At 41.4% G+C, this 58,350-nt stretch overlaps 2 protein-coding genes and 3 pseudogenes across 2 annotated transcripts; 3 read left to right on the top strand and 2 right to left on the bottom strand.

Annotated features, from left to right (window-relative positions):
* Positions 1-3,480: 3,480 nt before the first annotated feature.
* On the top strand, positions 3,481-5,220 carry LOC103696480 (annotated as a pseudogene).
* Positions 5,221-12,870: 7,650 nt separating this feature from the next.
* On the top strand, positions 12,871-32,606 carry LOC120104229 (annotated as a pseudogene).
* A 1,768-nt stretch (positions 32,607-34,374) lies between these two features.
* Positions 34,375-45,680, top strand: LOC103696479 (annotated as a pseudogene).
* Positions 45,681-45,895: 215 nt separating this feature from the next.
* LOC103696474 (caffeoylshikimate esterase) lies at positions 45,896-47,552 on the bottom strand. The gene has a single exon (XM_008778122.4). The coding sequence runs from the start codon at positions 47,264-47,266 to the stop codon at positions 46,202-46,204; it is 1,065 nt and encodes a 354-aa protein (XP_008776344.2). The 5' UTR covers positions 47,267-47,552; the 3' UTR covers positions 45,896-46,201.
* A 1,548-nt stretch (positions 47,553-49,100) lies between these two features.
* On the bottom strand, positions 49,101-53,380 carry LOC120104228 (ABC transporter G family member STR2-like). The gene is made up of 4 exons (XM_039115036.1): positions 52,608-53,380; positions 51,624-52,357; positions 51,161-51,163; positions 49,101-50,237 (listed from the first exon to the last, which is right to left on the bottom strand). The coding sequence occupies exons 1-4, from the start codon at positions 53,085-53,087 to the stop codon at positions 49,238-49,240; spliced, it is 2,217 nt and encodes a 738-aa protein (XP_038970964.1). The 5' UTR covers positions 53,088-53,380; the 3' UTR covers positions 49,101-49,237.
* Between the last annotated feature and the right edge of the window lie 4,970 nt (positions 53,381-58,350).

Below are 58,350 nucleotides of genomic sequence, written 5' to 3'. Positions count from 1 at the left end.
TAAACCCTAAACCCTAAAACCCTAACCCTAAACCCTTAAACCCTAAACCTAAAACCTAAACCCTAAACCCTAAACCCTAAAACCTAAAACCTAAAACCTCAAAACCTAAACCTAAAACTAAACCTACAACTAAAACCCTAAACCCTAAACCCTAAACCCAAAACCCTAACCAAAACCCTAAAACCTAAAACCCTAAAACCTAAACCCTAAAACCTAAACCCTAAAACCTAAACCCTAAACCCTAAACCCTAAAACCCTAAACCCTAAAACCCTAAACCTAAAACCCTAAACACTAAAAACCTAAAATCCTAAACCCTAAAATCCTAAACCCTAAACCTAAACCCTAAAACCCGAAACCTAAAACCCGAAACCTTTAAACCCTGAAACCTTAAATCCTGAAACCTTAAACTAAAACCTTAAAAACTAAAACCTTAAAAACTAAAACCATAAAACCTAAAACCATAAAACCTAAAACCTTAAACCCAAAAACCTTAAACCCAAAAACCAAAAACCAAAAACCAAAATCCAAAACCTAAAACCAAAAACCTAAAACCCAAAAACCAAAAACCAAAAACCCAAAACCCTAAAACCTAAACCCTAAAACCTAAACCCTAAAACCTAAACCCTAAAACCTAACCCTAAACCCTAACCCTAAAACCCTAAACCCTAAACCCTAAACCCTAAATGGCTAAAACCTAAACCCTGAACCTAACCCCTGAACCCTAACCCTGAACCCTAAACCCCTGAACCCTAAACCCTAAACACTAAAACCCTAAATCTAAAACCTAAACCCTAAAAGCTAAACCCTAAAACCTAAATCCTAAAACCTAAACCCTAAACCCTAAAATCTAAAACCTAAAACCTAAACCTAAACCCCAACCCTGAAACCCCGAAACCCCGAAACCCGAAAATTCCGAAAACCCGAAAACCCGAAAACCCTAAAATCCCTAAACCCTAAACATAAAACCCTAAACCGTAAATCCCTAAAACCCTAAATCCCCAAACCCTAAACCCTAAAATCCTAAAATCGAAAAACCTAAAACCAAAATCCTAAAACCCGAGAACCCTAACCCCAAAACCCAAAACCCAAAGCTCTAAACCAAAACCCTAAACCTAAAACCCTAAACCCTAAATCCTAAAATCCTAAACCCCAAACCCTAAACCCAAACCCAAACCCTAAACCCCAAACCCTAAATCCTAAACCCTAAACCCTAAACCCTAAACCCTAGAACTCCTAAACTCTAAATTCTAATTTCCTAAACTCTAAAACTATAAATCTTGAATGTTTAAATCCTAAACACTAAACCCTTAAATCCCCAAACTCTGAATCCTAAATCCATAACCTTAAACCCAAAATCCTAAATCCTAAATTCTAGAACTCCCAAACTCTAAACCCTAAATCCTAAAACTCTAAAACTCTAAATCCCTAACCCCAAAATCTCTAAATTCTAAACCCCTAAACCCCTAAATTCTAAACCCTAAACTCTAAACCCTATAACCCAAACCCTAAACTCTAAAATTCTAGATCCTAAAATTCTAAACCCAAAAACTCTAAACCCTAAATTCCTAAATTCTGAACCCCAAATTCTAAACCCTAAATTCTAAACTCTAAACCCTAATCCTAAATTCTAAACTCTAATCTCTAAACCCTAAACTCCAAACTCTAGACTCCAAACTCTAAACCTCCAAACCCTAAACTCCCAAACTCTAAACCCCCAAACCCTAAACCCCCAAACCCTAAACCTCCAATCCTAAATCTCTAAACTCAAAATTTCTATACCCTAAACCCCTAACCCTAAATCTTAAATTCTAAATCCTAAAATCTTAAATCTTAAAACCTAAATCCTAAAATCTAAATCCTAAAATTTAAATCCTAAAATCTAAAACCCTAAATTATAGACCCTAAAAATCTAGACCCTAAAATTATAGACTCTAAGATCCTAGACCGCGAACCTTAGACCCTAAAATCTAGATCCTAAAATCTAAAACCCTAAATTATAGACCCTAAAAATCTAGACCCTAAAATTCTAGACTCTAAGATCCTAGACCTCGAACCTTAGACCCTAAATCTAGATCCTAAAATCTTAGACCCTAGACCCTAGATCCTCACCCTAAATTCTAAATCCTAAATCCTAAACTCTATATTCTAAATCCTAAACCCTAAAAATTACTCCCTCCAAAATGATTTCTGTTGAGAAGAACAAGCTGCATTTGTGAGGTAGTCCACCACTTGGTTAGCTCCTTGAAAAATATGAGAACATGAAATTTAGCACATCTTGGAATAGAGCACTCCAATACTTCTCAATACCAGATTTATTGAAGGGTCATGGCTTTTAATCTATACAGTGATTGAATCTCCTTCTAGAATAATTTTATCATTTTGAACCTGGTCTACTGCACTTTGAAGTCCATACCAAACTGCTATAACTTGTGCAATTGGAACGAAATTAGTTCATACCTGGATTGAGCCTGCCTTCAGACCATGCCCTTCTTCGTTTCGAATGACAAAACTGCAGATGCTTGCACTGTTAGGATGAATTGATGCATCAAAATTGATTTTGATGTGACCTGGCTGTGAAAGCTTTTAAGAGATAAGAGTTTGTTGACGAGGATCTTGTGTCCTTCATGAGGTAGGTGTTTGAGTATGAAAGTATTCATGGATGATCAGAGGTAGGCATGGAGTGCGGGACATGGATGAATGGCCATCCTGCCTTCAAACTTGCAGGCCCTTGCAGGTTTTGGGATGGACTTAAGGAAATCAGGAATTAAGCAAAACAAGCCTCCAGGAAACAAGCAAAATCTGACGAGAATCCTAGATATATGTCGACGCAATCAAATACTTTGATAGTATTCTCTCTGTTATTTTGTGATATCTAATTTTCTTTCTTTATTTCTTCATTTTAAATTTTGGTGCTAGGAAATTATGACGGAATGCGGATCCCGACCAATAATAATGGTCACTAATTCTATGAGGAAGGCCGAGGGCTCATACCCGAGGCGGCTGGGTTCAGATCCACTATCGCTGGGCTCCCATGTGCCCCGGTCCATGCGGGCCCGCGTTCTTTATTTCCAGGTTGACTGCAAGGGACGATAACTCAGCAATTAATGCCCTGCAGGCTCTTGTGCATGTCATATCACGAAACTAGGGAATGCTGCCCGAGATGCTTATAATATTATTCCTGCCGTTTAATTGACTTAAACTGCACATGGATAGGCTAGAAACGAGTTCACTCCCTTTTACGAAAAAACAAAAAAAAAAACAAGTCCACTCCCACCAATACGTGCAACCATCATGGGGGTGCAGAGGCCACGAGAGGGGGAGGGGGAGAAGCGGTACTGGCTCCTGAGGCTGCTGAGCTGTCGAACTGGATTGCAAGCAACTCAAACGCGTAGTCACATGTGTGCCAACGCATTCATCTCAGTCACTGTTTTCATTTATTTATTCCAGTTCCAATGAATATAAGATCGGAGAGGTCACCCTCTTGATGATGCCATCTCCGACCTCCCCACTACGCTTGCAAATCCTCCCTCCCTATTCGAGCTAGCAATCGAGCCATCAGGTGGGTTTAATTTTGATTGGCTTTGGTCCCACGCGTACTAGCTTGGTCGAGGGCACGGAGTGGTGCGCCTGGGCCTAAGTGAAGTGCGGGTGAGAGAGAGAGAGGGGGGAACGCGAGCGAGCGCAACTAGTGAGGATGGCTTGGAGCAACGGCAAGAGCCTGGCGCCGGTGGTTCTCGTCGCCACCTTGGTAGCGTCGATGGTGCCGGTGGAAGGGGCCGGGTCGGCAGTTCCTGCAGGGAACGGCGCCAAGGGCAATGGCAAGGGGAACGGGAAGGGGGCACTGGACCCGGCGTCGACGCATTACGTCGTGCTGGAGCCAAGGGAGGGGACGGCGCAGGAGCGCTTCTTCTGCCTGGCGAGGGGCCGCTGCCACTTTAAGTCCATCGAGTGCCCCTCCGAGTGCCCCCAGCGCAAGCCCAAGAAGAACCGCGTCGTCAAGGGCTGCTTCGCTGACTGCAGCAGCCGCTGCGAGACCACCTGCAAGTGTACGTTCTCTTGTTTATTTTTCCAAACTTTCAATTTTCTTATTATCATATTATGTTTTTAAAGAATTAAAACGGCGGAAGATGTAGCTAGGATAAAGTCTCTTTCCGCATTCCCTCTCTTTCTATATATGTGGGTATACAGATGTACATGTGTGTGTTTGTGTGCATGTAAAGATAACGGAATCGATAAAACATTCACGTCTGATTTGTGTGATATTTGGTTGGTCGGTCGGTTGGCTGTCATGCACTGTGTCGCAAGCAGATAGGCTGCCCAACTGCAACGGGTATGGATCGGTGTGCTACGACCCTCGGTTCGTTGGTGGCGATGGCGTGATGTTCTACTTCCATGGGGCCAAGGGAGGCGACTTCGCCCTGGTGTCCGACGACCAGCTCCAGATCAATGCGCACTTCATAGGGACCAGGCCCGAGGGCCGTCCACGCGACTTCACCTGGGTGCAGGCCCCTGGCAGTCATGTTTCGAGTCCCACACCCTTGTCCTCGCCGCCCGGAGGGTCGCCAAGTGGCAGGACGGCTTCGACGCCTTGGCGTTCCGCTGGGACGGCAAGGAGGTTGACGTCCCCACCGACGGCGAGGCAGAGTGGCAGACACGCACCGGAGGTGGCAGCGTCGAGGGGGAAGCAGTGAGGGAGGTGGTGGTGGAAAGGACCGACGAGACCAACAGCGTGCGGGTGACGGTGTCGGGGCTGGTAGAGATGGACGTGAAGGTGGTGCCCATAACGGAGGAGGAGGACCGGGTCCATGGGTACCACTGCCACCAGGCGATGCCTTCGCCCATTCTGGAGACTCAGTTCAGGTTTGCCGCGCTGACGGAGCAGGTGGAGGGAGTCCTGGGCCAGACCTACCGCCCGGACTACGTAAGCCCTGTGAAGAGTGGGGTGGCCATGCCAATGATGGGCGGAGAGGACAGGTACCGCACCCCGTCCTTCCTCTCCGCCCGCTGCGCCCCGTGCCGTTTCCACTACCCCACCCGGATCCTCGACGAAACCGCCACCATCGACGCCGCGCAGTACTAGCGGGCTCGCCATCTACCATCTACATCTTGTTAAGAGTGATTCTCAGTTAAAATTTAAATGTTCCATCATCATTATCATTATTATGTTTATGTAATAAATAAATAAGAAATGGAGGCAAAACTGTGAGCTTAGTATAGAAGCACAATCTGAACTAATATTGCATTCGTTTGTACACACACAAAAAAAAAAAAACTAATGCATTCGTATAGGACAGCTTGGCAAACTAAAGCCGGATTAATTAAATGCCTTAATAGTTAAAAGGAGAAATTGTGTTATGCACCATGTGGCCCGCACTCGTCTTCATTAGGCAATCTGATTAGTACGGTGCACGGACATACTAATACACATAGTGTAGGAAATTTTAGAAGAATATTGCTTTATTTATATGTATCTTGATGTTTACCATGTACCTGAGCTAGATTTTTCATAGACTGCTTGGGGTGAAATAGATATTTAGAGCCCCCTTTAAAGTCATGGTATATGGGGCACTAAATTACTTGTTGTAGGACACGGTTGTGCTACTCTTCACTCCTTAATGAAATGCTGCCACTAGTTATGTTATCCGATCCATCCATAGGATTCCATTGCTTGAAGAAACTTTGTGGGTTCCATGCTTCTTCAATTGTCCAGACACTAAATCACTTCCATGAGAGATATTCAATGTGGGTTCAACCTCCCCGGAACAAGTATCTATCCAATCTAGAAATTTCAAGGTGCCACAAAAAAAACATTCAAAAAGCGCTAAACTAATTTGGATGCCAAGTGCAAACAAATAAATCTAAATTGAAGATTAAAAAGAAAATAATTGAGAATAATACTAACTTGAGGATTTTGTAGGAAGGAGGAGGTACCTAGTGGAACTCGTCGGCGCGAATCAATGACACAAAATTACTTGATCACTTTGAAGATATTTCTTGTCACATTGCAGAACGCTTATTGAAAAATTTCTTAATTCAAATGGCCAATGGGGAGTGTAAATGATTCCAAACATACAAATTTCTACGAGTCCTGAGAGTTATGAGGACCTGAAATAAGAACATCACAAAGTAAAGGGAAATAAAGTATCTTTTAGAAGGCTAATTAGAAGTTTGCAGGAAATTCAATTTTCAATCTAGTTCTAAGGAAAACCGAGTAGTTTAACTCCCTTTTAGTGGTAAGCAGCATTGGCTACAAATATGTTGCTGGCGTGCAAAGAACTTTGCATGGTAGTATAAGTTGCAATGAGCTGATGGGTATTTTGGATGTGCAAATGTTCACGGATGTGGTGGAGTGTGCCAGTTAGTATAGTTGATAAAATCTTTGGGGTTAGTATCAGGGATCTACGTTTGAGTCCCACCTTAACCCTAATTAGCTAGGATTTGTTGTCCCAATTCTCTAAAGTAATGTTTGAGATGTGGTCATATAACAAACATCGAAAGGCCAAAAAAATATTGTAGTTTGGAATCCACACTTTATGGGGATGAGCTTAATTGTTGAAGCTTTTTATTGTTGTTGTAATACTGTGATTCTTCATAGAGTATTTTGGACTTTGTGCCTCAACTACGGCTAATTCTTGAATGCTGCAAAATAGCTTTATATGTAGGTCCAATATTTTCAATTGCTTTACCAAGAATATTTGACGTTATTTTTTTATATGAACTGATTTACACAAATGATTATTAACACGACCTATTTGACCAAATTACAACCTAAACCCTTGCTCGGTTGTCCCTTAGAAGTGTGGATGATGCAGGTTGGAACTACACTCTTCCTACTCGCAAGATCATTAGGCAACCTATAGAGTATAGACCACCCTTAGAATGGCCAAGAGGTGATACTAGATGACATTTTACTCACAAATATTCAAAGAGCTCAACATTTTGCAAACTAGGTCAAATTATGGCGATTAAGGCATAAGTGTCATCTACTGTACATTGGCTTAAAAGATAACTTCACCATGGTCACAACACAAATTGGATTAAAGCGCAGCTACTTTCTTTTGCATGGCACACAAACAAGAAAGCTATGACCATTCTATTAAATACTTTGTCATGCTGACCCCATTGCTAGAAAAATTTGAGATAACTATAAAAGAAAAAATCATTTCATGGCCTACCAATTTAAGGATAATTTTTCTAATATTTTTAATAAATTTTTCTTATTTTCTTCTATAAATGCTTGTGAGAGTTCTAGCAACGCTCTCAAGGCAAGATTTTGTTCGAGAAGCCTAGCTTCACAAGTTACTCAAGTTGAAAGCTCTTGTAAGAGTTGGATTCTAAGAGGATTGACTTTGCACGACTTATGGCCAATGAGCTTCTTGCAACTTCTAGCAAAAAAAATAGCTTCCTGCAACCCTTCAATAAGTATCACAATGCAAGCACAATCCAACCCTTCTTTTATAGCTTCGATATCCTAAGCTATAAGCACGAATTTGAGGTTGGTGCATATGGGCTCTACTAGCATATCCTCTTTTGAACTATACAAACGGACCCCTCAAATAAATAAGTTATTACCAGTGTCGCAAAAGTTTGCCATCCTGTTCCCACATATTCCCTTAATAGGCATTCTTTGACCACAGCCAAGAGTTTATGTATTGGATGTGGATATAATCTGAAATGTACTTATCGAACATATGTAAAATATGTATATGTAACTCACATTAGCTTGTGCCTTCAAGCCTTCTTCCTGCTGGCCCATATCTAAAACATATGATTCACCTAAGATCTGATCCATGGCTGCCAGTTGGCTGTGCAAATGGGCCTTGATCACGAACAAAACCTTGGGCATCCATCAACAACCAATGATATAAGCTCTCCTCCTCACCGAGGAGGACAAGATCTGTGAGGATGTCCAACAACTTCAATGCATCAATCTCGTCCTTGAAATGGTTCCATTAGGCCAACTTGATGCTGTGCTACCGGTACATCCACGGCACTAAATCAGGTAGCGGTGCTTTTCAAAGAATAGGGGTGTGTACGTAAAGCTGAGTTTATTACAAGGTTATACGTATATAGGAGTGCTGAAATACATATGCATACAAAGTGCTTATTAATGCTTATCGAGAGCAATACTGCGCAACCATTAATTTAGATGTCCCACTTCCTTGTCTGCCCCAGCATTCCTCTGCCGGACCTTCATTCTTAGTTGGAGTTTTTTTTTTTTCTCCCAAAGTAGAACAGATGGTGGTTTTGCAATCATGCCATTAATTGGAGACAATCAGGTCATCGTCTACAAGAGCTAATTTTCCTAATGGACAAGTATAGTTGCTCTGTTAAAAGAGGATACGGTAGAAAAGGTAGAAAACAAAGAACTCTGCAGAATCTGCAGCCAACTCAAAATCCTCCTTGGTTGACAGTTTCTTAATAGACAATCCGAGCTCAGGGCAATGCACCCCAATCTCCTTGGGGTTTGTTTCCTAATAGCAAGGAAGATGGTCCAGTCTTCTAATTCTACTGGCTGAGAAATGATGCAGCGTCATTCTTGAACCAGACAATTGGCCCCCCATGTTGGAAATTCATGTTGTCTTATCACTGCCCTATAATCTCATCAATGGTGGGGCCTATCCTGTGTGACCTCTAGGAAATCAACAATTTAATGAATGGAATCCATTCTAGTAGCTTCTGGTGTAGCTCTCTCAATTATATAGTACACATCTCTAAATTTGCCCACGAAACAATGAGCTCCCATATAATTCTCTCATGCCTTCAGTGGCTTCGACCGCCCGGCTTTACCCTTCGTTGTCTGTTCTACATTTTTCCTTGCAATTCATACGGATGCCATGGGTAGACTTACATTTTCTGGGGCTTCGGGGACATCTCTTCCTACTCTGACTTGCAAGGGGATACTTGTACGGAGTCTTTGTAACACTACTAGAGGGGCCTCTTTCATGGGTCTATCTTCTGGTTACCTTTCGACGCCACCATAGACATGGGGATATTTGATGCTCGTCTGCAGGATCCTCCTAGTGGGCTGAACTCTTGCCGCTTCTTTTTGGCACGATATTCTTCTCTGGAGGTTTCGGCATCCCTCTTGGACTCCACCTAAATGGTGAACCATAGCCGGCTTGTAAATAGGGGTGGCAATCGGGTCGGGTTAGGCATAAACAGGTCGGGTCAAATACAGGTCGGGTCAGAAAACTATAAATCTGAACCCGACCTGTTTATTAAACGGGTCAGGAATTGCAAAACCTGAACCTGACCTGTTTATTAAACAGATAACCCGACCCGACCCGTTTAACCTGTTTAATAAACAGGTAACCTGTTTACCCAACCCGACCCGACCTGTTTAACCTGTTTGTCCAACCTGATCCGTTTAACCTGTTTAATCTGTCCAACCCAACCTGTTTAACCTGCCCAACCCGACCTGTTTAGACCTGTTTAGACCCGTTTAACCTGTTTTAGACCTGTTTAACCTGTTTAACCCCGTTTAACCTGTTTAGACCTGTTTAACCTGCCCAACAGTTAAACGGGTTAAACGGTTTTAAACGGGTCAGATATCTAAAACCCGTATCCGACCCCAATTAATAAACAGGTTAAACGGGTCGACTGTTTACGACCCGAACCTGTTTAGGCCAAACCCAAACCTGTTTATGGCGGGTCGAACACGGGTCGGGTTGGCGGGTCGGGTCATATTTTGCCACCCCTACTTGTAAACACCCTGCTTTTGGCTCCTACATGCCTTCCCAGGGTATCATTGAGTGAGATGCCCCTAAAACTGAGTTTACTAAAATCTCTAAAGTCTTAATCATGATCCGAAAGCATGTGTACTGCACATGGCCTTCATTCTACATGCCCTAGTGCTTGGACACTAGGATCTTAGCATTTAGATCCTCTGGCCCGAGAGTCATATATAGCATCAAAACACTCCAAGTGCATTTTTTTTTCGATATTGAAATTTCCTACTCCTTTGGTTCCAGCATTAGATATTTGCATCTGAACACTCCGACACCACTATTTTGGCATCGGAATCAAATTTTGAATTTTGGCATGCTTGCAACTGTCTGTTGATTTCACATGATGGTCTGATGGCAATCCTGTTCTCGGACGTCAAAAAATTGGGCATCTGGAGGTTCAAACATTCGGTGCTTTGACATAAGGACTCTCAAATCCCAGTTTTTTTTATGCTAGAGCCTCCTTTTTGCCATGGCACATTACCCTAGGGTCTCTATGAATAGGCCCTCCTCTCTTTTCCTCTCAGGAGACAAAGAACAGAAAGAAATAGAAAAATAGAAAAATGGTAAATCACCTGCATTCCACTTCGATTCTTGAGTGACAGGAGGCTTCAAAAGAGTCATAATTACTACATTATGAGAAGGGGTGGAGCTTAGGGGACCTATGCTCTGCGGAGGGCAATCAAGGATTTCGTGGAATTCGACATCAGGCTATGTCTTCTCTCTCTCTCTATCCTTTTACTCTCTCGCTCTCACCCTTTCTTCTTTTAAATTTCTTTTCATATGCATACTTCATTTGTGCCTTCATGCACGCACCTGACATTCAGCCTACCTATTATCTTTTTTTTAAAAAAAAAAAATAGGGGAGGAGAGAGTATCTCAGACTCCATTGTTTCCCCCACCATCTCTTTGGGTATGTATTAATGTATAATGGTTTTTATCTTTTATGTGTATAACGTTAAAATTGATAAATATGTAGTGCTTGTACCATACATATATATCACAGATAAAGTCACACCTAAAAACATTTGTATTAGCTACTTTATAGGTGTGTATCATTTGTAATTACTATTCTGTGGATGCAAGATTGAAAAGTTTTTTTTTTGATCGAAGACCTCAAACTTTGGTGGTGTTGAAATAGTAGATGGGAACACAAAATGTGGGAAAGCAATACAACTAAATTTAGGATACATATTTTAGGGTTCGTCACCTGGAACAATTGATTCAATATTGGAGTGAATAATGGGCACAAAATGCAAAATGATCCTATGGTTGAAAATCTTGAATAGGTACGTGATTAAACAAAAAAAACTAGCCGCCATATCATGATATCGCATAAGGGTTTTCCCCAGTACACGAAACAAACAACGATAAAAAGTGAGAGCACACCAGCTTTATTCGTGAATCGTGATGCTGGGGTTCTCCGCAATGGCTCAGAAATCAAAGGTGGCGGGGGTTCTTTGGGATGCTAAGGTTGATCAAAGGTTGGGCACTTTTTTTTCTTGTAGCAGCATGATCTCGTGTTTGTGGGGTTTTGGACCATGGTTAGAATTCTCCGCTGTGGCTAGGTTCTTTAAGTTGCTCGGGAATTGTGGAAATCACCTGCCATAGCCAAAGGACTGTGAGTGCAATGGAAGGATGGATAATGGAAAAATGAGAAACTTTCAAGTATAGTTAGGGCCAGTATGGTAATCATCAAATATGCTTTCGGTTTCATCGTGAAACTTCTGAAACTATATTTAGCCAGGCCAATCCTTATTTTTTTAGGAGCCTTCATTCTCTTAGCTATCTCAAGATAAACTTTGACGGTAATTTATCCTCTGGTGGAGATATTCTTGAGAGTGACTCCAGTCGTGGTAATCGAGTGATACTTAAAGGAGGGGCGGAGGGAGACAAAACATCCACTGCTAGACAACATCCGTTGGCTAGTAAAAGAATGCGGGTGTCTTTCAGGATCGTGCATGTATACCACGAAGCGAACATAACAGCTGACTGGATCGCCTCCTCTGCTTTTCAATATTCTGGAAAGATCCTCTAGACTTATCATGTATGTGTTCCTCCATCGGCTGAGCCGTCTATTTTCTTTTGATTTTATTAGCTGTACTCATGCAAAATTTGGGTAAACAACCGGTGTATAAAAAAAAATTATATTAAGGGTGCTTGTTCAAGGTTTTTTTTTTTTTTGGGTACAAAAGTGTATCTATCGGTGTATAGAGTACCGCCTGACTTGTATTGCAGGGTTAAAAAAAATTCAGGAGAACAGAAATATGTACGGGAAATGCAATGCTGAAACAATGTATCGTATTTCTATAAAATTTTGATTTTTTAAAGAATGTGCCTGAAAAAGCTCTGATGCGGTTTTGGGCTTGGCCTGTGATTGAAACCAAGCAGCTTTTCCTAGCCAGCTATCGTTTACACTTGCTGCCTAGGCGGTGGGTTCACAGACGGGTCGGAAAGTACTTCCCACGCACCTCACCGTCCGTTCCGTCTCTTTTCTGCCAAGCGAGCAAGAACTTTCGTCTCGGCTCGGAGGCCTTTACTAGGGTTTCTTCTTCCAACCGCCTTCTACGCCCCCTCGCCCCTTGCCCTTGCGTCTGACAAAGAAGGAAGAGGCGGGATCGGTGAATAGGTGGATCATTGATCCTCGATTCTTTCTCTTCTCCGTCTTCTTAGCTTTCCCGATATGGGGGTATGGTTATGGGACACGCTTATGCCCCTTCTTAACTTTCCCCTCTTCTTTCTTCTTCGTCCTCTTCGTCTTCTTTCTTCTTCTCCTCTCTCCTCTCCTCTTCTCTGTTTGTAGGATTTATCGTTTGTTAGTAGCCCGCAAGCGAGGGATTTTTGTCCTCTACCAGGAGGCATTAACGACGACGGGAGGACCAGTTGGGAGGTTCTCGTTCCCTCGCTAGGCTCGCGGCTGTTAGATCTGTTGTTTTTCTGTCATCGATCACCGATCATCGAGAAATTTCATTCCACGCTGCTGCAGAGCGAGAAAGAGGTCAAGACGCCAGAGAGGGTGGAGATACGGATTCACTGGGGCTGCTTCTGCGAAGATGGAGGAGAGCGAGGGTCGAGTGCGGGTGGGCTTGCGGTCCGCTGGGTCACGGGGGCGGCCTGAGATGGCGGTGGGTCGCCAAGGCGTCGATCTCACAGTTTGCTTTCGGCCCTCCTTGTGAGTGGCACCCGCTCTTAGTTGGCTTGTAGCACCCAACCCCTTCCTGGGCTCTTTCTTACAGGTAATCCTCCAACCATCTGGTATTCCCAATCCTTTCGTCGTTTCGGTTCTTTATTCAAGAGGGGTTGATCTTCCGGTTCTTTTATCATTTAGGATATGACCTAAAGCAAGGGCTACGGGAAGATCTCTTTGAAACCCTAAGGCTTGTTATTTACCTGTTCATTTCTGGGCCGCGGGAAAAAGAACAAAAGCATGGGATTTTTGTCTTAGGAAAGAAATATAATATCGAAGCAGTATCTTCTCATCCTCAGAGTTCAATTCCCGTTTGTTCCTACTTGCCAATCAAGAGATTGGATTTTTGTTTTTCTTCACTTATTCTAATCATCTGTTTTCTGTTTAGGATCCAAGAGTTTCTCTGATTTTCTGATGGCAGGGACTTCGGAAACTGCAAAATTTCAGCTCCAGTCATTCAAACACGCACCGGGCCTTCCTGCCATTATATTTGTTTCTCTGATTTTGGAGGTACTGCATATGCTGGGATACCTGTTGCATCGAACCTGACAGAAATGGACTGCTGTGGCTGTGGTTGCTTCGGATTTTTGAGGAAGCTCCATCAATGTCTAATTTCATTCCGAGGCTCTGGGCACCCGGTTGTCCCTGGAGCTCCTGCTGCCAGATAACATGGAAGGTGCGGATGGCACCTTTTATAATGGAGACAATACAAATGCAAGTGACAGTGGTTCGTACCGGTCAGTTAAGTGTTCTGAAGAAATCCTCTTGTCAAGAGCACGAAATGGCTTGATATGCAGGGAAGTCCCAGTAAAGGAAACTAGGAAGGTTACACTCTCTGAGGGTAGAATAAGATTTTGATTATATTTCTCTTTCTAATGTTATAAGGTGTATTTTAATTGCACAATAACTCTTTGAACCTTTCTCTCATGATGTGCTAGTTTGAAGTCAATGCCTCATGAGGCTGTGAATTACATTGTGATTTGTATTAAATGATAATTTGGTGTTATCTGCACATTCTTCGCATCCAGTCCTTTCACTGCATGCATAGTAGGTGAAAGCTCCTGCTTACGGTTCACCATTGTCTGTAATTTTATAAAGCCTTGCAGGCAAAATTATTTGTTGTATTGTGCTTTTTGAATTGGATCATCTCTCTTTGCAATGTGATTCTAACGACTTCTGCATTTCTAGGGTTAACTACTTTAGCTCATATAACTATAACATCCAATGTAAAGAATCAAGGATATGGGACATGTTCTATTATTCTTTGCAACTGACACACAATACACACGCTCGCACATTTAAATCTTAATGAAATTTTAGGGAACAAACCATTGTTCAGTTTTATTAGTTACATTCCATGTCTAGTGATGATGCTAATTTTTTTATTGTGCTGCAGGATGAATATGGAAACAAAATGGTTAATGAATATGTTCGAGAGTGCAAGATTGGTTCTGGTAGTTATGGGAAAGTGGTAAGATTGGCACTATTTATGCTAGTTAGTTTAACTTTTCAAAAATAAATAAATTCTTGTTGCAAACTAACAGGTGCTTTACCGAAGCAATTAAAGATGGAAACAATATGCAATCAAGGTACTCAACTTGTTTCTCATTATTCCTTTTCTCCTTTTGTTGATAACAATAAATGGTATCTTTGTAGCCAATAGTGATGATGTTACAGCCATTACTAACTCAATTTGGTATTGACTGTATTTCTTCAATGCCAAGTTCTGGTATTTGCACTTAGGCCCTGTTTGGGGGAGCTTTTGGAGGGCCAGAAAGCACTTTCTGGCCTTTCCAAAAGTACTTTTAGATGAAAACTGTGTTTGGTAAATTTTTCAAAAAGCTGTTTCAGCTTTTGCGGGAAGCTGAAAACAGCTTTTGGGAGGAAGATCCAATTTGAAGCTTTGGGAGGAAGCTGTTTTCAGCTTTTTCGGAAAGCTGTATTTTTGACAAAAATGCCCATATTAAAATATAATAATTTACATAGCTTTGTCCCTTTATAAACCTAAAAATGTGCTTGAGCCAAGAACCCTAGCCGTCAGACTCCTTTCCGTAAGAAAATGTATTTTCTTTTCAATTTTTGTATGCATATCTTGAACTACATTTTATCAACTTAGCTAGAAAAATTGTTAGAGAGATAAATGATCATTCGAAGGATGAAAAATTAATTTACATTAATATTTTATACCTTTATTTTTGTATTATAAATATAATATTCATATTATATATATTCATAATACAATAATATGTTATGTTAAATAATTTAATATTATGTTATATTATGAAAATTAATTATACTAATAATTATAATATTTTATACCTTTATTATTGTATTATTACTATAAAGTATTATATTTATATTACATTACATTATAATACATTAATATGTTATTTTAAATAATTAATATTATGTTATATTATGAAAAATTAATTTATACTAGTAATTATAATATTTTATACATTATTATTGTATTATACTATAAATATTATATTATATTTACATTACATTATAATACATTAATATGTTATTTTAAATAATTTAATATTATGTTATATTATGAAAAATTAATTTATACTAATAATTATAATATTTTATACTTTTATTATTATATTATACTATAATATAATATATTATATTATATCATAATATATTAATATGTTATGTTAAATAATTTAATATTATGTTATATTACCAAATATTAATTTACTCTAATAATTATATTACTATTATGCTATATTAACATAATATTATTTTATATTACAATAATATTATACTATATCGTATATTTATGTATTAATCTATGTTATGTTTTATTATGTTCTGTTGTATAATACTATGCAATGTCCTTTATGGTAATTTTGTCATACAAAAGTACTTTCTCAGTTTGTTTACCAAACACAAAACAAAGTACCACAGCACTTTACGAATGTAGTTACCAAACAGCAAACAGCTTTTTATAACAGCTCTACTTCAGACAGCTCTACTTCCAACAGCTCTACTGCCAACAGCTCTCCCAAACAGGGCCTTAGGCATTGGAGTACTTTATGTATATGCAGGTGAGCATTCGGTTCAGGCCTCTAAGTAGATAAAATTCGGATCACGTTGGATCCTTCTAAGTCTGATCCATGAACCGAAACACCTGATTCAATTTATCATCTACAAAACATCAAAAACTAATCCCATCCTAATTTGTTTAGAATTGATCTTTTACCCAATTCCAAAGTCCAATTTAGTTGTGACTTGTGAGTTAGAAATTGCCTTAGTACTAGAGGAGGTTTGAAGGTAGTGCCAATGAAAGGTGGTTTAAGGGGTTACCAGCAGGGATAGATGGGAAAAGGGAAGGGTGAATGGGGTTAGAAAGGGATGGAGAGGGCAAAGGAAGAGAAGCGTGTTTGTGTGAATTATGTGCTATATGGTTCCGAGAGGAAGGTGCCTGGATGTTCAGGCCAAAATATTAATTATTAAATTTAATATTATAAGAAACATACAAAAATATAGAAGTACAGTTATCATGCAAAAATGAAAATAATATGAGTCAATGTGAAGTACAAACTTGGCAACATTCAATACTAATTCATAGGTCGATCTCATCCTCCATATTTAATGTTGATCCAAAATATTAAGGGGTCCGTGCAGCTGACTAAGTGGCAAGGTGGTCTTTTTTAAAGCATTGGACAGGAGTGAAATGTGTTACAGATAATGTTGTAGAATTATATAAATAGTTTTATATACTTTATAATGTTGCATATCATATAGGTTTGGGCAGATATTAAACTTGATAGACCCTAACCCAAGTATGGCCTGTTTGGTAATCAGGCAATTGAATTTGAGTCATTGCCATGTTTCCAGGTTGAGAATATTTGCTGTTTATAGATAATGAAGTCATAAATGTATTAAATATGCACTTGGACCTGATTCGTTGTCATGCCTATTTTGGTTGCATGTGCAGCCTTGGTACGTACACTTTGTTTTGTTTCTCAACACTATTTGCTGTAATATTAGCTAATCTAAACTCTTAAGTGGATCATGATATCGAGCTTACAATTTGTAGGGCATATTGTCTTCAGCAACCTTTGTAATTATCTCTACTGTTTAGGATTTACTCTGTAAATCCAATTTTAATTATGCTTTATACTTGTAGGTTTTCCACAAGTCACATTTGTTAAAGATGAGAGTGGCGCCATCAGAAACAGCCATGACTGATGTTCTTAGGGAGGTGAGTATGTCATTTTGTGCATATATTTATATTCATGGCTATGAATTATACTTTTTAGGGATTTTCTCTTGTTTTGTCTGGGTACTTATTTATGTGATGGGGACATCAGAGCCCTTCATCCAGATGATCCTGAGCCCCCGGATTGAGTCAGACCCTTTTATTTGCATATTTATTTTATTTTTATTTCTGGATTTATTTGCATTTTAGGGTTTATTTGTTGGTTTATTTTATTTCTGGGCTTATTTGCATTTTAGGGCTTATTTGTGGGTTTATTGGGCATTATATTTGTGTAAGGGGTTTTATTTTAATTGTTCTTATTGGGCCCTATTTATAGGGAACTTTTATGTTGATTAGGGTTAATGAAGAATTAAGAAATTTTTCTCCCCCACCTATTCTCTTCCTCTCTTCTTCTCTTCTCCCCTCTTCTCCTCCTCCTCTTTCTCTTCTCCCTCTTCTTCTGTTCTGATTTAAAATCCCACTGAAGTTTTCCTCCAGATTTGGTGCCGGCATCAACTTGGTATCAGAGCCGGTCGGCTTTGCCCCTGCTGCCAAAGCCACGACCTAGGTTATCTGCCAAAGCCTTGAGGTCTAGCTTCTCTCTCTCGGCTACTTCTTCCGAACCGAGAGCCAAAAAAAAAAAAAGAGAGAAAAAGAAATCCTTTCTTCCCTCTCTCGGTTCTCACACAAGGAACAGGGGAAGGATCCCGTCGCCAGGGTCCACCCCACCCGTCGTCACACCCCGCGCCCACCGCCGCCACCAGTCGCCGCCAGCAGCGCCGAGCCACCGTCGGACGTTCTCGCCGCCGCTGCTGCCCAGTGAAGGCCCGAGCCCGCCGTCGGAGGAGCCATTTCCCCACGGAAACGTCGCCGCTCGGGTTCCCGTGCCTGTTGACGCCGCCCGTGGCTGCCGTGGTCAGCCGCCTCTTGCCGCCGCAAGCTCCGCCGCCGCAGCCGCGACCTCCACCCCGTCCCGCCAGCCGCCAAGCCTGCGGCCACCACTCCCACGCTTCACCGCCGCTGCATCGCGCCACAAAAAGGCGCCACCGGCCGGATCCCGTGATCGCCACCGCCCGTCGCCGTAGATCCTAGAGCCCCGGCCACCGCCATCGCCGTGAAGATTGGAGCCCTCTCCCGAAACCATCGGGAAGTTGAAGAAAGGATTAACGGGTAAGTCACAAAACCCGTTAACCCGAATTCGGTAACCCGGGTCCCCAAAAAACAGCTCCGCACGTGACCGCACGTGCCTGCAAAAAAAAAAAAAAAAAAAATAGAAAAGGAAAAAGAAAAAAAAAAAAAAAAAGAAAAAAAGAAAAAAAAGGCGGATCACGTGACCTGCACGTGTTCCCCCCCCCAAAAAAAAAACCCTACCTCTGTTCGTCTTCTCCGGCCGCACGCCGCGCCGCCGCCCTTGAACGCCGCTCCACCCGTGCCGCCACCGAGCTCCGCGCGCGCCGCCCACCCTTCGCCGCTTCCGCTCCACCGGCCGAAGCCACCATCCCTTCTTTCTTCGGTGTCCGCCTCCACCGCGCCGCCCAACCCCCCTCCGTCGTCCGAGCCCGCGCCGCTCCGCCACGCCGGCGCCCATTGTCGCCGAGCCGCCTCCTGCGCCGACCGCGGTCCGCACGACGTTGCCCAACCACGACGCCACCGATCGAGGCGCCTTCTTTCCGTGGCCGCGCCGCCGAGCCCAAGCCACCTCCCGCCGCCGCGAAGCTCGCACGCCGCGCCACCACCGCCTCTGCCGCGCCTTCACCGCCTCCGCCGTTGCGCCCGTGCCCTCTTCCTTCCGCCGCGCTCCACCAACTACATCTTCTCCTTCCGCCGCCGCGCTCCAACCCATCCCCACCCTCACTTAATTTGAGGGCCCAACAGGCCCTTTCTTACACAGGCCCCATCACCCTCCCCTCAACAGGGCCATACCACCCCACCCTCCTTTCTTTATTACACGGGCCCAACTGCAGCTACAGGCCCGCAGATCTTTCAGGCTCACACTGTACAACTACTACAAAACCCACAGCAGCATCCTCTTAGTGTCCATTTCAACTCAACAGCTCGGATTCAGCAATCAGCCCCACTGAGTGTCGGCACTGTGTCATCGTCTCCACTGCTTGGGAAGCCACGAGCAAACGATTTTGGTCGACTACTTCACGACAGGTGATAGGTTTCTACTTTTCTTGGGCTTGTTCATTTAATTATGTTCTAGTTCTCTTGCATGATAGCCACATTTTGAAAACTTACTTTTGCTGTCAAAATTCAGAACATAGAACCCCTACTTTCAAACTCATTCTATTTGCCCTTTTAAAATCTAAATATTAAATTAGCACACCCTAACAACTGGATGTTTCTTAACATTTTTCAATCAGATTGATTTAAGATCAGAACAACTGTACTACTTCATTGCAATCTAACTTCTTAAATTGAATAATCTTAATCCTTAATTCTGAATAACCAAAGTAAAAATCAGCAACATTTAAATTTTAAGTTATTATTGTGAAGACTTGCTGATTTCTGGAATCATAATAGATTGCATTAGTAGGTTGTCCTGCATCAAATTTGGTCATACATTATAGTTATTAGGGTTTCATTAGTGACACTGCATTTCACATCATCACCCAGTATCATCGTTGCATGCCAACCTGTAGTGATATGGAGTACTATCTCAGCCAACCTAAAACCCCTGTAGCTACCATGAATTCCGACATTTTGAGGTCTATCAAGGAACAGATCGTTGCCATGCGGGCTGGATACAAGGAATTCAAACAAGAGATCCGTGAGCTCGTGCAAAATTCTAGGACCCTAAATCGCCAACCCCTGTTACAGCCCAACCTAAAATCGGTTTGGTCGCACCACCTGTAGTCCTTCCCACTCTCCTAGGCACCAAACCCAATACTCTAGGTGTCAACAATTCGGCCACATAGCCCCAATGTTCCACTAAGACCTACCCGATTACTGAACCAGAAGTTAGGAACCAAAGGCCGATATGTCGAAGAAGTCTATGAACCAAATATAGAAGACTATGAAGAAGACTTTGAAGACGAACCTACAGAATTAGACTTTGTCCAAAATGATTCCAAAGGGAGACTATTGATCTAAGTACAACCAAGCCACTTCACATCACTACTGTGGAAGAGGTAGTGACAGATATTGAGAGCCAGTCACCTGAATTGGCACTTGTAGCTAAAGATACCATGCGGAGTCCAATCTTAAACATTCCCCTATAGTAGTTTCCCTTCTAGAGGAGCTTAATGATGTAGTCCCTGATGATCTTCCGGATGCACTTTCTCCGATGCGTGATATCCAACACGCAATTGATCTAGTTCCCGGGAGTATTTCTGCCCAACCTTCCACATCATAGGCTCAACCCAAATGCATATGCTAGGACTTGGGATTTAATATTATCGACAGTTGAGTTTGCATATAATAGTTCGGTTCATAAGTCCATAGGCATAAATCCATTCGAAGTGGTGCATGATTACAAACCTAGGCCCATAGACTTGTTTTTCATGTCTCATCAGTATAGAGTCTTTGAGTCTGCACAATCAATTGCTTCACATCCACATTCATTGCATCAAGAAATCAGCAATTGTAGTCATTTTAATAACTTAAATATAAATTCCTTGCTGATTTACACAGACGTTATAAAGAGTTAAGTGAAAAAGGTTACGTCATGATAAGAATTAGGCTTGAACGATTTTCTTCAGATACGTTTAAGAAATTGCAAACTTGTAGTGCAGAACCGTTCAAAATCTTAAAGACAATCAGTTCGATGCATATGTTGTGGATCTTCCTGATGACTATGGGATTAGTGCGACATTTAATATTGAAGATTTGATCCATACAAAAAGATAATATTCATGCTTTCTGACCCTTTATTGATATACCTACCCATGTTGGACCTTGACCTATTACCTGCTGTTGAGCCACCACTTTCCAAAGTTCATGCACGCAGAGAACAAATGAACATATATTGGAAGAGCAGGTTATTTCAACCAGGAACGGTGGTTACCAACGTTACCTTGTTCGGTGGAAAGGTCGACCAAAGTCTGATGTGACGTGGATTTCCAGAGCACAGTTGCAGCGCCTCGACCCGATCTTCTGGAGCAGTACGACAGCCGGCCAGACCTGTACTCGACGGGGTCGAGTTTTTCTCACCCGGGAGGAGTTGATGGGGACTCAGAGCCCTTCATTCAGATGATCCTGAGCCCCCGGATTGAGTCAGACCCTTTTATTTGCATATTTATTTTTATTTCTGGTTTATTTGCATTTTAGGGTTTATTTGTGGTTTATTTTATTTCTGGGCTTATTTACATTTTAGGGCTTATTTGTGGGTTTATTGGGCATTATATTTGTGTAAGGGGTTTTATTTTAATTGTTCTTATTGGGCCCTATTTATAGGGAACTTTTATGTTGATTAGGGTTAATGAAGAATTAAGAAATTTTCTCCCACCTATTCTCTTCCTCTCTTCTTCTCTTCTCCCTCTTCTCCTCCTCCTCTTTCTCTTCTCCCTCTTCTTCTGTTCTGATTTAAAATCCACTGAAGTTTTCCTCCAGATTTGGTGCGGCATCATTATGTCTCAGGTAGATATAGGTTAATCAATCTTCTTGCTTTATTAAGACTATCCGAAAGTCTAGAGGAACCTTGGGCAGTTGCTCCATGATTGTACAAGTGGAAGTTGCATAACCAAAATGGCGTTCTACTTGAATTTGGGCTTCTAGGTTTCATGAAAACCACTTTTGCCTAAAGTTGCCTCAGCCAAGAATGGGGCACCATTCTGAAGGGTTATAATTGATGTTATACTAGAGTTTTATGTAGACCACTCTAAATTCAAGGTTCTTTGGGACTTCAAGAGCTGCCTTTTCATACTTTTCTTTTTTCCCCATATAAATGAGATGCGGCAAGAGTTAAGAATGAAATTCTTTTTTCCACTCCCTTAGGAGAGAAATAAGATGATGGCCCAATAGAAAATATTAGAGTGGAGATGATGGAAAGGATTACAAAGTGAAGAATAAGAAAGTAGATGAGGAAGAAAAGAAGGAAGATGGAAAATAAAGTAAAGAAATCTGGTCAACCATGTAATTTGATTCTCATCTTTCCCTTCCCTCCAATAGATGATTTTTCATGAACCTATGACCCATGAACTGCATAGGATTAAACTTCTATGACTAATAGAATACACATGATTACACACAATGCATTATAGATTTTGGACTACTCTTTGTGACTCTTTTTTGAATCCTTGTGTTTAATTAAAAAATGGCGGTGACTGTTCAACATCATAATTACTAATGCAGAAGCATTCCTTGCTCAGACTTGTGAGTCAATTTACTGTATTTTTCTCTTATCATATGTAGTCTTTAGTTTTTTTTCCTTTTTAATGCATGTAGGAGGTTTCTAAATTTTTGTAATTTACAAGCAACAAAGCATTGCAGTTTATCAATGTCCAACAGTAATAACTTCCTGTTTGCAGGTATCCATCATGAAAATGCTGGATCATCCCAATATAGTTAATCTCATGGAGGTGATTGACGACCCAAACACAGATCACTTCTACATGGGTTATCTATTAACACTTCCTCTAGTATAGTTTTTTGTCATATTGTTTGTGAGGACCTTTTTCTGCTTATTTTACCTTTCACTTTACTTTAACAGTGTTCTTTGTTGGAAACTATGAATTAAATGTATGCAGTTTTACATTCTTTCCCTCTCTTTTGCAGTTCTAGAATAGTGGAAGGGAAGTGGGTATGTGAAGGGTCTGGTCCAGCTAGTGGTTTAGAGAAAGTACTTCTAGAAGATACTTGCGGGACATAGTTGCAGGTCTTATGTATCTCCATGCTCATGTAAGATGAAAAATTGTTCTTTTGGACATTCACAATCTTTTGCTTGTTGGTCTAAATCAGGGATGAACTTTATGGTTATTGGTTCTGATCATGCTGTGACAATTTGACATACATGTTCATGGCAACCATGATATCTTGATGCAATATTATCAATGTGCAGTATATGCAATACTTGTATGTTAATTTATATTGAATCTTAATTTATATTGAACCCAAAGTCATGTTTAAAAGAAATTTTCTAACATATTTTGTGCTAGTTCTTTGGCATGCTGCAAATAGCTTATTCTTAGTATCTTATTTTTTTATTTTTTACTTTTATTCTTGAATAAGGGTCAGTCACAACATCAGATCTTCTTATTGGTCATTGCTTATAGTCCAAGACATGTTCGAATGATTAAAAATTCTTAATAAAATTTTTGGAAACTAATGGTATTTAGAATTTATAGATATAATTTTCATGATTTCTAGAGGGTGGGCTTTGGTGAAGTACGTATGGTTGGCTCCATTGTGAACTGAGTATCATAGGTTTAAAACACGGAAACAACTTTTTTTGCATGTAGGGGTAAAGATACATATATCTGACACTCCGTAGACCCTACAGTTTGGGAACCCCGTGCACTGGGATGCTTTTTTTTATTTTCTATGATTTCTCACATGTTCTTTCATTAAGTAGTTGATGATCTAGATTGTAGTATTCGTTCAGTCATGGAGTTAATCTTCTAGCATGAAAATCTGACTTCTAAATTTGCCATATTTGAATTAAACCCTTGGAGATTTTGTTTTATAGTACAGTTGGTCCCAAAATTCGTAGTCAATAACCTCAACCAGCTTGTCCCTATTGGCATGAGGTTGGATTTATAAAATCTATGTGAATCCAACAAAGTTTGATAAAAGGTTTACTGTACCGGTCAGTACCGTATCTGTATGCTATACAGTATCGTACCTGTATGCTATATAGTACCGTACCTGTATGCTGTACCGCACCGACATTGGTACGACAAACTTGATCGTATCGTGCTGCGTACCAATATTGTAATATGTTGGAATCGATATGGGATCCAGTACCAAGATGGCGAACCTTATTGATAACATTGTGAGTTCTGATTTGATTTTGATCTTTTTGTTAATGCAGCTGAAGGTACGTGCTTTTGAGATTCAGAAGGGTTGATTGGTGGGTTCTTTATTGGTCATATAGAATTTGTGCAAGGAGTCACTTTGAGGCTTTTGTAGACTAAATGTGGAAAAAAGTTATAATGAGGGAAATGATACTGACTTTTTGTATGGTGTAGTCCACCTGGACTAGTCTAGTATGGTCTGAACCAACCACCCTAGCCCAATGTGGGCGGCATGTGGTGGACCGGCCTAATATGGTATGAACCAACCAACCTAGCTCAATTATGGGCCAGCATGTGCTTTGCACGTGCTGCGGTGGCTAGCAAACTCCCATGGGAAGTCTTCTTCTATGAGACTCCACTTGGAGATGGAGTCCTAGGATGTTGGATTTGGGCGGAACCTTAGCATGTCATCCCATCAAAGGAGCCCTCTCGCCTTCTAGCACCCTAACTGCTGAAGATCGCCGCCCCTTTCTCTTCCTCCCAAGCATTGGTTCCGCCACCTTCACTATGCCGACGACAAATCCTCGCTAGAGATGAGTGTGAAGGCCTAAATCCCTCCTCTATTGTTCTTCCCTTAACCCTCCTCTTGGTTGTTGCAGCTGATTACTGGCCAAATTCCGTAAGCAAGGGTCATTGTACTAGCATGACAACAGGTTGGGTATGGGATCAGGTTGGCTAATATCCGTACCGCCCGCGCAATTAAAAACCTTGTACCCATACTACCCGTACCCATCTTGGATTGGGTAAAATAGATAGGGTAGTTGTAGTCAACTAGACAAGACGGATCCGGTCGGGCCAAATAATTATAGCTAATATCTATAATTTTGAGATTACAATCGCTATATAAATGGAGAAGCTTATGACTTATTCTCTTATGACCCCAATTTTTGGTTTAGATAGAAAGAGTCCTAGTGTACATCAATAACTACAATATATTCTAATAAGAAATAGTTCATATATAAGGCAAACTAATTGAGGGCTTAGAAACCAAAAAAAATAGTAGATTTCTTATGGAATATATATGTTTCTAAAGTTTCAACAATAATATATTTCTAAGTAAAAGGGGGATGGACGATCACGACGAACAGAGTTGTGACATCTATCATCCGTCAAGTGAAGAGGAGGGGTGGATTAAGGTTTATATTATATCAAGTCGGGTTCGGGATGGGGGCATACCATTACCCGTACCCAACCCGAACCTGTTTCTAGTATTATATCTAAAACCCATTCCGCCCCCGAGTTTAAACGGCTCGGGTAAAACCCATCCCATTTAGGTCGGGTTCAGGTACCTGATGGATCGGCTAAAATTGCCCATCCCTACACCATATCGTATTGAACTGTCCTGATTCAAGGCATTCTAAGCCGTACTGGGGGCGGACCGGCGTGGATCTATCCCTCAGTTCATGAAACCAGCAAGTGAAGGGGAGAAGGTGAAGGAAAGAGAGGAAAAGGATAGGGAGAGAGGAAAAGGGAGGGGAGGGAGATGCTAAGAGAGGAGAGGGGGCTCAGAAGCCCTCCTCTTCTCCGCTTGTTCGTGAGGACCCGCTGGGTGGAGCCCCTGTTCGAACAAAATAAGATCTTCGCCCCAAATTTTTTAATTTTTTTTTTTGTTCTTTAAGTGTCATTTTTTATTTTTTCCCTGTTCCTTAAGTGAAGTCGGCACACTCTATCCAATTTCACTTAAAGAACATAAAAATTAAAAAACTTTGAGGCCGTGCCCCTATCTTGTTCACAAGGGTTTACTCAGCAACCCTTGTGGACAGTGGAGGAGAGGAGGGCTTTCGAGCCCCCTCTCTCTGTCTTCTGGCATCTCTCTCTCCCCTTCCCTTTCCCTCTCTCCCCCTCCCTTCCCTATTCTCTTTTGGCCGAGCCCTAATGAAACAAGGGCTCAACCTAACTGCCTCTTGCGGACAGTGAAGGAAGAGGAGGGCTTTCCAAACTCCCTCCTCTCTCCCTCTCCCGGCAATCTCCCTCTCCCTCCCACTTTTCCTCTCTCTCTGCTCCCCCTCCCCTCCCTTTTTGGTTTTCCTTTGTCGATACATGCCAAAGCCAACACGACAAGGTATCATACTGTACCATACAGGCGGTCTAATAGATCGCCGGAAAATCAAGTTGGGAATTGCTTTCCTGTTTTCTGTCATGTTTCCCTTTGTTTCTCTCCCTTGTTTCGCATCCTCCGCCGCAATTCGAAGCCAAGATCATCGTTGGAGCTCTAACTGAGTTCGTGGCAACTTTTCGTGACTGCACAAGAGGTCTCAGTTGCCGGCAAGCGAGCAGGCGAGCATGTTGGCTTTTGCTTTCTTTCATTCCACACTAGCCACACTATCATAGCCATTGCCGAAGGCTGAGCCTTTGGTAGGTGCTTTTTTGTCAATGACACTAGCCTTCCCCCACCACAGATCGAGTAGAAGGCTTCCCTTTTTCACCACGATTCAAGCTTCCAAAGGCCCTTCCTTTATTTCTTATTTTCTCTCTCCTCTCTTTCTCTCTCTTTTGTTCCTCTCTCTCTCTCTCCAAGACTCAGTGGACCCTTAGCAGGAGGATCCTAGGTGCTTTCTTTGTGGACCCTAGGTTGATCTATTATTTTTACCCTAATTGGACACTCATTTCTTAATCTGATGAATTGGATCATTAGTTTGGACTGATTCGAGCCATTTAGCACCGCCACCAGGCCGACCTCGTTCTTCTTCCTATGCAAATCTCCTTGTATGGTCAGGTTTGATTTTGTGTAGTCATTTGGACAAGAAGCCAGCAAAGAAATTTTACACTCTAGTTCTTGATCAGGTAAGCCTATAATTTCTTATTTATTGATGTCGTCTTGAATTAAGTAGGATAGGAAAATTAGGGTTAAGAGTAATTTGGATATTAGAGCTGAAATTAGGAATTTAGGCAATTATTTATTTTTTTTCTTGTGCTAAAGGTTGATGTGAATGAGTTAGACTTAACATTGATTTAACACTATACTTGAGTTTGTTGCTGATAGAGCTAAGTAACCTAACACTTCATAGTCCTTTTTGTTCACAATTTTGTTAGAAGAAATGATCTTAGAAAATTATAATTAGTTTATTAAATTTGTTTTATTGATCTTTGCTTTCTATTTGATAAAATAGGTCAAGCATGTTATTATTTCTATCCTAATTGTGTTATTTTTAGAGATGAAATAAGGAATATAGTATGTATTTGATATTCTTGCAAATAATTTATTTATTTTAACACATGACCTATCTTGAATAATGGATTTGGAATTTTAATGGGGTAATTTATGAAGTTGCTTATATATGTATATGTATCTATATGTATATATGTATGTATATATTCATATATATATATATATGTATGTATATATATGTATGTATATATATGTATATATATATATATGTATTTATGTATGTATGTATATATATATATTATGTATGTATGTATGTATGTATGTATTATATTTATGTATTTATATATGTATTTATACATGTATATATATGTGTATGTATACTTGTATGTAACTATTCATTTGGCATGCTTAGACCCTACATTGAAGTGTTATGTTACTTATTGAATTGGTTTAGCTCATTATCCTTTATTTTCAATTTCTAGATTCTGAATCATGAGTCGCACGAGGGCTTGGGGGAGTGCACCCTAGATTTGCTTTGGAGTTTCTAGTAGATCTAGCTATCTTTGATTATTCGTGTTGTTTGGACTTCTTATTAGTTTAGTTTAGTTTTGGGCACTGAAAGTGCATCCTAGTTTCTTCGGTGTTTAGCATGCTGAATTTTTTTTTTTTTGAAAAAACATGGCTGAACCTGATTCGGGTTGCCTACGTACCCCTTCATAAGGAGGATCAAGCCATACGTAGTTCTTTTTAAGTTTTAAAAAATGCAGCGGAAAATCGAATCAAATAATTTAATTCATGTATGCTTACAAGATCAAATCTAGAAATCAGCACCTTAAGAACACATAGGATTATGCCGGAATTGTTTCAACAATTATGCTAAAACTTTCATGCATGATTAACTATCAGATCTGAAACTTAAAAACTCTATTCCAATTAATCTCCGAATATCCATCGAATGGATTCTGGAGATACCTCCGTGAGGAGCCCCAAAAGAGGGTAAAACCTCGGAGAATCGGATCTAAATCTTGACACCATAATAAATAATTAATGCTAGATTAATACCTTTTATGATGGATGAAAGTTGTGGATCTGATCCTTGACTTCGCAGCCACGCACATGAATGGCCTCTACGAGAAGTACACGGCGAAGTTCCTGAAGAGATCCAATCCTGGCGGAAGTGTGGTTTAAATGCTAATAATATGTTGGAGCCTTATGACTCTTGTTACTTTGAAATATTTGTTTGATGAGAATGATTGATTGGATTTTCATTATATTAATTAGAGGATTGAGGAAATCTTGCTACTGTCGTGAAATTGTTATGATTTGATTTAGTCGGTTAATCAAGTAGCTTTGCATGCTTATATGGTCCACCTTGCAAGTATGCGGCATGTATTACACTTTTGGTTAGGGGCATGACACTTTTAAGGTTGAATTGTAAGTCAGAGAGCCAAATTGAAACACAATCCTCAAATCATTTATAAAGTCAAATAGAAAAAGTAATTTTTTTTTTAAAGTCACTCTAATAGGTCAAAGCTCTTTATCTAATTGAAATTCTCTTTTGAAAGCGCATGTAAGAGTTTGAGGCTATAGATAGACTAGTGGAGACATCTGATTTTTGATGTCTGGGAAGAACTTGGGAGTGTAACTTGCACTCTAGTTCTGTTTTCAATTTTGATTCGAACTGTATTGGAAGGTTCCTGATGAAGAAGTCTATACTTGAATATTTTCTTATGATATTTATTAGCAATAACTTGCGAATTTATTTTTTTGTGAAACTTATTCATCTTAGTGAATAGCTAATAATGCTTTTGAAAGAAGTAATTTGACTCCTCCTTGATGCATTTACTGTTTAATTCTGTTTTTGTGTTTATTAATATTGTCATATCTTTGTCGTCTAACATGCAGAATATTGTCCATGGGGATATTAAACCTGATAACCTCTTGGTGACAAGCAATGGCAAAGTGAAAATAGGAGATTTCAGTGTTAGCCAGGTTTTTGAGGTAATATTGGTGTGTCATTATTTAGTACCGAATATTAATGCGATACAATAGAATGAAGTGGCGGTAGCCAAAAAAAGGAAAAAGAGGGGAAAAGAAGAAAAAAGAAAAACATAATGGGATGGAAGATAAAATGTTTCTATCTCTTCCATATGTTGTTTGATATTTCATGTGCACTTTTAGTAATTGTTCTTTCATAAGTGGTGGACAGCGTGTAAGAGAATATGGTAGCTGTCTAATTTGGGGCGAGCCTGATGTTTTGCTTAAACAAGCTTTATCACCAAAAATCACAACATATTATCACCAGAAGATGCATATTATCCTGCATTTGTTATATGATTTCTTGGCCTCTCTCTTTTTTGTGCCTTTTTTTTTGTTTTGGAGTGGGTACTCCCTGCTATACTACCTTGTTATATCATGCTTTGTATGTCCTGCAAAAGAATAATGCTGTCCCCATTTACGCACTTAAATTTGCTCAAACGCTTATTCCATATTGAAATGCTGGCTGCTATACTGTGAGGAAGCTGTCTAGATGCGCAGATGGTTTCCCTGAATGTGGTCCTTGCCTAGGCACTAGCCACCTAAAAGCAATACATGCGATTGGGCATCCAGATATCAGTCAGGGTTCTGATGTCCAAACAGCTTTGTAATATTGTTTTTATGTAAGTACTGTTTCTAATTTTCTATAGTAAAATATGTAATTATATTGAAATCCATCATAGCTGCAGTGTTGGTTCATTTGTCATATGTCAGTTCCATTTCCAGAGCCTCCATGCTCTGGAACTAGGGGCCCATCACCCGAGTCTCATGTTAATCCCTATTTATGAAATCTGACGACCTTTTCCTATCTCACATAGCTGTCTATTGCAATTTTGTGTCCCCAACAATGCATCTTTTTTTCTTTTGGAGTCTATCAACCATGCATCTCGTTGTTGCTTCACTTTTTTTTAGGTAGATCTATAGCCAATCAATTCTAAGACTGCAAGTTCTTCAACCCTTCCATCTCTCTCCATCCCCACCCCCCCAATCTGCCCCTCTGTTATTTATGATGTATCTTAGCTGCTTTTTACATCATTGTAGGGGATAAACAATGAATAACATTATATGACTACTTTCTTTTGAAATACATGGGAATGAAACCATAAGTTTCGAAATTATATCTCAGACTAAAAAAGCTACACTTCCTCCATTTAATTTTAAATAATTCTCCTCTCCTCCTAGGAATTATGGGGTGTGAATCTGAATGGGGATAGGAGCTCTGCAACAACATTGGGATGAGAGAGAGTGTGTACAAACTGAATTGCTTTGTTCTAGCTCTTCTTTAAGCTTCTGCAATCACATTCTTCTGTTGATCGTCCTAGCGAATTTAGATAGGACTCATCCTATTCTTGCAAGGGATGGATGTTCTCTGGTTTTGTTTGTACTTTCCTTCTAAGAGGGGCTTGGCTTGGAAGAAGAAAATGAAATACGAACAACCGCGCTGGTCGTAATAGATCGACTTGAATGCTGGAGCAAGAAGACACATTCAAGTTCCATTTCAAGGAAGGATGACGTACCATGATAATACTGAATCCTTGAGCTTGTTGAGGCGAGCCTGTTTCTGTTTTTGATCTTATTTAAGTTCCCATGCTGTACCATACGGAGGATGGTCCAATGAAGTTTAGTACATGGATCATGACACTTTGGCAGTGTAGTTGGGTCATCATATCAATGACTGGGTATGACCAATTTTGTGTGAGAACTTACCTTACAAGGTCCCAATGCAGGTCCAGTTTGGACTGGTCCAAGGCATCGATATATGGAGAAAAGTTTTAGGTCTTGAGCCTATGCACTTAATCCTTTTAATCATAGTATCAATAAACTTTGTATGAAAATAGATTTGGAAGGATGTTCCAGAATCTTTTCGATTGCTCGTTTATATTGTATTTGCGCCTTTGCGGTGATGTCAATAACTTTGGAGTATGAAAAACTAGCTATTTCTCGCATGGTTTTTCTCTATTCTATTTCTCGGTTGTCAACTTACTTTCTGGTTCGCAAGTCTTATCGTGATTTTGTTTTCACAAATTCGTCTTTGCCAGTATGGCAACCTTTGAGCTCTTATTTGTATTTGCTTCATGGTGCTCCATCATACCCCATTTGGGTGGCCATTTTATGTGATTTTTTGCAATTTGGGTGGAGCACTCTTTTAAAATGTGGTTGCATGTCATATTCTTTTTGGACTTGTGTATTAGGAGCTCAAATCAACTGTTATATTGCTAGTGCTTTTCCAATCAGCTGATCTTAGTTGAGCTGGAGGACTTAAATTCATTTTTAAATTGCAGGATGATAATGATGTGCTCCGGAGATCTCCAGGCACTCCCGTTTTCACTGCACCAGAATGCTGCTTAGGTAAGATATTTTGTAGTTTTGCCATTGAAACACAATAGCATTCTAATGACCATGGTTACTCACTGGTGACTAAATGATAGCATGCTGCCTGCCATATGCCTTCTATACAGGTTTAACCTACCATGGTAAAGCTGCTGACACATGGGCTGTGGGTGTTACTTTATATTGTATGGTTTTGGGTCAGTATCCATTTCTTGGGATACGCTGCAGGACACTTATGACAAGGTGTGTACTTGTGGAAACTTTTCTCTTATGCTGATTATCTAACAATCATTTAGCCTTAATGTAACTGTCTCTTGTCCTCTAGATTGTTAATAACCCATTATTCATGCCTGATGGCATCAATCCGGAATTGAAGAACTTGTTGGAAGGGCTTCTTTGTAAAGGTTAGCGAATGTTACAACACAAATTTTCTGTTTCTAGATGTGTATGCTCTAGATAGTCCCCGCAATTGATTCTTCTATACATTCTTGTTTTCTTGCTTTACAGATCCCAAACGTCGGATCACCTTGCATGCTGTAGCAGAGCATCCTTGGGTCATTGGAGAAGAGGGGCCAATCCCTGAATACTTGTGCCGATGCAGGCAAAAATCTTCTGCATGAAAGAACTTTCACAAAGCAGTGAGGAACGTTAATTTGTATTTATTTTGGAAATGGCTCTCCACGGCGGTGGAGAAGCTAGTGGATTCACCTAGGTGAATTAAAACATTACAAGATACGTAAATGAGAGCTTTTAGAGGTAGACAGAGCTAGAGTGATTTGGGAGGGATATTAGTGTGACACCTGTATGAATATCATGGTTTTCTTTTTTTTTTCTTAACTTCTTTTTGTATTATATCTTAATTTACTGGCTGAGTGAGAGGAGAGCTATTTAAAAATTGCATGTTTCTTAGCTTCAATTGGTAGACAAAGTGTGAGGTTGCGAAAGAAAAGGAGAGTTTATTAAATTGAAATGATCGTGTAATGAAGTCATGCATCACCTGAAACTTATCATGGAATTTCAATGCAGTATGATCTTGCTTTGTTATATTAGGTGGCATTTTGTAGGAGCATAAGAAAAGGGAAACAAAGCTGTGCCTCCTACCAGGTGTCTATGCTAGATTTTTGGGACACTTAATTTTTTTAAAAAATAAGTTAAAAATTGGAGTAAACTCTAATTTTTCTGAAATGACAAAACTCTATTATAATGTATTTTATAGGGTGATATTGTTATTTTTGAATATAATATTAATATTAAAGTAGAAACTATTTATACTCTTCCTTTTTATGAAAGAGTAGCATTCTACTTATCTTTATTGCCCTCTCGAAAAAAAAAAACTTCTGCTAACATAGTGTGTAGAAAACTTCACATAGCGGCCAATAAGTCATCTTAATGGATGTTTCGAAAGTTGTAGTTAAAGGTGGTAGCAAATTGATTGAAGAATGTGGTGGTAGCCAAAAATGCCTTTATGCTATGGATACGCTTTATACTCAGCTGCATGTGCGGAAGAAATCATGTTTTGTACTGGAAGGCAACGCAAAAAAGGGGTGCTACTAAAGCTTGATTTTGGGAAGGTCTGTGACTTTCTAGTTTGGGTTTTCCTGATTGAGGTTCTTCGAGCAAGGACTTTCAGTGACCGTTTCTACTAACAAATGCATAGCTGAGGCATAGTTGGAGTTCCATTTTGCATTAGCAGCTGACGTTCTGCGTATATTGTTGGGGTTGAAGGAACCAAGGCTTATCAAGGTCTTGGCCTAGGATTACTGCAGGGGGGTATATGTATCTGCAGTATGCGAATGATGCGCAACTTGTTTTCCTCTTCAAAGGACAATTAAATTAGATGTTCGAAGATAATTTTGTATTGCTTTGAAGGTCCTTTTGTGCTAAAAGTCAACAATGGAGAAACTGTGTTTTGGGTCCCTATGTGATAACGATAGATTACTCAAGTAGATTGCAACATTATTAAACTGTCAAGGGCGCAATTTATCTCTACAGCATTTGGGGCTACCGCCTCGCGATTGATAGTTGAGGAGACTGCTAGTTGGAAAAGCCAACCCTTGACTTATTGTGGCCAACAAAGTACAGTAAATTCTTTCCTTTTTCCCTGGATGCTAGTATGGGTCTGTAAGAGACAATGCAATCAGACTTATTTTTTTCTTCTTTGAGGAGGACTTGATGTCAATCACGGGCCATTTCATCTTGCTAATTGGGGTTAGATATGCAAGAACATGGGGGAGGGGCTGAAGGGGATTAGTGCCCCCCATATTTGCTTCCATGGTGCGAGTAAGAAAGTACCAAAGTATCTTAGAACAGTAAACAAGTGCCGGATCTCTAACATGACTCCTCCAAAGTGCAAAATCTTAAAAAAAATTTCTCATATGTGGCTCTCTTGGGGAGATATACCAGTTGTTTCTCAAGCACAAAATCTTCTTACATGAGACCTCTCCACTACCCCAACCCAAAGAAGAAAAAGAAAAAAGAACTATAAAGAGAGGAGCAAAAGCAATGTTCACAACAACTTTGGAAAAATATCGCACGTTTTTCATGCTCTTTCTTATACCCAGCACATACATAATGAAGTCCCTTATGGCACTTGTGTAGTTGTGTGTTATTCTGTCCCCATGGCATCAAGATATATCAGACATGAGATTAACATTCTCTTGCTGACTGTAATCAAGTCTTTACATGGCATACTAGCTAGGGATCCTAAAACTTGCTTGAGTTTAAAATGATTGCTGATGTTATGCATAGGTAGTAGAACAAAGATTATAAACATCTTAATTTTGGGTTTCTGTGGAATAACTATCTCACGCAGATGACTGTAAATGAACCACCCTTACACTTGGGTGGGGTGCGGCTGCTAACCATATGGTAGATCAATTTTGGGCACTGGGAATTAAGCAAGGATGGTTTATTTAATTGACCTTATCTTATAATACTATTGATGAATGTTAGCCTCCAAATGCTTGTTTCGCTACAGGAAGGGTTGGGGGATGCAATCCGGGTCTCCCTCACAGAACCACCAGAGGAAGTGAGTCTTGCAGAAGACTAGTTAACCTTGGCATGCAAGCTACAGATGTTCAGAAGGGAGTGGTAAGTCTCTTCAACTGAAACAGGCTTTATAGGGTGGAGTTATTGTTCCATTAAAACAGACTTATTATATGTATGTGTATATCTGCATGCATGTGCATGCGTGCATGTCTCTTTGAAATGTAACTTGTATTAAATAATGTTTTTTGATAGGTTCCCTTTGAAGAGAAACATAGATGTTACTTTGATTTCCAACGTAGAGGTGGTCAATTACCAGTGGAGAAGGAGGTTAGCCTTGAGTTGATTTTTCAGTTAGTGCACATATTCAAATCTTATTGATTTTTCTTCCTTCTGATGATGTAGGTGCGAAGAGGTGGATTACCGAGAGTCTTGCATCATGATGGCTCTCTCCTTGGATAAGTTGAAGGTAAGTTTTGGGTTTGTGCATTCTCCATTAATATAAGGGTCATTGTTTGATGCAGCGGTAAAAGGCTTGGGCAGAAAAGCTCAATTGCATGGGTTCAAATCTTGGGATAACTACTGTGAAAAAAAAAAAAGCTAAATGTTAAGTCTGCCCTAGTTTGCCCCTCCTAGGACCCGGATTGCCGGGACCATAACTGTGTACATCTCCATTAATATCTTTTTCATGGTACATTTCCTTTTATCATAATGGTCTACAAATTGAAATTCAATGCTTAAGACATCTTTAATTACAAAATATCATGTGACACTGGTATATTCAAAAGCAGGAATCACGGTTATACAGACAGAGTATTTGTTTAGTTCAACTTACAGTGTGTTATCTTAGTATATATTGCTGGGTAATTTGAGGCTCTCTTAACTCTCAAAATTTATTGGCAAAAACTGATCTTCTGCTCCACGATTTCATATTGGCCAATGATTTCATGATTACCTAGTATACCCTCTATGGTTAGGTTATTCAGAAATTTCATGTTGATGATAGTTTCTTTTTCCCTCCTTTCTCAGTCACCACAAATTCTTTCCAAATCTCTTGCAGCAAAGCTTCTTGTCGGCATGCCATTCCAGGTTTATGGTTCTTACTTCCTTGCTGATTTGATATCCATTTAAGAAAGTAAATACCGCTATATTTAACATATCTGGTACAAATTTCAGGATCTGGCAACAGTAGGCTCAATTCTTCTGAGAGAGATTCCATCAATAGAAGATGTTGATGCTATGAGAACTCTAAACACTTCTTCTTTTTCTCCTCCTCCTCCTCCTTATAGTGAAGGAAAGAAAGCATCATCTATGTGTTTTGATATCACCAGAGTTGAGAAGATCGATTATTTGTTGTTCCTTATTTTACATTCTCTACTGATCACTGACAGAGTTATTGGAATGCTAGAAGCTGACTGAAACATATTTATATATGATCAGAGGTTACCTCTTAAAAGGTAGATCGATATAATTATGGCGTTTTAACTCCCTTGAAAGAACAGCTGACAAAGCCAGTTCCTCATGCCATTATCCTTATGGACCTCAAGGAACTTTCCACTGGTGCATATAAGCTTTTGCCAGAAGGTAAGCTACTTCCAATGTACTCTCAATAAATGCAAATAGAACTTATTTTGCTTCATAATTTTTTTCTTCGGCTATCAGCTGATTGTGTTAAATTTTTTGCCAGTAGTTGATGTCATTTGTGTTTACTAAATGACATTTTTCTTTTAGGCACTCGATTAGCTTGCATCATCCATGGGGATGAACCTTATGAGGAGCTAGACATCCTAAAAGATGTCGAGAGTTTAACAATGTTGCTACATATATAGTCTTCCATATGGCGAAGACAAAATCAGCAGGGTTCATGCAGCAAGGAGGTAATCTTGGTGAATGCATTGTCTGGTATTGCAAACAATTAGTCATGTTCCATATGGGAATGCCCATCTGTTGTTCGTGACGGACTGACCTGCTACTCCTTTCACAGCCTTTTTTTCTTACCTGTCTGTGTGTCCTTGTAAAGCTTTCAAGCTGCATTTATGCTTACACTTAGAAGTAAGTTGATCTTTTGCCTTCCTGCTGCATGCTGCAGGCTATATTGAATATTCAGAAGATAGTGCACTGGACTTTCCAGTATTCCAGTAATCCATAATACGCAATTTCCTGAAGAGATCCACAGGTAACTGCATGATTATAGTAAATCAGACCAAGTAACTGGTTGTCTTCCTTTCCTCATGCTAATCATGTTGTTCACACTTCACAGAGATGATGATCTAGTTATCACTGCTGGGAGCTATGCTGGTGCCCTTTTAGTTGATGGCCTTGGGGATCGAGTACTGCTTGAGGCTTCTGATCAAGATTTTGCCTCCTTGAGAAATACATCTTTTAACTTACTTCAGGGTTGCACAATGCGCAGCACAAAAACTGTAAGCTGTTTATTTTTTTGTTAGTTTCTTTCCTTTGAGTGAAACTTGTCAACAATCTGATGGAATTGATTAACTTAATGAATTATAAATCATACCTTGATTCGCTAAATCCATCTTTAATTGCGCTCTGGGCTTTGAAATGCGTGCGCAGTCTCGATCACCGATGATCTGACCAAAAATTAGCGAGAGATCTTCTGGAGAGAGAGCTCTTAATGCGTGTATTAGAGAAGGGGTCTGACAGGCTATTTATAGCCCTCTCCAGGGACCAAACGCCGTGATTAGTTACACCCGTGAAGAGTCACCCCCCATCAAGGCAACCTTTCACTGCAGTGCAATTACCTTAATGCCCTTGTGATTATCAAGATTTACGAAATTCAAGGGACAATTGTCAAATGTGGGTTTTAATTAAACGGGATCAAGGTTTAATTAAACGGGATCCAACATTCTCCCACTTGGACCATATTGACGCCATTTGTCAATGTGGGCCACAACTTGACGGGATCTCAACATTCTCCCACTTGGACCATATTGACAAGTAAAATATCCTTAGCACTTGAATTTTATAATCTTTATACGCGTATTCCTTTTATTCTGATATCAAGTCGGGCAAACTGTATGTTTGACTACTTTGAGAATAATAATACGAATCATGGCGGAAATAACACCTATTTGATCGGCGTATAACCTTCCATGATCACTATATTACTAAACCATCATAACCAAACCCTTATGAATGAACTTCTCATAAAATTCAGTCTTTGGTCACAATTTCTGCTACCATAGTATGCATAAACCATATGAATTCATTAAAGCAGAAAATACAATATATGTGATTTACAACCATCTAAAATGTGCACAATAATACATCAACTAATTTATACAGAAAAGACCCATTTGACTGACATGCTCCTTATGCAATCCCGGGGCTATTGCTTTAGTCAAAGGATCTGCCAACATAAGCACAGTATTGATGTATTGAACTGAAACTTTATGGTCTTCACATTTTTCCTTTATAACAAGATATTTCACCTCCATGTGCTTATTTCCATTGGATATCTTGTTATTCTTTATTGAGGAAACTGCTGCTAAATTATCACAATATAATTTTATGGGCCTTGAAATAGTGTCCACGATCTGTAGGCCCGTGATAAAGTTCCTCAACCAAATAGCCTGTGTAACTGCATCATAGCATGCTAATAACTCAGCTTCCATTGTTGAAGCAGCTGTCATCTTTTGCTTCGAACTCTTCCACGAGATTGCACCACCAGCTAGTAGAAAGATATAACCTGATGTTGATTTTCTACTATCTGGACATCCCGCAAAGTCTGAGTCTGAGTATCCAACTATCTTCAAGAGATCGGATTTGTTGTATGTGAGCATATAATCTTGAGTTCCTTGAAGATATCTCAATACTTTCTTTGCAGCTCTCCAATGTTCCATTCCTGGATTAGCTTGAAATCTCCCCAGTAATCCCACAACATATGCTATATCAGGTCTGGTACAGACTTGAGCATACATTAAAGTCCCAATTAGTGAAGCATATGGAAAAGCTTTCATATGCTCCCTTTCAATTTCATTCCTCGGAGATTGTGATTGGCTCAACTTTTCACCTTTAGTAATAGGCACTGGGCTTGGTTTGGAATTTTCCATACCAAATCTCTCCAACATTTTCTTAATGTAGGCTTTTTGAGATAGACAAACTTTTCCCTTAGATCTATCTCTATGAACCTCAATGCCGATGACATATGAGGCTTCACCCATATCCTTCATATCAAAATTGCTGGAGAGAAATTGCTTAGTCTCTCTAAGCAATGCCAAATCACTGCTAGCAAGCAAAATGTCATCTACATATAGGACTAAAAAAATAAATCGACTCCCACTGATCTTAAGATAAATACATCTATCAACAACATTTTCTACAAAGCCAAATGTAGAAATGACGTTATTGAACTTAAGATACCACTGTCGGGATGATTGCTTGAGTCCATATATAGACTTATTTAGCTTGCAAACTTTTTGACTCTGACCTTCTGAAACAAAACCTTCAGGTTGTTTCATGTAAACTTCTTCCTCTAAATCTCCATTAAGAAATGCAGTTCTCACATCCATTTGGTGCAGCTCTAAGTCAAAATGAGCCACCAAAGCCATAATTATCCTTAAAGAATCCTTCTTTGAAACTGGAGAGAAGGTTTCATGATAATCAATACCCTCCTTTTGAGTAAATCCTTTGGCAACAAGTCTGGCCTTATGTCGCTCTACCTTACCCTTGGAGTCTCTTTTGGTTTTAAAAACCCATTTGCAGCGTACTGCAGTAGCCCCAGGAGGTAGTTCAACAAGATTCCAAACATTGTTTTCAGCCATAGAATCTATCTCATCTTTCATAGCATCTAGCCATTTGGAGGAATTTACTGAATTTATGGCTTGTGAGAAATTTATTGGATCATCTATATTGCCAATGTCATAATCATTTTCTTGAAGGTATACTATATAATCTGGTGGAATTGGAGATCTCCTTACCCTTGATGACCTTCTTAAAGTTGCTTCTTGATCCACTGGTTCTATAGGTGGAGGAGCAACATTCTCAGTGATAACTGGCACAGATTCAAGTGGAACATTAATAGTAGACTCATCCTCCTCCAAATCATTATCAATGATAGGTAGAGGAATCATTGGCTGCTTATTTGAATCTTGCACACCATACGGAGTTTGCTTTTCCTTAAAATTAATTTCTTGAGGTGTTATACTCCCACTGATTTGGTCATTTTCAAGGAATCTAGCATTTCTTGTCTCCACAATCCTCAAAGTATGATTAGGACAATAAAATCTGTATCCCTTGGACTTTTCTGGATAACCAATAAAATAACAACTAATGGTTCTAAAGTCCAACTTTTTCTCTTGTGGGTTGTACACCCTTGCCTCAGCTTGACACCCCCAAATATGTAGATGTCTTAAACTAGGTTTCCTACCTGTCCAAACTTCATAGGGTGTTTTTGAGACAGCTTTAGTAGGAACCCTGTTTAGAATATACGCAGCGGTTTTTAAGGCATCACCCCACAGAGAAATTGGGAGAGTTGAGTGACTAATCATACTTCTTACCATCTCCATTAATGTTCGGTTTCTTCTTTCCGCAACTCCATTTTGATCAGGAGTACCAGGCATAGTATATTGTGCAACTATACCTTGCTCTTGAAGAAATCGAGCAAATGGACCTAAATGTTGTCCAGTTTCAGTATACCTACCGTAGTATTCACCACCTCTATCTGATCTCACAACTTTAATCTTTTTATCAAGTTGTAACTCTACCTCTGTTTTGAAAAGCTTAAAGGCATTTAATGCCTCAGCCTTGTCATACAACAAGTAGAGATACCCATAGCGTGAGTAATCATCAATAAAGGTGATAAAATACTTATGACCAGTAAAACATGGGGTCGAAAAGGGCCCACATATATCTGTATGTATGAGATCCAATAAATTTGTACTTCTTATAGCACCTTTCTTAAACTTGTTAGTCTGCTTTCCCTTGATACAGTCTAAACAAGTTTCAAAATCACCATAGTCAAGAGTTGGTAAAATTCCATCATTTACTAATCTCTTGATTCTTTTTATGGAGATATGGCCTAATCTTCGGTGCCATAACATAGAGGAATTTTCATTTATTAGGCTACGTTTTAATCCATAATGATCTTTATTTTGCAGGGATAAAAGGGATAGCTCAAAGGATGTATCAAGGTCTAATTTGAATAAACCATCCTCTAACAAGCAATTACCAACAACAATATTATTCAAAGAAAGGTTTACAAAAGACCGTCCAAATGAAACGGTATATCCAAAGGAAGTAAGTTTAGAAACAGATATCAAGTTTCTTGAAAATCCAGGTACATAGAAGGTATTTTCTAGATACAAAATATGGCCAGTCTTTAAGGTCAATTTGAACGTTCCAACAGCTTCCACATGTGAACGCATCTTATTTCCCATTATGATGCTTCGCTCACTTTCCGTTGGAATTCTTTTGTTCAACAATCCCTGCAAAGTTTTACATATATGGATAGTAGCACCAGAGTCAATCCACCATGTGTTATGAGGTACATCAATAAAATTTGATTCATAACACACTAAGGAAAGAAAAGTACCTTTCTTTTCGAGCCATTTCTTGTACTTGATGCAGTCCTTTTTCAAATGTCCCTGTTTCTTACAGAAGAAGCACTTTATTTGCCTTTTGTCAGTCACTTTGGCTGACACTTTCATTTTCTTCTTCTTAACAGGAATATGATGACTGGTACCGCCGACCTCTTTATGTCCTTTTCCTTTATGAGAGGTGAGATAAACACTCTCTTGCCTCTCTTGTTTTATTCTCTGCTCCTCATCAACACACATGGCTAGAAGTTGATTCATAGTCCATTTTTCTGTATGTGTGTTGTATGAGATCTTAAATGGTGCATACTCCATAGGCAGAGAATTAAGGACAAAGTGTACAAGAAAAGTTTCTGACATGTCTACTTCCAATGATTTTAATTGGGCAGCGATGTCACGTAATTCCATAATGTGCTCGCGTATGCCACCATTATCATTATACTTTAAGGAAGCAAACCTTGATATTAAGGTGCTGGCTAGGGCTTTCTTTGAACTCACAAATTGCTCTTCTACTGCTGTTAAGAATTCTCTTGCAGTTTTGCAATCTGGAATTGAGCCCCTTATCTTTCTGGAGATATGATTTTGTATGAGTAAAAGACTTAAGCGGTTTGACCGCTCCCACCTCTCATACAACTTTTTCTCCTCTGGCGTAGTTTCCTCCGTGGGGACAGGTGGCATGTCCTCACGAAGTGCCAGATCAATACCCATGCACCCTAAAGTAAATGTCAGCCTTTCTTTCCATTCCGAGAAATTTGAACCATTAAGTATTGGGATGCATGATGTAGATTGTGAAAAAACTGTCGGAAACAAAGCTGCAAAACATATGCTTACTATCAATATGCATGCTATAATTACGCTAAAACCTTATCTAAATCACTAACCCATATTAGCAATTTAGTGAGTAAATCAGAATTAACTTTACATGATTTACCCCTTTACGATAAAACTAATGTATTAAGTATGATATTTAATGAACTTTATATATCTAATTGAAAAATTCAAAGAATAACAGCCAGATCAGCTCCAGATCGGTGGTGGAGCACTAGGCTCACTTAAGTACCAGCCTTTCTTAGGCACGTATGCCTTTTTGACAAGCTTTTCTTAGACACCGTTATTCAATGGATAAAATTTTACTAGATATTGTTCAATGTTAATGAAGAATTCAAGGCCTTTGGGCAACAAGATTTCATCATAAATATCATACTAATAACATTATTTCATCCCACCATTAACTTTGTATAATGATTTCCCTTTGGGGCCAGTTCATTATATATGATGCAACTATTCAATTTCATGAGATGATGATAAAAAGACTCTTTATTGATTAAATTAAACTAAAGCATTCTAAAATTTATGGGATGCTTTGGCTCGTCACCACAAATATGCAAAAATTTAATCATTTATATGTCTTTTCCTACATAAGATGCTTTGGCTCGTCTCATGCATATATCATCCTTTTATCATGAAAAATATGAATAATTTAAACAATCATGTATCATCATAAGAAAGCATATAAATTGATCAATTATGCAATAAATTCATTACATGGAGTAATATATAATTGTCAAAGTACTGTTCTGTAATGAAACTTTAGCAAAGGGACCACATAAAAATATTTTAGGACCCTTTTGATAATTCAACTTTCGGCTGGGGACCATATATAAATTTCAAAAGCCCCTTTTTCAGAATAACATATTGGCAGGGGTTTAACTGTAAAAGGCCCAATTTAAGCCAAAAGGATTCGGGTTTCGGGTTGCGGGGCGAAGCCCAATAACCCGAAACCTGTTAATCCCTTCACCTTTTTTTTTTTAAATTAACCGGATTCGGGTTGCGGGTTTAGAAAACCCGAAACCCGTTAATCCAACACTATTCATTTTCTTCCCCAAACGAAAAGAGGAGGGGGCCAAAACCAGTGGCCCCTTCTCTCCTAAACGACGGCGGCGCAACCGCCGCCGCCGGCCGTAGGCGCGGCGGCAGGCCGCGGGGCGGCCACAAGGCGGGGCCGGAGGCCGGGGTCGGCCGCGGAGGCCGCGGGGTTCGGCCGCAGGGTGCGGCCGCAGCCCGCGGTCGCGGGCCGCAGGGGCGTCGGCCGGAGGCGGTGCTGCGGGCGCCGTGGGTGGCGCGGCTGGCAGTGGCCGGGGTCGCTTAGCGGCGGGCCGCAGGCCATGGCGGCCAAATTTTTTTTTTTTTTTTCTTTCTTTGCCCGCGGTGGCCATGGCGGGTTGCAGCCGCTGCCGGCTCGCCGGGGGGTGGGTCGCAGCGGCAGCCGGGGAGTCGGGCCGCTGGACAGTGGCCCTGTTGGCCACCAGTTGGACGGGGAGAGCCGCTGCCATGGCCGCCGCTCTCCCTTCCTTATTTTTCTTAGCAAAGGTGGAAGAAAGAGATGAAGGTTTTAGTCCCACATCGGTCAGAAAAAATTCTTTCATATGGGTAAATAACATCAGGGTCCAAAGCACTCCCGTCCAGCGAATCAAACGAATATGGTTTATTTTGGAATCCAATCCACCCGCTCTGATACCATTGATGGAATTGATTAACTTAATGAATTATAAATCATACCTTGATTCGCTAAATCCATCTTTAATTGCGCTCTGGGCTTTGAAATGCGTGCGCAGTCTCGATCACCGATGATCTGACCAAAAATTAGCGAGAGATCTTCTGGAGAGAGAGCTCTTAATGCGTGTATTAGAGAAGGGGTCTGACAGGCTATTTATAGCCCTCTCCAGGGACCAAACGCCGTGATTAGTTACACCCGTGAAGAGTCACCCCCCATCAAGGCAACCTTTCACTGCAGTGCAATTACCTTAATGCCCTTGTGATTATCAAGATTTACGAAATTCAAGGGACAATTGTCAAATGTGGGTTTTAATTAAACGGGATCAAGGTTTAATTAAACGGGATCCAACACAATCTTGATTCTCGGACTTGTTGCTTGATTGTCAAGAAATAATTCACGCATAAACTGATTTCAGGAATATGTCTCATGCCTGACCTGTGGCCGTACACTCTTTGATCTTCAAGAAATCAGCGCCCAGATTAGGGAGAAGACGTCATACTTGCCTGGTGTTTCAGTAAATTCACGATCCCATCATCTGAAGGCGTTGATAAAGTTTAGTGGACATTAACAATTTGCTATGTTTTATGTTGCAGATTGCAATCATGGGTTGCATTGTTAAACGGGCCAGGAGAGATGGCTGATGCAGATTTTGAATATGTTGGTGGTGCTCCAGGAAAGATTGACCTCTATGTTGGGAAGGTAAAGTTTTGTTTCTCCTATTGAAATGACTGAACACTCACAAACTTATTTCCCTAAATTCATCTGATGATGCAATTCATTCATGTAGTTAATATGTTTTAAGTATCGCATATTGTTGCATGATATTTATATTTTTCTAGAAGTTGTTCACGGTGACTGGAGAATATATGAGGTCTGAAGCGTCTCATGGAGTGCTTTCCAAATACCCATGCTTTGACTGTCAAGAGAGGCAGCTTATGCTTGATGGGGCTTTCTTCCTTTTTTTTTTTTTTCCTTTTCCTTTTTGATGTAGATGGGGCTTTCATCCTTACTGGATGAGACAGGGCTAAGCATTTGATGAATTTAACTAAGGGATCTTTTAAGTTCCTAGTAGTCGATCCCAATTCCATTTTCAATTCCATTTCACAAATTCTGGTTTGAGAAAATGAATGTTGTACAAAGGTGGGAGTCCTTTAACCTCTATCACAAGTTCTAGAATGCCTTGACACATCATGCATCCTTCTTCCTAATTGTTTCATGTTGTAGATGGTTTGAAACTGAATTTTGATCTCTGGACCATTTTTAGATTCAACGGTAATAGATCCCCCCCCCCCCCCCCCCCCCCCCCCCACAAAAAAAAAGGTAGAATAAATTCATTAATTGTAAGAACAAGTTAGTACAAACGAAACAACAGCAGCAGATCAATTATGAAAAATGAAAGCTGACACAATGACTTCCATGCATCAGGTGGTGGTTAAGCGAGGTATGGCAATGGAGCATGCAACTGAAGCATCAATCCAGCTGATAAAAGACCATGGACGTCGGGTTGATCCACCTGCTGATATGTAAATGTGGACCATGTCACAAAACTATGAGCACTTGCATTTGCTGAGAAATGCATGCTAGGCACCTCGTTCGAACATTTATGTTAAAAGTGACTGCCTATACCCATATATACGACAATTCGAATGAAATGAAAAGGTTATTCATTCTATGAATTATTCTTTTGATTGCTTGGATGGCAGTACTAGTAACACAAGATGGAGCTGTTGATTATATTTCGTCAGTCTGAGTTGTAGATGCACAGAAAAAATACAGTCAACTTGAAAAGCTGTGGAGAATATCTGAATTGCCATTAATTTCTGTACAACTGGGAAAGATAATATGCACTTTAATGACATGTACGGGATATTAAGCTGGTGAATTTCAAAAGGTGGATAAGCCCATGGGTTTCCAAATGCAATGGAAGTTTTACCGTCGTGTTCAGTGTCATGGCTCTAACTGTTAGTGAAAGTGACGTGTTTTAAGGACAACAAAATCGCCATTGATGTTGGCATCAGTCATCCAGAGATTCTTCTTCTTCTTTTAATTTCTGTTCTTTAGTTGGTCAGTTCATATGATGAAAGACCTCCAATGTCATTCAGCCAAATATTTCACGCTTGGAAAAAAGCTCCTTACAATTTCACATCACAGATTGGAAAATGGGGCTTACGTTTTAATATCCTGTTTCAGGCCGGCGGTACAAGGACAACATAGAATGGTTCTGCCAAAAGCGACCATGATAAAGGCGTTTGTTTTTCTGTCATTGAGAATTTCATGGCCAAGATTCTTAAATCACAGGATCTTTACTGATGCAGTATTCTGGGCGCAACATTTTGGTCGTTGAGGTTCTCAGCTTCGAAGGGAAGAATTCCATTTGTACGAACCATGATTTATTTATGCATGCTGAGCTAGCTAAGAGCTGAAATACGGAAGTCCATAAGTCCTAACAAATACCTTTTTCAAGGGACATATAAGCAAACAGGTAACAGAACATTCCTGTCTTCTCGAAATCACCAACTTCATCACATGAAGATTCACAGAAATTAGAATGCAGCAGCTTGGCCTTCAACACGCTCCTGCTGGGGTTGGGAGGCAGCCCGCAGCGCTCGGGCCTTGAGCCAGTCGAGGATCACGCCGAAGACGAGCTCGACGTTCTCGTCAGGCTCGCCGACCAGCTGGTGCCACATCCCGGGGTAGATGCGGAGGGTCTTGTCCTTGCTGCCCGCCCGGCGGTAAAGCTCCTGCACACAAGCCGGGTCGCACACGACGTCGTCCCCGCCGTGCACGATCAACATTGGCAGCGCCACCTCCTCGTAGCGCCCCTGCACCTCCCGGCAAACCCGCAGCAGTTCCAGCGCCGTCGCCGCCCGGGGCCGCGCCACCGGCCGGCGGGGGCTCGCCAGCGCCAGCCGGCGCTTCCACTCCACCTTAAAGGAGACGTCCGGGATGGAGCCCCGGGTGACGGCCACCCGCCACGTGGGCACCAGGGCGGCGGCAACCCACAGCAAGTGCTCCAGGGGCCAGGGGGGCTTGAACTTGGGGCTAATGCCGCACATGGCCCCGTTGAGGACCAACCCGTCCCAATCCCGAAAGCTCTGGCACTCATCATGGAGGGGGACGCCGCCCTCGTTTTGATCTTGAGCCCTCTTCCGCTCCCGGAGGTGGATGAGCAGCGCGATCGCCCCGCCCAGCGACTCCGCGTAGAGGAAACACGGCAGCTCCGGCGGGTAGCGGGCGCGGAAGGCGTCGAAGAAGGCGACGCAATCGTCCACGACGGGCTCGATGTCCGGGATGTGGGCGACGAGGCCGTCGGAGAAGCCGTGGCCCTGGTGGTCGAGGGCGCCCACCGCGAAGCCCGCCTTGGCGAAGTAGACGGCGGTGAGCTGGACGAGCCAGCTGGACTCCCCGGTGAAGCCGTGGACGACGCCGATGGTGCCGACGACCTCGGCTGGGGGGACCGGGGCCCACCACTGGGTGAAGATGCGGAGGCCCCGGGGGTTGACGAAGGACGAGGAGCCGTGGGAGACGGAGTGCCGCGCGTAGAACTCCGACGCTGTCAGCTGGCCGAAAGGGCTCCGCTCGTCGGCCTCGGCCACCGGGTGAACCATTATTACTCACAAGGACAACGACGACAATCTCTTTAGACCAGTAAGAGGGAAAGGAGGAGGCACAGGCGACGATGCGGGGGATTGTGAACGATATCTATCTGTCTATCCATCCATCCATCAAGCTATCCGTCCATTAATGGATTGTTGGTAGGAGGAGGTGGAGCTGGCAGGATAGATTCGAAAAAGAGGACCCCGTGGAGGAAGAATACCTCAGGATTCGCTTGCTGGGTCCGGCGGCCTCCTCCACAGAAAAGAGGAAAAAATTAGATTTTTTCGCATGCGCCGAAATGGACGGCTCAGATAGGTCCCTCCCTCAATCATTTATTGGAGCGGTTGGAGATTGGCTGAGTGAGCGACCGCGAGCGGCTCTACGCACCAACCTGTTCCTTTCATCATTATAGCACGCATTGATTCACAGTTATTGTGACGCTCTCCGCTCTGGTCCTTTCCTGCATGCGCGCTCGCTGCAGGCTACCTACCATTCCGGTGCCGGGCGCGCAGATGAGAACCGACTGCTAAACGGCTTGCGTTCTTCGTTTTAGAACGACTCTGGTCCGGCCAAATGCATGTCATCTTGACGGATCCTCCGCGACCACATAAAAATGGCCACGTCTTGCTGGGTTTATGGTTGTCCTAAACCTGACAACTAGGCTTACATTCGATGAATTATGATTGACCAAGTAATTAGGTCCGAAAATGAAGTTCTAACCATTTGATTATTTTTAATTATTCTTTACGATTCATTTTGCCATCAGATAATATAAATTACTTCGAGGTAATGATGTATTAAGTGATGTATTAAGTGACGTCAAAGCACTGATAGGGCAACCGATTTATTTATTGATCGGGATCCATCTCGATAAAATCAACGGTTTCACCGAGACAAAACTCACAATCTCCCACCAAGTTGATAGTTTCGCCAAAATAATGCCAAATAATATTCTGCGCAAGCTTATGCAAGAGTTGAGATGGTGTTTGGATTAGTTATACCTTTGTCCTATTCCTTCCTTAAAGGTTAACTACGATAGCAGTATAATAAAGAGAAGTTTTTTTGGTGAACCAGATTTTGTTACAAAAAATGATACTAGAATTCTTAGCTGCTGAAGGTATCAAAGTTTGCTAAGTCAAGGGCAGTCTTTTTGTCAGAAGTCCAAGATAGTTCTAGCCCAACTTGAGATTTCAGAACCTCATCCTCAGCTCGCCTGATGTTCTGAAACAAGTCACCACTGATCCCAGATGTTTGTAAGGTAACCGGCACCCCAGAAGGACGCCCTCGCTCTATTGGCAAAACGTGATGGGGATAGGCAAAGCCCAATGACCATACCTTGGATGGGAGGAAAACTCGACTACTTTGAACCTGAAACTAGGGTTTTGATACTATAGCGGCGCCGATGGCGGAATTACGAATGGCATGGGAGAGATTGATTTATACTTTGCAGAAGTTGAAGGCTTCTGGCATTTATTTAAAAAGAGATTTCTTAACAATTATTAAATAACTTTCAAATGCAATTTCTATTAGAATTCATCCTCTTCTTTATGATTGCTAACGTATGATGCATGCACGACTGTCTATTGAGAAATCACATATCTATAGAAAAGTTGATAGTGTGCTGATTAGATCACGAGCTATATTGTTGATTGCACTAAAACTACGCTATGGGATTCTTTGACAAATCTTTCTGTTCAATTTTTTAATTTTTTTTATAATTCCCTTGGATGTATATATACTTGCACCGGTTAATTTATCCAATTTACCAAAAAGAAATTAGCTAGACCATGCTTCGTTAATATGATTATAACATTGCCCGCAGACACATCATTGGTAGAGTGTGCATTAAATAAATGAAGAGAAATGGTTTGAATTAATTAGTAACGACTTGCGGGCCGTTGCCGGCGATATTGATCAAATATATCAAATAAACCATATATGTAGATTGCATACATGAGTAATCATCGTCGTCGTCGTCATACCTATGATCTCTGATTCTTGGATGCAAATCGGAGGATGAGATAGAAGAGGATGCGATAGAACACCGCCCACCCCAAGAGGTAAAGCACCATTTTCCACTTGGCCGACTCCTCCAGACTAACGGACATTTCGCGTAGGATGTCCCCCCCGGTCACAGTGAGCCCCGTTGAGGGATCCGTCGAGAAGATGCGGTGCTTGACAAACTCGTTCATCAGCAAGCCCTCATAAGGGTATTTCATGGTGGAGATGGTGTTCATCCACTTCCACCCTCGGGGGATGGCCTGGCTGCTAAGGAAGTAGCCACAGAAGAGAAAGAAGAGGGCAGTGAATGCAATGACGGAGGCATAGCCAAGGATGAAGTTGGGGACGATAGAACTAACGAAGATGACGAAGGAGTTGGTGGCAAGCAACGAGACATAGAGCACGAGGAGGAAGTAGTAGAAGCTACCATGAAGGCGGAGGGCAAACCAAACGATGAAGGCGTAAGTGGCGGCCTGGACGAGGAGGAAGGGGAGGTAGGTGACGAGGCCAGCAATGGTGTAAGAGGAAGCACGGTAGGTATTGTGAGAGGTCTCGCGAATGAAAATGTAGCGCTCCTGGATGAACGCCGGGACAGCATCATTGGATGAGAAGAAAAAGAGGCAGACGGTGAAGATGAAGAAGCTGAGGCGATTAGTGATGCCCTGAGGGTTGTCCTTGGGGTGTAGGAACATGGTGGCCATCATCGACCCCATCACCGTCAGCACCATTTGTCGAGACAAGAACAGCTCCGGGGTGCGCCAGATGTTGGTCAAGTTGCGTCGCATTAGCACCCACACCTCTACCAGGTACGAGTTCGCGAAATTGGGGCCAAGTCCCATAAGACCAACCTGTTCGGTGGGCGCGCCCCCTAGAATGTTTGGGGTCAAGTAGTCACCCTCATTCACTGTGTAGTCACTGCTGTGGGGTGTCGGCGTGCCGGACAGGATCTCATTTGAGTAGGTATAACACCCCGGAGACAGGCTACAATAATCAATAACAACATCGAGGGGAGGAGGAGGCGTTAATTTATTCATCATCCATCAACTTTTCATCTTATATACGCGTGTGGAGAGGGAAAGAGAGAAGTGCACTGATATCCGGTCAAGCAAATCTCAAGCATGTTGTGGCCAGGTGAAATCAAAAAGGTAAGGATCAAGCACCGATAATCCGTGCCACTTAATTTGACTTACTATCTTCAAACTACTTATAAATAAAAAATCATATGATTTGCATATGGCTAGTCTAAAAATCAAATAGTCAAACAAACCACTATGCCTAATTTATTTAAACTTTTTTGTTTTTGACAACTTGATCCATATACCAACGGTCTCTAATTAAGTTGTATAATATTTATATATTTATAGATAATACACCACATTCAATGTCAACGGTGTGAAACCACCATCTTCCAATTTCACTTGATTGGATCCAACTTCAAACGGAATCAATGGAACCCAACTCAAAATCTCACCCTCTCTTCATATATATATATATATATATATATATATATATATATATATATATGGAGTGAGTGAGAGAGAGAGAGAGAGAGAGAAAGAGAAACACATATATATAGATATATATATACATATACACATGCATACGTAAGTGTATATATATATATATACATACATACATGCATATAACTATGGGATAGTTTAATAAGGACTATAACATTTCTCTTGAGAAAAAAAGGGTATCTACTCTTTTTAAGTCCAAAATCAATATTAGAATATCTGAATCAAAGATCCATACCATTGATGATGATTTATGTTAGTAAAAATATCTAGAAATGAAAAATCAGATATTTTGCAAGATGGTTACAATCTCCCTTGTTGATATAAAAATAATTATATATTTTGTATACATTATATAGACACAAATATAAATAATTTTCATGGTACTGGCTAGCATGCTGAAATACATTATAAAATATTTAAATGAAGGGGCTACATATATATATATATAATTCAATTTTGATATTTAAATCATCGTAAAAATTATTTTAATATTTAATTAATTTGAAATATTTATTTTTACCTGTGATGTATGGTTTAAAAAAAGATCAATATATGAATCTTCAAGTGAAATGTCAACTATCAGGTTGTTGATGCTTCCATAATCTCATGTTGGCATCTTTCAATGAAATGTCCCGATTACGATATTACATTATTGATTTTAGAGTCAAAAGAAGCAGATACCTTTCTCGCCTTGTCTCTTTTAATATATAAATAAATTGGTGTAGATGGCTAGAAAGATAAATAAATAGATGGAAGATAGACATAAACAGACCGATAACTGCAAGAATCCGAAGCATGAGCAACAGCAGGAGCGGCAAAACAATGAGATCGATGGATCGTTATGTACCTTGGAGGATTGTTGGATCCCCTTTGGTGATGATAGTCCCTTCGATGGCGAGAGGGCGTAAATTTGAGCGTCTCCATGATGCCGCTCTGGCTGCCGCTCCATGGTGACCTGGAGGAAGCGCTCCTCACGCTATGATCGAACTCTTCCATCCCGCCCTGCTTCCCACCCAACCGTTCCACGGCGCCCAAGGCTCCTCCTAGTCCTCGATGATGGTGCCCCGCCACGACTGGCGTGGGTGGGACCGTGGAGACTGAGTGCTGGTCCCCCTTGCTAGAGACACGCGGCGGCTTGAGCCCAGTGAGGCAGAACTGAGCTAGGGCCGTGACCCCGACTTCGGACTGGTCGTACTCTTGAATGACGTCCAAAAGGTGCTCGATGGAATTCTCGCCCGTGGGGACCTTGCGTCCCATGCGGCCGAGGTGGCCGGCCACGTCCTTGGGGGCGCCCATGAACATGAGCTGGCCACGGGCCAGGATGATGAGATGGTCCAACAACATCTGGATGCGGTATGAGGGCTGGTGGATGGTGAGGATGACGGTGCTCCCGGCGCGCGCAATGTGGTACACCCGCTCGATCACGCTGTGGGCACTGGTAGAATCCAGCCCCGATGTGGGCTCATCCAGGAACAGCAGTGGTGGCCCGTGGATGATGTCCACCCCGATGGACACTCGCCGGCGCTCCCCACCCGACACCCCTCGCATGCCCTCGTCCCCAATGCGTGTGTTTCTCGACGACTGCAGTAATGTACATTGCAGTGCAGTTCAATTAGATGCTTATTTACACCTTTATCATCGATTGCTTTCGGAGGAAAATGCCCAAAAAAGGCAACCCTCGGCCATGTATATGCAATTGCAGTACCAATGTCTCTCTCTTACTCTTACGCGTGCATGAAAACGGGAACTTTAGCAAAAAAACAAAAACAAAAAATGAAAATGGGAACTCTAATCTCATATAACAAGTAAAACTCCAACCGACATTCCGTACCGTCAATCCGAGCTGCTCGATGAGCTTCTCCACCCTCTGCTTCTTGTCGGCGCGAGAGATGGAGCCGAGGCGGAAGTCGGCGGCGAACATGAGCGTCTCGTAGACGGTAAGCATGGGGAAGAGGCGGTCGTCCTGCATGATGTAGGCGGAGCTGCGCTTGATCAGGCTGGGGCTCATCTCCGCGCCGTCCAGAGACACCCGCCCCTTGAGGCTCCCACTCGCGATCCGGCCGGCGAGCGCATCGAGGAAGGTGGACTTGCCGGCGCCGCTCGGCCCCATCACGGCGGTGACGCACCTCTTGGGGGCGTACCCGGTGATGCGGTGCAGCAGGTCCACCTCCTGCGACACCGACTTCCCGTCCACCTCCTGCTTCTTGGTCACGCTGTAGGTCACCCCGGCAAACTCGAGCCCGCCTGTGAAGCTTGGAGGCGGCCCCGTGATGTCGATCACGGCGTCCCGGCGGTAATCACTTGCCATCATGAACTATTCGATTTTTGTGGTTGGCGGCTCCCAACGTGGGTGGGGAAGGAGGTGGGCAGGGGATGGGCTGTTATAGCAGCTGTCGGAGGTCTGGTTAGAGGGCGGCGGAGGAGATTCCGATGCTGGATTGAAGCGACCTCATCGAAGAGGCCGCTCGCAAATTCGTCTGCTTCGATACGGTGAGGATGCTTTGTTCTCATCATGCCGATTGGGCTTTGGCCTCGCTAGCCACGGATCAAGGTTAAACCGAAAATCAGTGCACGCGCTCATGCGCGCGCGCACGGCCCTTTTCCTGTTTGGGTGGGATAAGCTTGGACGGGCCTGTCGAGTCCTTAATCAATGCCAGTTTAGAGGAGAGGAACAAGAGCAAGATTCCATTTTTTGCAGGGGCTTTTACGCATATATATTCTTATGGAGAAAATACTAGATACCTCGATCTTAGGCCAGATTGATCTCTAATACAGGTCGAGATAAACAACGTCGATCCTAGCAAAGAGTCAAACCAATCGATGTGAGCAAGTTTGTTTCTGGCCGGAAAGCCAATCGACATGTATCAACAAAAATTGACAGTCCTAGCAATCAGCCGTTATGTCAACAGCTAGCCGATGTGGCAGTACTACATTGGGCGTGCAATCAATATCGTACGCCACCCACGCCGTAGCCGTACTAGTGGTCATTGCCTGGCGACTGGCGCACATTACAACGACCTAGATAAACGACAAAATAAACTTTCCTATACAAAGGGGCAATCTAGAGAAGCCCAGGTATGCAATATTATTCACAGAAAACTACACTCTGCTGAAATTTCTTCCTTCCATATTGTTGCCTCAATATTCTGACTTAGGCATCGAAGGTCTCCCACCAAAAACTCTCCAGCAAGTGGACTTCTTGCAAAACATCTCTGGAGGAGTTCAAACCCCGACACCTCGGCCACTTAATCCAACTCAGTTCCAGCCAACTCAAAGTCATCCCGGACTGCACTCCGACCTCGGTCTATGATTCAACGACAACAAATTGATGCCAGAGGAAGGGTTCCCCCTAGCTACATATGTATCAAACGAAGAAAGAAACCACCAACATGAGGTCACGAGGAGCCCGCGATGCATTGCATACTTCGCAATGCTACACTCTAACCTCCCGAGGGTTATTGTAGAGCCCAAAATTTGCTCCGTCGGAACAATCCACCATGCCTGTGGGTAATGAGCAGTTCAACGTGCTCATTCAACAGGTGCAGTCACTAACCGCAGTGGTCTAGGGCATGTATCAGGCAGTAGCACAATGGAAACTGATTCGGCCAGAATTCGGTCAGTACAACCACCACTCTTAGTCGTCGACACACCACATGCGCTTGGTCAGTCATTACTCTCATGTCGAGATCTCGAGCGGTTTTGCTAGAGTCGACGCACTCAGTGGAGCAATCTTGGTCAAGATGGAAAACTATGCACTCCAAGCCCCTATTCTTGTAAGAACTCCACTCTAAGCCTTTTGCCTCCTCACCACATGGAGCCCCAGTGAGATACCGACCTCGATAGGAGAATCGAGAAAATGGAGGACCAGATTCAAGCCCTTAAGGGATAGGCTCTAAGGGCGAACAACAATCTCAATTTCTCCTTTAAGCCTTCTTTTTTCGGCAGATTATGAAGAAACCAATTTCACCTGAGTTCAAGATGCCCTAAGTAGAGTCATACGATGGCACCTCGAATTCTCTGAATCACCTAAAGAGTTTCAAGGCCCTTATGATGCTGCACAGAGCCACTGATGTTGTGCTTTGCAAGGCCTTCTCCGAAACTCTTCGCAAAGCGGCTCGATTTTGGTTCTCGGAATTTGGCCTGAATCTATCTACTCTTTTGAGCAGCTCGCCCACCTTTTTGCGGCACATTTTATCTCCAATTGAAGACGGCGCCACAATTTGGACGCGCATCTCGACGTCAAACAAAAGGAGAAAGAGTTCCTCAGGAACCATGTCAGCCGCTTCAATGCGGCGATGTTGGAGGTCTACGACTTAGATCAGTCGGTCGCAATATCAACAATGAAGAGTGGCTTACAACCATCACACTTCTTCTTCTTTTTTGGAAAAGTGCTCCCCTACTGACTTTACCTAAATAATGGCACAGGCAGATAAGTACGCCAATGCGGAGGAGGCCATGGCCTTCCATCACGAGTCCGTTGACAGGAGACCTTCCTAAGGGCGGAGGAGCCAAGAGGGGGCACGAGAAATGAGAAGAGCCAAGGAGTGTTTTACCTTGGCATGAAAGGAGCTTGCAACAACCCAAGAGCCCTTCTCTAAAGTTCGAAAGATACATTCCTCTCACTGTGCCGAGGACTGAGATCCTCATGGAGACCGAGGGTCGAGGCTACCTCCGTCCTCTACATCAAATGAAAGCCTCAGCGACTAAGAGAGACAAGAAGAAGTACTACCACTTCCATCGAGACCATACCGAAGAGTGCATCCAACTCAAAGACGAAATTGAGGCACTCATTCGGTGTGGGCGGCTGGACCAGTATGTGTGCACTCAGAAGGATCGAGGGTGCCCGCTTCAGCCTTTGGTCTGCCACCCCCAAAGCTAATCGACAATCATCTGACAGCAGGCGTCATCAATACCATCACTGGTGAACCTTCCGAGGTCCCAAGTGCCTTGGGTGGTCGAGCTCTCCAGGAAGTCAAAACTGCCCTGAAGAGACAGCGCACGAAAGATGTCATCACTTTCTCCGATACCGATATAGGAGGAGTTCAGACTCCTCATAATGATGCTGTAGTTATTTCTCTTACAATTACAAAATATAATATAGTAATTAACTTTCATCTTTTTCAAACAAAAATAGCTTGTTGGTAGCAAATAACAAGCCAAACTAAACATTTAGAGAATATTAATTTATCTCTTTAGAGCAAAATCATCCTTGACAAGTGACTAAGGCTAGATGCCTAATCCAAATCCATGCCATATATAGAACAAAAGGCTTATTTGAATTTTGGACAGGTTTGAGGAGATATAGGTGTCAGAGCCGAGCATGATCAAGTTAAATTTGAAATTAATTTCAAATTTAAGCTATAAGATTAAGTTAGTTTTATTAAATATTGTCTGGAGCTAAATTCGAGTTTAATTTTAAAACGAGCCAAACATGACTCTAATTTGTTAGCCTGATAATCAAATTAATTTGAGCTTGAATCAGGCTCAGCTCAACTTTGAATTAAACTCGATTCAAAACTTAGCTTGAACCTGATTTGTACTTAACTAAATTGAGAATAATTGAAAACACCATTTAAGATCTTGATTGATTGTACCTATCATCTGCAAAATGAATAAAAATACTGCAATAGAAATATATTCCAGCATCATAGAGCCGAACCCAAGGTTGAAATCGGATTGGATATAGATCAAATACTAATATATCCACATCCATATTTATTTTATCTAATGAAGACATATACATATATAGATATTAGTCGGATGCAAAAATTCATATCCATATTCTTTTAAACAGATATGGATGCCAAAAGCATGGATATAAATATAGATATAAATTGAATAATTAAACTCTATAACTACAGAATCAAAAATATTACTTAGTGGATGATAAATCAAATTATAATATGTTAATGTGGTCTTATTTTTTTAAAAAATTCATGAATGCTATATAAAATTAAATAGAATTACAAATGAAATCGTATATTCGGATAAGAAATGGATAGTTGTCTATCTATCTATATATATTTTTTAATGGATATGGATATTCATATGGATATTAGTCGAATGCTCAAATTTTTATTTATATCCAGATAGTTTTGGATATGAAAATAAATTCGAATGGATATTATCCGATCTACTTTCATTTTTAGTTGAATCGATATTTGGGTTTAGTCGGAAAACTACTTTAGAGCCAACTTTTTTGGTCCAAGTTTTACTAATTTATTGGTGTATCGAGACTTATCCAGGCTACTCACTTCGTTTGACAGCTCGGCTGCCGGCGACACCGGCTCAAAGTTTTGGTCGTTCCGACCCGGAGCCATGCTCCGGAGAAACTATACGGAAAATTAATTCTCCACCCTTCTAAAGATTCCTCTGTAGCAAAAAGTCCTTGTGGTCTAAACCTCAAACATCCGGTCCAGAAACTTTCTAAACTATAATTCCCGGTCCCTGAGCCTCTTTTGTTTTAAAAAAAGATGCCAAAAATTCCTCCGCCCCTCCTGATCTCCCATCCCCCCCGAAGAATAAGAAGAATAAAACGGCCAGCCGTGGCCACCAGAGACCACGGCGTGCCCCCTTCCGTGCCCCCTCCCGCGGCCACCTCCAGCCCCGACCTGCCCCCTCCTGAGCCCCCTCTCGCGGCCGCACCGCTAGGAATGCCTCCACCCTCGCCCCCACGATGGGGAGGTGCTGAAGAAGAGGAAGAAGGGTGCCCTCCTGCGTCCTGCGACCGTCGCCGGCCACGATCCGCCCTCCTCCAGCGTCCGCTGTGGCCCGACCCCTTTCCGACGCCACCGGCCTCGTGAGAGGAGAGGAGTTCTCCGCTGGCGGCGACCTCCTCCGGCGGCCGCCACGCCGCCGGCTCGCGGGAGGAGAAGAAAAAAGAAAGAAGAAGAAGGGAAGAAGAGAAGAAAAAAAGAAAAAGAAAAGAAAAAAAAAAGAAGAAAAGGAAAGAAAAAGAAGAAAAGAAAAAAAGAAGAAGAAAAGAAAGAAAGAAAAATAAATAAATAAATAAATAAATATTTATATTTATATGAATGAACTAATAAATAAATAAATAATATATTATAATGAAATAAAATAATTATAAATAAATAAAGCCGCCGCGGCCGGCCACCTCTTGCGGCCGCCACGGTCCGGCCCCCTTCTGGCGCTACCGGCCTCACGGAAGGAGAAAATAGAGGAAAAGAAAAAAAAAGAAAAGAAAAGGAAAGAAAAAAAGAAAAGAAAAGAAAAAAAAGAAAGGAAAGAAAAATAAATAAATACATACAGTGGTACGTACGTACATACATATATATATATATATATAAATGAACGAACAAATAAATAAATAAAATAATAAATAAATATATTGTAATGAAATAAAATAATAAATAAATAAATAAAAGCCACTGTAGCCATCGCCGGGCCCCTCCCGCGGCCGCCACGGCGCTCTTTTCTGGCGCCGCCGGCATCACGGGAGGAGAAATAGAAGAAAAGAAAAAAAAAGAAGAGAAGGAAAGAAAAAGAAGGAAAGAAAAAAGAAAAGAAAAAGAAAGAAAGAAAAGAAAAATAGTTAAGTGAGCTTGGTACCAAAT

The sequence above is a fragment of the Phoenix dactylifera genome, chromosome 17 (genome assembly GCF_009389715.1).
Source record: "Phoenix dactylifera cultivar Barhee BC4 chromosome 17, palm_55x_up_171113_PBpolish2nd_filt_p, whole genome shotgun sequence".
Classification (NCBI taxonomy): Eukaryota; Viridiplantae; Streptophyta; class Magnoliopsida; order Arecales; family Arecaceae; genus Phoenix; species Phoenix dactylifera.
Note: the sequence above shows the minus strand (reverse complement) of the source record. Positions and strands in the feature narration are given on the sequence as shown.

Excerpts from the sequence above, each read along its gene's own strand:
- LOC103696474 (XM_008778122.4), bottom strand. The coding sequence starts at position 47,266 with ATGGTTCACCCGGTGGCCGAGGCCGACGAGCGGAGCCCTTTCGGCCAG.
- LOC120104228 (XM_039115036.1), bottom strand. The coding sequence starts at position 53,087 with ATGATGGCAAGTGATTACCGCCGGGACGCCGTGATCGACATCACGGGG. Across the intron at positions 52,358-52,607 it reads TCGAGCAGCTCGGATTGACG|TCGTCGAGAAACACACGCAT; the intron begins GTACGGAATGTC and ends ACATTACTGCAG.